This window comes from Grampus griseus, assembly GCF_964374135.1.
Source record: "Grampus griseus genome assembly, chromosome: Y".
In the NCBI taxonomy this organism is placed as follows: Eukaryota; Metazoa; Chordata; class Mammalia; order Artiodactyla; family Delphinidae; genus Grampus; species Grampus griseus.
The window spans coordinates 15,842,637-15,914,725 of record NC_139016.1 but is presented as its reverse complement, the minus strand read 5'-3'; the positions used below and the strand labels follow the sequence as shown (position 1 = coordinate 15,914,725).

Genomic DNA, 72,089 nt, shown 5'->3' with positions numbered 1-72,089 from the left:
GCGGTGCTTCTTCGGGGCGGGCTCTGCAGGTAGGAGAGGTGGCTCTGGGGCTTGGCAGCTCCTGGCTGGAGTGGAGGGAGCTGGCCTGGCGGTCCGTGCCAGTGACTCAGGCAGGGGTAGGGCAGGGGTCAGCTGGGTAAAAGAAATGTGGGTTTGAGTGTCAGGAGGAGGTGGCCTTGGCTCTCAGGACTCAAGGGGGACGTCAGGCTGCAGGAGGCACAGGCCCGGGAGCGGTGATCCGCTCCCATCTCTGCAGCGAGGCTCTGTGACTGTGCCCTGGGCCGGTGGTGGGGGTGGGGGTGGGGGTGGGGATGAGGGTGGGGGGGTGGGGGGGTGCGGGTGGGGGGGTGGCGGTGGGGGTGTGTGGGATGGGCCTCACAGCAGGGTGGGCGTCAGGCAGGGCTGCTGTCAGGCCGGGGCTCAGTGTCCTCTTCTCGGAGGCGGTTGCACCGGGAGCAGATGCTTCTTCTCAGAGGCCTCGGCCTGGGCACAAAGGCAGGGACCACTCCATTCCTCAACACGGGCCGGAAGGCCGACAGCCTGGGCTCGGGGCTCTCAGACCTCAGAGGCCCGTCGAGCCGCCTTTGTCCTTGCTCGCGTCGGCTGAGGGCCCTCAGCGCGGTCTCCTTGGCACAGGGTTCCGGGGACTCCTGGCTGGGCGGACACGTGGACAAGCTGCTTAGGCTTTCAACGGGGGCGGTACGGACGCCCACCAGGCTCTGCGTGTGGCAGGAGAGGCGGGCGTTCCACCGGGACCTCATCGTGAAACCGTTGCCACGGCCGGAAAACCCCAGCCTCGAGAAGGTGCGGAGGGGCGGCCCTCTGGGAAGGCGCCTCCAGGCCTGGAGCACCAAGGACCCGCGGACCGCGTAGTACTTCCAGCTGCGCAGGATGGCGGGGAGCGGCCTGCTGCGGAACCAGAGCCCGCGATCCCGGCGGTGGCGGCGGCGGCGGTGGCACAGGATTTGGCACCCGGCCCGGCCCATCGGGAGGCAGGTGCCGCGGGCGGGCCCGGTGCATGGGAACCGTGGGGACCGGCGCTTCCGGGCGTGGGCTGGCTGCGTGGCCTTGGCCGTGCCCAGGTACCTGCTCAGGTAGCTGCCCATGCTCGCGGGTCAGTGGGGTCGGACCTTCGACGGGCTTTGGCTTCTGGGCGGCCCCGAAGTCTGTAGACGTCAAGCTTATGACGCTGAGGCTACCATTGGCATCCGGGTGGGGGATGGTTCGCGGGGCGTTGGAACCTCTGGGCACGAGGTCCTGCGCGCGCCAGGCCAGGGCCTCTCGGACTCACTCGGGGCCTCTCGGACTCACTCGGGACCTCTCGGACTCACTCGGGCCCTCTGGGACTCACTCGGGGCCTCTCGGACTCACTCGGGGCCTCTCGGACTCACTCGGGGCCTCGCGGAGCCACTCGGGGCCTCGCGGAGCCACTCGGGGCCTCGCGGGGCGCCCCTGTGTTCTGAGCATAGGGGATCCTCCAGCTCCCACTGCTGGCCCAGGCGCTTGGCTCTGGGTGGCGCGGGAGCCCTCCACTTTTTGCCCTTGACATTTAAAGGGAGGAAATATAATAATTTGTACCAGGTCCTGAAAATTGACTGAAGGGCACTCTCTTTCATTACTGTAAAAATGGACAAAATGCACTTGAATGCTCCTTTAAGGGAAAAGAGCGAAGTTACTTGTATTTCTACAGAGGCTAGAATGGTTGCTAATGTCACTTTGTGTAATTTTATTCTTAAGGACCTGGTGAAAGCCTTTCGGGACTTATTTTTTAACCTGGACAGCACTGATTCCATGTGGACTCTCCTGAAGATTTCAGTCCTCATCCATTCACAGATAGATAGTGTTCTCTCTCAACACTAATAAGATTTCTCGTCTTTCATTTCTACTGATAATGAATAGTTGAAAATTTCCTGCTTCCAAAACAAACTTTGCAAGGGCTGTTGGGTAACTGATGACAGTGCTGAGGTTTGGAGGTCTGTTCACGGTGGTGTGAATCAATCTCTTGTGAAAATTTTCCTCAAAAGCACACGCAGAAGGGACCTATTCGGCCAGCTCCATGGCTGGCATGGGAGACGGAAAGTAGAAGCCTGCAGTGAATCCAAAAGCGGTCAACAGATTCTGTCCACATGTGACAGGTGGATGGTTGAATGGTGAGGACACTAAACAGAGTTTAATGAGGAAGCCCCAGAAGGTTTCTGAGGTCAGAGAGAGGCCACATGTTTTGGGATGCCACGGTGTGGTCAGCTGGTGAGTGTGGGGGATGAGATCCCTAACACTGTCCGCTCACTGATGAATTCCTGTTGTTATTCTTGTTTTGGTCCGATTCCTTATTTAAGAATGATCCCCAGGTATATGATTTTGAAAACAGAGAAATTCCAATGGTATAATTTTCTTTTTCTTTTTCTTTATATTTTTCCTTATTAGTCATCCATCTGTACACATCAGTGTATCCACCATTTTGTTCGCTCGCTCCATGAGTAATAATCATTCTAACCGGCAGCATTCCTTGAGAACTTAGTTTACTTTTCAAGCTGGGACCCTCTTAATCACTTTGCTCACATCAGCTCATTTAGCCCTCACAACAACCCTTTGAGGAAGGTGGCATGGGTATTCCCATTCTCATGAGGTGGATGAGAAAACTGAGGCGCAGAGACATTACGTGGCCTACTCAAGATGTCAAGTCAGCAAGGGGCAGGGGTCAGGTTTGAACCCAGGCAGTCTGACTGCAGAATCCACCATCTCTGCCAGTGCGTAGGGTTGCTTATCCCAGGATCCTCCGAGGGCAGGCCCCGTGCTGGGTGCTGGGGATGCAGTGCAGCTAAAACCAGGCTTATCCTTGCCCTTGGGGAGCTTATAGTAGTGGAATTTGTTGCATATTAATGAACCAAATGCAAGTGTGTAATCTTGACAAGCATTACAGGGAGGAGAAGTACGTAGGGGCTTTGGCCTCACGAGGGGCCGCAGGAACTGGCATTTGTGTGAGGTCTAAAGCAGGAGTAAAAGTGAACCAGGGGATGAAAGGAAAGAGGGTGGAGGGACCAGCACATGCAAAGGCTTATTATAGGAAGGAACTTGGGGAGAGTGAAGGGTGGAAGGAGGGCAAGGTGCCTGGAAGTGGAGCAGTGGGGAGGACTATGGTGCATGATGAGCTTCGGGCGGAAGGAAGGGTCAGGCCAAAGAATGTGTGGGCTGTGTTGAGGAGTTCTGATGTGTGGGCTGTGTTGAGGAGTTCTGATGTTTTATATATATATATATATATATATATATATATATATATATATATATATATATATATATATATATATATATATATATTTATTTAAATTAGTGGATCCATTTATTTATTTATTTTTGGCTGCGTTGGGTCTTTGTTGCTGTGCACGGGCTTTTCTCTAGTTGCAGCGAGCGGGGGCTGCTCTCTGTTGCTGCACACGGGCTTCTCGTTGTGGTGGCTTCTCGTTGCAGAACACGGGCTCTAGGCATGCCGGCTTCCGTAGTTGTGGCACGCGGGCTCTAGAACGCAGGCTCAGTAGTTGTGGCACGCGGGCTCAGTAGTTGCGGCTCACGGGCTCTAGAGCGCAGCCTCAGTAGTTGTGGCGCCCGGGCTTAGCTGCTCCATGGCACGTGGGGTCTTCCCGGACCAGGGCTCGAACCCACGTCCCCTGCATTGCCAGGCGGGCTGCTAACCACTGCACCATCAGGGAAGTCGTTGATATTATCTGTAAAGTGACGAGGAGTTTCGTGGAAGGAGTGTCATGACAGAATTTGTGTTTACAAGACACTTTGGCCACAGTGTGGAAGACAGAGAGTCCAGGCGCCTGGAGTCGAGAGGAGGACCCAGTTGGGCAGCAGGTGGAGCAGTGCAGGTGGGAGATGATAGCTATTTGGAGTATGGTGTGTTGGTGGAGAGAGGGGGCAGGGAAGGGATTTCAGAGCCACGGGGGTGGGCTGACAAGGAAGAGAGGACAACGGGTCAAGGATAAGCTTTTGTTTCTAGTTATGCAACTGGATGCATGATGGCCCATTTATGAGTCAGGGAACCAAGAACCAACAAGAAAACCATGGCTTTAATTTTGGACTTACTGAGTTTGAGGTATTATTGACAAACAGGCAAGGACAGAGCTGGCTTGAGATACACGTTCCTGCGTCACCTGCACTGAGGTGGTAATGACAGTGCTGAGGGAGAAAGCGGAGGGTGGCAAGAGGAGAGGGGCTAGCCTTGAGCTTAGCGATTCTCGAAAGCTTAAGGCCCGTGTAGAGGAGGGTGAACCTGCAAAGGAGGCAGAGGGGCAGGAGGACAACCAGGACGATGCTGTATCACGAAAGGGAAGAGTGTGCTTTCGGATGAAGGGACTGTTCAAGAGCATCAAATGTGCTGTTGAGAGGCCAAGCGAGGCGTGACTGGAAACCGCTCATTGGGTCATTGGTAACGTGAGAGAGCCGCTTTGTGGAGTGGAGGGATTGGAAGGCAGATGGTGGAGGAGATTAAGAATAAGTGGGCAGTGGGGCTTCCCTGGTGGCGCAGTGGTTAAGAATCTGCCTGCCGATGCAGGGCACACTGGTTTGAGCCCTGGTCCGGGAAGATCCCACATGCTGCGGAGCAGCTAAGTCTGTGTGCCACAACTACTGAGCCTGCGCTCTAGAGCCCGCGAGCCACAACTACTGAAGCCCATGTGCCACAACTACTGAGCCCGCGTGCCTAGAGCCCGTGCTCCGCAACAAGAGAAGCCACCGCAATGAGGGGCCTGCTCACCACAACGAAGAGTAGCCCCTGCTCGCCGCAACTAGAGAAGAGCCCACGCACAACAATGAAGACCCAACACAGCCACAAATAAATAAAATAAATAAATTTATATTAAAAGAAAAGAGTAAGTGGGCAGTGACCGTGTAAAGACAGAAGGATGGACAACTCCTTTGGGAATTTTGGCTCTGAAGGGCAGGAGAGAGACAGCAATGGGTAGAAGAAGGAGGACTGAATAAAGTGATTTCGTTTTGCTGTTGTTTTAATCGGAAAGAGTTGCGCATGGTTCAGAGTCAATGGACAGCCTCCAGTCAGCACTGAATGCACAGAAGCGAGGGGAAAACTGTATTGTTTAGATCCTGGGAAGGGCCGAATGGAAGCGTTCCTAATAGAGGTGGACAGAACAGCCGTTGACAGGAGGAGAAACACCACATCTGGCCCTTCGGGGGAGGATGTGGATAAGACATGTGCCTATGGGGGAAGTTTTGTACTTGGTGTCAGGAGGGCGGGGGAGTGTAAGTGGATGACTCGAGATGTATCAGTAACTTATAAAACAAGAGCGCCTAGTGAGAGTGAGGTTTGAGGGAAGCACTGAGATTTGGGGAGGCCTGAAGGAGCTTTGAAATAGTCATTGTGAACCACGAGAGAGAGAAAACTGACGGAGAATCCTAAGGGGATCCCGGGCAATCTGGGAGTAGGTCATCGTGAGTTTAGAGTTAAGCCACAGAACCTGTTTTGTGATTTTCTCCAGTTACACTTGATTACCACCTAAAATGTGGGGTCAGCCACTTCAGTTTGCTAGGGCTGCTGAAACACAGTAGCACAGATTGAGTGGCTTAAACGACAGAAATTTGTTTTCTCTCGTTCTGGAGGCTGGAAGTCCAAGATCAAGGTGTCAGCGGGGTCGGTTCCTTCTGAGTTCTGTGAGGGAGGGATGTGTTCCAGGCCTCTCCCCTTGGCTTCTAGATGGCTGTGTTCTCCCTGTGTCTACACGTCTTCCCTCTGTATGTGTCTGTGACAAATTTCCTGTTCTTTCAAGGACACCCGTCATACTGGATTAGGGCCCACCCTAGTGATCTGATTGTAACCTGATCACCTCTGTAAAGACACTATCTCCATATATATTGGTTCCATTCTGAGGTACTGGGGGGTTAGGAATTTAACATATGAATTTCTTTGTAGGGGGGTACAATTCAGCCCATAATACACACATACACTCAAGTTTTCAGCTAAGAATATAAAAAGTAAAATTGTACCGGAGTTAATAAAGGGAAGGAAGCTGAGAAGGGGAGTCAGTTTATGAGGGAAAGGTGAAAGGGAAGAAGGGAATCAACTGTTTATGTCCGGGATGAGATGTGCGGATTACCTGTTTGTTGACTGGCTACTAGTACTGCAAATTTGGAAGAAGATAATGCAATGGGAAACACACCACACTTACAGTGATAGAATAGCTGGGAAACTCTATCCTGAACATTATGGTGACATGATTTATCATGGTCTCCAGTCTTTATTGTATGAGGAAGATGAGAGAGAGACGCAGACAGACAGACAGACACACACACACACCAACACCAGTGTGGCCACAGTTAGAACCCAGTGGACCAATTTTTACCCCATGCCTCTTCACTTGACCTTCGGTTTTACTTCTCTTTCAGTACGCCTGGGATACAAATGAAGACTGTCTCTTCAAAGCGATGGTGGCTTTCTCCGTGAGAAGAGTTCCCAACAGAGAAGCAACTGAGTAAGTAAGCAATGAAAAGTCTATATTGATTGTTTGCAAGTATTATTTGAGACAGGACATTAATTCAAAACTCAATCTTGAAAATAAGGTATACATCTAATTTTTAAGGGACCCACGTTTTAATTCAACATTAAAAAGAACCTTTATAATCTAGCTCAGGTTATAGTTCATATCATGTTCTAACAATGCTCTTCATTCAATAGGCACTATGAAGATAAATATAAAACTTTGTAGTTACATGTCATAAGCTATGTACATTTCTCTCTCTCTTTCCCTCTCTCTCTCTCTCTCTATATATATATATATAATATTATAAGTTGAAGTTGTATAAGTTGAAGATTAAGATGCTGACAAGGTAGGTTTCATTCTGAGGCCTCTTCTTTCAGCTTGTAGGCAACACCAAATCTTTGTAGGCTCACATGACCTCTTCTTTGTTGAGCGGGAAGTGGCAGCGGGGAGAGCGAGCATTCTGGTGCCTTTTTGGATGAGGGCGCTAATCCTCTCTATCAGGGCTCCACCATATGACCTCATTTAACTGTAATTATCTCCTTATAGGCCCTATCTGCAAATATTAATACATTCACATTAGGGGTTAGGACTTGAACATATGAACTTGGAGGGGGGCAAGGGGATAAGTGCATAGCACTCATTTTGAAAATAACTTACATATGTATAGGTTCATCGCACCGTTGGTATCTGTCGTAGCACCTTGTTTATTTTCTTCAAAGCCTTAGTACAACTTTTAATAGTTTTACATTTGAATCTGTTCTTCCGAAGGATTCTTCCCTATTTGTGGTGTTTCCTTCCATCTCCATTTGTGATTAGGGTAACACTCCTGGTTTCTCTCTACTCCCTTACTTCACTCTTCCCTTGAGAGGTGAAATGACTGATTTGATTGGTGGGCTGGAAGGATAAACTGGGCATGGGTTCGCTTCTCTTGAGGAGCCGGCCTGCCCTCAGCACGCATTTTTTCTGCGCTGCCCCCCACACTAAGTACAGAATCAGGCCCTGCCTGGGCAAGCTTACACACCCACGCGGCTGTCCGTGCTGTCTGTAGCTGTAGACTGTTTAGATTGTTAGGTGCCAGATCGTAAGGTGTTAAGTATCTTGCATATTACACCAGAATATGGTGAGACCTGCTCGGTTCAGCTCTGCCTGGGTCACTATAGATGAATTTATCTCATCGCAGGATATTCTTAAAATTAGGAAGGAAATTTGCCCGCTGATAAAAGTCATATCCTCCAACGCAGCCTTTTATTTTGGTCTCCCGTCTGCTTCATTCTTTTGTCTTAATTTTACCGAGAACTTGGCAAAGAGGGTTTCTGTTGATTGTCTTCCTCAGACCCACAACGTATTATGCATGGGCTGTGAATATAAGGGATAGAACAGAAGAGAAAAATTGGGGGCAGCAAAAGAAACATATGATACGTGGATTTACGTGTACACAAACACACGCATATATATCGCAACACACGTATGTATTTTAAGATACGTAACGTATTCACATGATTCAAAAAATTAAAAGAAGGAGGTGTGAGGTAAAACAAAATGATGCCCTACGTGAACTTTACTCCTGTTTTATAGATTTTTAGAAAAGATATATTTGCCTTTATCCTATGCGTTTAAACGGAAGCACTCTTTCCAAAACAATTTATAATAACCTTTTAAAAATTAAAATGAGAAGATTGCCTTCCAAAAAATAAAAAAGGAAAAATATAAGGAGAAGAGGGAACCCATGTGCACCGTTGGTGGGGACGTAAATTGTACAGCCACTGTGGAAAACTGTATGGAGGTTTCTCAAAAAACTAAACATAGAACTACCATATGACCCCGCAGTTCCATTCCTGGGTACATATCAGAGAAAAAGAAAAACCCTAACTCAAAAAGATACATGCACTCCAATGTACACAGCAGTGTTATTTACAATAGCCAAGACATGGAAGCCACCTAAGTGTTCATCAACAGAAGGATGGATAAAGAAGATGTGTACACACACACACACACACACACACACACACACACACACACACACATCTACGTTTATACATATACATACAATGGAATACTACTCAACCGAAAAAGAGAATGAAAATTTCCCATTTGCAACAACGCGGATGGACTTGGGAGGCTATTATGCTTAGTGAAATAATAGGACGAGTGCTGTATGTTATCACTTATATGTGGAATCTGCAAAATAAAGTAGTGAGTATAACAAAAAGAAACACACTGAGATATAGAGAACAAGCTAGTGGTTCCCGCTGGGGAGAGGGAAGGGGGAGGGGCAAGATAGGGGTAGGGGGTTAAGAGGTACAAACTACTATATATAACATAAACAAATATATTCATAAATTAATATCTATATATTAATATCTATATAAAATAAATAAGCTACAAGGATATATTATACAGCACAGAGAATATAGCCAGTAGTTTATAACTACTATAAATGGAGTTACAGCCTTTAAAATTGTGAATCACTGTGTTGTACACCTGAAACGTATATAATATTGTACATAAAAACTATACCTGAAAAATATGAGGAAAACAGCCGCTGGTCATCTCACAATGCTAGCCCCTCAACTAGTCGCTTTTTATCTTATTGTCATTTTTCATCAACAGATTTTATACATCGCTGTGTTCATTGTATCATTACTTCCTCTCAGTACCTAAATTTCGCCTTGTAAATGACTATGTTGTATCACGTTTCCATTCTTAGGAAAAGTTAATTTAAATATGTAACATTTCAGATTAGTTTTGAGGAATTCACTTTGGGAATTTGATTTTTCGGAACCCGGACATTGTAGGAGTCTGTGAATATGTAATCTGGTTTATTTGCAAAGGTGTTTTAATTGGAACTGGGTGCATAGGCTATATAGAGGCTTTTGTTGCCAAGGTCAGTTGAAAAATTGAAAAGCACAAACCTAGATTGGGGTCAACAAATTGTTTTCCTGTAAATGCTCAGGCAACTTGAGTCCCAGCAGTACTGCTCTCAGGCGGCTGAGCGATGAGGGCTGCCTCACGAATCGGGATGTGTTTAAGATGCAGTACAAGTGCTGCCGCCTAACGGTGGCTGCTTCTTTACATGAGCAGGTTTCCTCTATGGGAAAGGGCACCACACAATGCAAGATGAATTGAAAACAACTTCCCAGACAGGCTGCCTCTCCCGAGTGTGGTGGGTAATAGAAAGGCACCACTAGCTTGGCAAATGGATCCGATTTTAAATGTGCTTTTCCGAGGTCTTTTGGTGCCAGTGTGAGGCAGAGTGGATTCTAGAGGGTGGGAGGTATGCCTGTTAGGATGGCTTTAGGGATTCAAATCTTGAACATTGGCCGGTTTTTTAAATCGTTTTTTTCCTATCCTGTCACTGCTTATTTCTATGGATAGTGCAGAAAACTTAGAGCTACTGAGATGCACTGGGTGGAAGATGTAAAGAGTAACTCACTAAAGATAGTCAAATAATGAACAGAGTAATGAAGACTCTTCGTCCCACCTTTCACTCAGTCCTAACTACGGGATCTCATATCAAGCGCGATCACCTCCAGTGACACAGGGCTCAGTGTCTCCTCTGCATATTTGGGAACGTACCGCCAGCCTACCCTTGACCCAGTATAAGCTGGATTGACTCTGCCAGAGGGTGTTCTTCCTAAAGCGAGGTCCTGGCCACATCCATGAAGGACTTGCAGGAGAGCTGAACGGGTCCAGTCACCATGACCCCAAGCGGGCAGTGGAAGAGAAGGTCGAGGTTCCGAGAGGCAGAGGGCGAGGCCCTGCAGAGCGGGTGCGGCGTGTCCACGGCCTTCCCCGCAGGACAGGGGCGGGGATGGGTCCCGGTGCGGGTGCACCACGCAGCCCGCTGGGAGCTGACAGCTGGGTCCGTGTGATGGGCGCCCACTAGCGCCCAGGCCACACTAGTGGCCCCCTTGCACGTTCCCCTGCCCACCTCAGGTCAGGCAGAGCTGCTAGCAGAGAGAGGAGTCGTCTGCGAGAGGAGAGAGGGGCACATCCCTCCCCAGCTCGCAGACGTTCCCAGGGCCACTTCCAACTGCCACCGGAGTAGCAGCACCTGGAGCGCGAGCCACCGTGATGGTGTCCCCAGCCACTGCCACTGTCCCGTGGGTGGAACAGAAACCGGCGCCTGCCTCTTAGCTGGAGAAGTCTGAAGGCAAAGGCTGGCTTGAGCCTCCATGGCTGGGTGAGAGAGGGCGGCTTTGCCAACAGCCTGCACTGGGACGGCTGCCTGCACTGGGGCGGCTGCCCGCCCGGCCCGGGGCCAAGCAGAGGCCTCCGGAGGGAGCTGCACGAGTCGCTGCCTGTGGGGCCCGAGATCCAAGTGCAGGGCAAAGGGAAGGCGGCAGAGCGGGCAGGGAGGGGCGAGATGGAAGCCTTCGGCCCTGGCCAGAGTGCGTCGTCCTTGTCAGGGGAAGGGGCAGTGCACAGGTCCCCAGACGGTCTCCTGAGGCCCCCCGGGTGCACTCTGGGTGGAGAACGCTAGGACCCGCCCCGGCAGGGTCCACCAGCGGCCAGAGGGCAGCACAAGGAGCCTGGCTAGGGAAAAAGAAGCTTGCCTTTTTCTCTCCTGTCGGATCCCCGCGCTCTCCCACCTCCCTTTTCCATCCCCCGGTGAGCGGGACTGCGGGGAGGTAAGGGGCGAAGCGCAGGAGGGGTGGAGCCAGGAGAGTAAAAGAACAGAGCAGGCCGCTGAGGCCAGCACGGCCCGGGGCGAGGGAAGCCCTGTGTTAGGGGCGGGAAGACAGTTCGTCTAGGTTTTGATCAGACCAGACCGGCCTGAGCTCTTTAAGGGCCAGAAGTGACAGGCAAGCTCCATCGCGCCTCCTCGAGATGCTGTCAGGGAGTGAGGGAGAGAAAGAGCTGACAGAGCGCCCAAGGCAGTGGCGTGAGAAGCAGAAGCCTCTTCTTCACGGCGCTCCCCTGAGGCCGCCTGTGCCCTACACTGCTGGATGGGGGCCAGAGAATTAAGTAACCTCTGTTGGAAGCCTGCTGTGTAGGCTGCTAGGTAGGCCCTGAGATGTAAATGGTGGGTAAATCCAGGTCGCACACAGCACAGGCCCACACCCAAGAAGCCGGCCCTGGGAGTCATGGAAGACGGACGAAATGTGACAGAAACAAGACAGTTCCTTTGAAAGCATTACTTACAAATCTTGATATCCAGTGGTTTTCTTGCTCTTCCCTGGATTTTCTTAAAAGTAGAACGGAAGAGGGAAGGACAAGTTTATGTTGTCTGAAAGTAGAAAGTTCTGGTTTCATTGGATCAGATTACTTGAAGGTTTCTTGGGACTTTGATTGAAGATGGTAAACAGGTGTTTTCAAGTTTTTATAATAAGGTTTAGGCCAGGTTTTCTGAAATAGTTTCATAGGAATTTTTAAATGTTGAAAGTATTATCTCAGGAAAATATGATTGAGTTTAAACTTTAGTCTATTTTCCAGGAAAACTGAGAAATCTAGTTGCCTGGTTTACTCCAATATTGGTTGTTTAGAATAATTTATCATTTTTAGCAGGAGAGGCAGAAGTCTAACTCAGGCCTAGCGTTCCCTTTCTGAGTAACATGATGTAGGGCACGGAATGGATTTCTTCCTCTGCCTAATTATTCAAGGATAAGCCTTGTGATCTAAGAACGAACGACATGCTCTTGTATCCACGGTAAGGGGATTAACGGTCTCGTGCCTGTTAAACAGCAGCCCAGCTCCTGTTTAGTCCTTTGATTTCCAGAAACAAGAGCCCGATCCTTCCCACCCTAGTTGGCCCTGTCTGGCGCCACTGATGAGGAGTGGCAGTGGAGCCAGTTCTGAGACAGTTACCTTCAGACCAGGGCTCCCCACACTTGAGGGATGGGAGTGGCCCTTTCTACCCTTTTAGTGATTTGCTGACAGGAGCGACTGTATATGTGTAAATACTACAGCTTTGCGAAGCAGTCGGACAAAATTGTTATTCCAGTGAATACAAAGAGTTCCATCAGACCCATCTATATTTACAGATATTGAAAGTGTAGGTTTGCTGTTTAGCTGTGCTGATGCCATTTCAGTCATTTATTTATTTATTATTTTTATTGAGGTATAATGGACAGATCCCGTTGTATTAGTTGCGGGTATACGGCACAATGATTTGATATTTGTGTGTATTGTGAAATGATCACCTCAGTAAGTCTAGTTAACATCCGTCACCGTGCATCGTGATGTAATCTTTTTTCTTGTGCTGAGAACTTTGTAAGATTTAGGCATTTCAGTTTATTCATTACATCAAAACATACTTTAAAAGACACGTTTAGTTCAGTAAGTGCTGTCGGCTGATTAATGTTTCATTTTGTGCAAATCTTAGAGGACATTCAGTGTGGTCACATTTAGAAGAAAGGGCGTGGAAGAAGTCACGCTGGTTGGACATAATCTATCACTGGAAGGAATCTGCGTCTTTTGGTCGCCAAGTAAATTATCTACCGAAACCCGTAAAATCACTCTTCGTGGTACTCCCTTTAGCACCCACTTTCCTTACATGTACACTTCCTCTTGGCTACCTCTATCTGCACTATATTCAGGAGTCTTCTTACACTAGAGAGTTGTCTGTGTTATGTTGTCTGAATATTTGTGATTGGGGAAACAAAGTTTTAGGGAAGCAATCTCCCTCCTTTCCTTCCTCCCTTTTCTGTTATTGCCGTGCTGGCCCAATTTACTTTCTCAGTTACTCTCTCTTGGAGTAATGTAGAAACAGTGAGTAAAAACAGTGGAGCTCATTACTCCGTTCTGTTAGTTCATTCATCCACCTATTCACATCACAGTCACTGAGCGCCCACACGGGCCACACTTCAGGAATACAGGGCCGCACAGGGCAGGGTGGACTTGGGCCTTGGCCTCGTGGCCCAGGGCCCAGAGAGGTCTTGTGTTGCACATGGACAGAGTGTTTGATAGGCTCCCAGGGAACGCTCAGCTGATAAAATTGAAAACGGTGCTCAAAGCTTGGAGACTATGAAGCTCTACTGTGGGTAGAAATTAGAGCCCCTCCTGACAAAGACTGTGGACAAACCACGTGGAATCCAGAAGCCCTGTGCCCTCCCCTCTGTCCTGGGTCTGTTCGCCGACGGAGCATGGAGCCTCGTGGGCAGATCCGGCCATCTCGGGAGTTTTGGCTCCCACTTTGGTTTTAATCTTCTGGTGAGCTCACACTGTGACCTTGATCTTCAAGCGTCTTAATAGCACTAAACTCCTAGACCCGGCACTTATGGGCAGGGTCGTGCAATCTAAATGCCCCTGCAGTAGAACGCTTTTCCTAACCCTCCCTAACCATAGCGGCTAATCCTTGTTAGCTCTCGGTAAACATCTGTGAGTGAATGCTTGACGTCCTGGCTCTTAAACCAGGGCCCCGTCTACTGGGCTGCAGTGGACACAAGCAGACGGTGTCCCACCCACCATTTCTCCCTCGTGTTGCACCTGAGTCCCCTGGGCGGATACTCCCACGGTGAAGGTGGCGGGAATGGCCACAGTAGAAGGAGCTCCCGGCCGCCTGCATTTTATCTCTTGTTGGACCTCAGTGTCTTACTCTTGAGGTAGCCAGGACATCCGTTAATTTCCCAAAGGGTCATCCAGACAAGGAGGAAGCCCCAGCCCACGGGGGTGTCTCCATCGTCCTCTGCAGCCTCTGCCTTGCAGCTGGCTCCAGAAGCAGGGCTGTGCTTTCCCCTGGCCCTTTCCCCACAAGCTCGCTACTTTGGGAAGTGGGTTTACTCATTACCAGTTCAACCGCCTGGATCGGAACAAAATGTAAACACATCTCTGTAGTTCTGTTTCTGTAGTTGATATTTGTAGAGCAGAAGCTTACTGTTTTGTGTGCTTAAAACCTTTGACTTACTTTTCCTGGCTAAACCATCATGTAGGAGGGATACTTACTGCTCTTCTACTGAGGAAGACCCTAAGCAGTTAACCGTACCCTCACTGACACACGAAGGTCTCAAGCCCTTTCTGGTAACTCACGCAGAGTGCAGTGCCTTGTCTCATGTCTAGCAAATGGCAGGGAGTAAACTTCAGAATAAAAGCTTGATTTATAGAGTTTCAGCCCAGGTTGTTTTGTATGTAACAGTAACTGTCTCCATTGAAAATGTTGAGTTTAATATTTTCAGCCAGCAATTTTAATGTTTTGGACATCTTTATTTCTAAGTAGATAACATATTTTCCTGTTATTTGCTGAGGTGCTGTGTTAAAGCCTGAGTTGCCACCCAGTGGAAACACGGAATGAAGGACTTGAATTCGTAGTAAGGGATAGCGGGTTCCATGGTGATGGGGACAGAGGAAGCGCTTGGGCCACAGTGTGTCGATGCAGCTTGTGGGCATCCCTCCTCCTGCCTTGGTTTCTTCACAGCACATCTCCCCACCTGTCAGTGTGTGTACATTTATTTAAATGTTTACCTTCTGTCTCTGCCCCCTTAGAAAGCGTGCTCCATGGGAGGGAGAAGGGGCTTTGCTATGTTTACAGCTCATTCTCTGACCCTCTAAAGGGGAAACCTTGAAATTCATGTTTGAACAGTATTTGAAGAGGCTTTAGATGGAAAGAACAATACAGGCTAAGTGTCCAAATGACCATTTACTTGGTTTCCGGCCCCCTGTATTATGCTAGCAATATTACTTTGTATATATATATTTTTTGATTTATATAAACGGCTTGTGCTACCCATAATATGCCACTTCCCATCTTTTTCATTTGACAGTGTATTTTTGAGATATACCTGTTTAAAAAAAATGTGTAACTCTAGATCGGTAGTTCCCAACTGGGGGTGATTTTTGTCCTTCAGCGAGTGTTTGGCAGTGGCTGGAGACATGTGTGATTGTTTTTACTGGAGGAGGTCCTGATGATATCGAGTCCACAGAGGCCGGGTTTGCTTCTAAACATCCTGCAACGCACAGGGCATCCACATCATAGAATTATCTGGCCCAGACCGAACGGTGCAGAAACCCTGGGCTCTTTCTTTCCTTTAATCTGTGGAATAGTAGTCCCTTGATAGCAATACCATATTTACTTTATCCCTTCCCCTGTTGGTGGACATTTAGGTTCTTCCAATGCTCTGCTCTGACAAAGGGGGCTGCGAAGAACATCCTCACCAGTGTGTGTGTGTGTGTGTGTGTGTGTGTGTGTGTGTGTGTGTGTCTGTGTGTGTGTGTGTGTGTGTCTGTGTGTGTGTGTGTGTGTGTGTGTGTCTGTGTGTGTAAGAGTGTTTCTGGTGGCCGCACTGCGTTCTAGGAAACACTTCCAAATGCCGCTTCAGAAGGGCTGGACCTATCGACACCCACAGCACTGCCTGGGATTCCAGTTCTCTGCATCATTTCCAGCATTTGATATTTTTTAACTTTTCAATTTTTGCGAGACTGAAGATGATAAATGAGTAGCTCATTTTAAAAAACCGCATTGTCTGATTGTTAATAAGGCCCAAAACATGAGTCATTCGCACCCCACAGCATTCTGCAAAGTGGGGGATATGTTTTTGCCAAGCACACACCACTTCATTTTGTTCCTCTCTGTGTCTTTGAAAAAGGCACATTTTGGGAGACCGGGCGTGATGTTTCTGCCAGTAGAGGGCACTGTCCCTCAGTGGCTCTCCACCAGTGTCATTGTGCACCGCGCGCCCCGCCCCTCGCCCCCCAAACATCTGGCAGGGCCTGGAGACGCGTTGTATGTTTACAATATGGATTATCTACTGGCACCTAGAGGACAGAGACCAGGGATTTTGCTAAAACCCTACAATGCAGAGGTCTGCACCCCACAAACAAGACTTGTCTGGCCCCAACAGAGCCAGGGTGGAGAAACCATCATGTGGATGAAATCCTAATGTTTGAATCTTTGAAAGAAAGACCATGACAATCTCTAGGATAATGAAGCTATTTTAGTATTATTTAAAATAAGAACCACCTTTAAACCGTATGAAGTGGGCAGTAGGGGAGACGCACGCCTTCCTGAGAAGGGTCTTCTCAGGGGCAAAGGCAGCAAGGGTGGGAGGGCAGGAGGGAGTGCAGGCCTGGACGTCAGCGGTGCTTCTTCGGGGCGGGCTCTGCAGGTAGGAGAGGTGGCTCTGGGGCTTGGCAGCTCCTGGCTGGAGTGGAGGGAGCTGGCCTGGCGGTCCGTGCCAGTGACTCAGGCAGGGGTAGGGCAGGGGTCAGCTGGGTAAAAGAAATGTGGGTTTGAGTGTCAGGAGGAGGTGGCCTTGGCTCTCAGGACTCAAGGGGGACGTCAGGCTGCAGGAGGCACAGGCCCGGGAGCGGTGATCCGCTCCCATCTCTGCAGCGAGGCTCTGTGACTGTGCCCTGGGCCGGTGGTGGGGGTGGGGGTGGGGGTGGGGATGAGGGTGGGGGGGGTGGGGGGGTGCGGGTGGGGGGGTGGCGGTGGGGGTGTGTGGGATGGGCCTCACAGCAGGGTGGGCGTCACGCAGGGCTGCTGTCAGGCCGGGGCTCAGTGTCCTCTTCTCGGAGGCGGTTGCACCGGGAGCAGATGCTTCTTCTCAGAGGCCTCGGCCTGGGCACAAAGGCAGGGACCACTCCATTCCTCAACACGGGCCGGAAGGCCGACAGCCTGGGCTCGGGGCTCTCAGACCTCAGAGGCCCGTCGAGCCGCCTTTGTCCTTGCTCGCGTCGGCTGAGGGCCCTCAGCGCGGTCTCCTTGGCACAGGGTTCCGGGGACTCCTGGCTGGGCGGACACGTGGACAAGCTGCTTAGGCTTTCAACGGGGGCGGTACGGACGCCCACCAGGCTCTGCGTGTGGCAGGAGAGGCGGGCGTTCCACCGGGACCTCATCGTGAAACCGTTGCCACGGCCGGAAAACCCCAGCCTCGAGAAGGTGCGGAGGGGCGGCCCTCTGGGAAGGCGCCTCCAGGCCTGGAGCACCAAGGACCCGCGGACCGCGTAGTACTTCCAGCTGCGCAGGATGGCGGGGAGCGGCCTGCTGCGGAACCAGAGCCCGCGATCCCGGCGGTGGCGGCGGCGGCGGTGGCACAGGATTTGGCACCCGGCCCGGCCCATCGGGAGGCAGGTGCCGCGGGCGGGCCCGGTGCATGGGAACCGTGGGGACCGGCGCTTCCGGGCGTGGGCTGGCTGCGTGGCCTTGGCCGTGCCCAGGTACCTGCTCAGGTAGCTGCCCATGCTCGCGGGTCAGTGGGGTCGGACCTTCGACGGGCTTTGGCTTCTGGGCGGCCCCGAAGTCTGTAGACGTCAAGCTTATGACGCTGAGGCTACCATTGGCATCCGGGTGGGGGATGGTTCGCGGGGCGTTGGAACCTCTGGGCACGAGGTCCTGCGCGCGCCAGGCCAGGGCCTCTCGGACTCACTCGGGGCCTCTCGGACTCACTCGGGACCTCTCGGACTCACTCGGGCCCTCTGGGACTCACTCGGGGCCTCTCGGACTCACTCGGGGCCTCTCGGACTCACTCGGGGCCTCGCGGAGCCACTCGGGGCCTCGCGGAGCCACTCGGGGCCTCGCGGGGCGCCCCTGTGTTCTGAGCATAGGGGATCCTCCAGCTCCCACTGCTGGCCCAGGCGCTTGGCTCTGGGTGGCGCGGGAGCCCTCCACTTTTTGCCCTTGACATTTAAAGGGAGGAAATATAATAATTTGTACCAGGTCCTGAAAATTGACTGAAGGGCACTCTCTTTCATTACTGTAAAAATGGACAAAATGCACTTGAATGCTCCTTTAAGGGAAAAGAGCGAAGTTACTTGTATTTCTACAGAGGCTAGAATGGTTGCTAATGTCACTTTGTGTAATTTTATTCTTAAGGACCTGGTGAAAGCCTTTCGGGACTTATTTTTTAACCTGGACAGCACTGATTCCATGTGGACTCTCCTGAAGATTTCAGTCCTCATCCATTCACAGATAGATAGTGTTCTCTCTCAACACTAATAAGATTTCTCGTCTTTCATTTCTACTGATAATGAATAGTTGAAAATTTCCTGCTTCCAAAACAAACTTTGCAAGGGCTGTTGGGTAACTGATGACAGTGCTGAGGTTTGGAGGTCTGTTCACGGTGGTGTGAATCAATCTCTTGTGAAAATTTTCCTCAAAAGCACACGCAGAAGGGACCTATTCGGCCAGCTCCATGGCTGGCATGGGAGACGGAAAGTAGAAGCCTGCAGTGAATCCAAAAGCGGTCAACAGATTCTGTCCACATGTGACAGGTGGATGGTTGAATGGTGAGGACACTAAACAGAGTTTAATGAGGAAGCCCCAGAAGGTTTCTGAGGTCAGAGAGAGGCCACATGTTTTGGGATGCCACGGTGTGGTCAGCTGGTGAGTGTGGGGGATGAGATCCCTAACACTGTCCGCTCACTGATGAATTCCTGTTGTTATTCTTGTTTTGGTCCGATTCCTTATTTAAGAATGATCCCCAGGTATATGATTTTGAAAACAGAGAAATTCCAATGGTATAATTTTCTTTTTCTTTTTCTTTATATTTTTCCTTATTAGTCATCCATCTGTACACATCAGTGTATCCACCATTTTGTTCGCTCGCTCCATGAGTAATAATCATTCTAACCGGCAGCATTCCTTGAGAACTTAGTTTACTTTTCAAGCTGGGACCCTCTTAATCACTTTGCTCACATCAGCTCATTTAGCCCTCACAACAACCCTTTGAGGAAGGTGGCATGGGTATTCCCATTCTCATGAGGTGGATGAGAAAACTGAGGCGCAGAGACATTACGTGGCCTACTCAAGATGTCAAGTCAGCAAGGGGCAGGGGTCAGGTTTGAACCCAGGCAGTCTGACTGCAGAATCCACCATCTCTGCCAGTGCGTAGGGTTGCTTATCCCAGGATCCTCCGAGGGCAGGCCCCGTGCTGGGTGCTGGGGATGCAGTGCAGCTAAAACCAGGCTTATCCTTGCCCTTGGGGAGCTTATAGTAGTGGAATTTGTTGCATATTAATGAACCAAATGCAAGTGTGTAATCTTGACAAGCATTACAGGGAGGAGAAGTACGTAGGGGCTTTGGCCTCACGAGGGGCCGCAGGAACTGGCATTTGTGTGAGGTCTAAAGCAGGAGTAAAAGTGAACCAGGGGATGAAAGGAAAGAGGGTGGAGGGACCAGCACATGCAAAGGCTTATTATAGGAAGGAACTTGGGGAGAGTGAAGGGTGGAAGGAGGGCAAGGTGCCTGGAAGTGGAGCAGTGGGGAGGACTATGGTGCATGATGAGCTTCGGGCGGAAGGAAGGGTCAGGCCAAAGAATGTGTGGGCTGTGTTGAGGAGTTCTGATGTTTTATATATATATATATATATATATATATATTTATTTATTTAAATTAGTGGATCCATTTATTTATTTATTTTTGGCTGCGTTGGGTCTTTGTTGCTGTGCACGGGCTTTTCTCTAGTTGCAGCGAGCGGGGGCTGCTCTCTGTTGCTGCACACGGGCTTCTCGTTGTGGTGGCTTCTCGTTGCAGAACACGGGCTCTAGGCATGCCGGCTTCCGTAGTTGTGGCACGCGGGCTCTAGAACGCAGGCTCAGTAGTTGTGGCACGCGGGCTCAGTAGTTGCGGCTCACGGGCTCTAGAGCGCAGCCTCAGTAGTTGTGGCGCCCGGGCTTAGCTGCTCCATGGCACGTGGGGTCTTCCCGGACCAGGGCTCGAACCCACGTCCCCTGCATTGCCAGGCGGGCTGCTAACCACTGCACCATCAGGGAAGTCGTTGATATTATCTGTAAAGTGACGAGGAGTTTCGTGGAAGGAGTGTCATGACAGAATTTGTGTTTACAAGACACTTTGGCCACAGTGTGGAAGACAGAGAGTCCAGGCGCCTGGAGTCGAGAGGAGGACCCAGTTGGGCAGCAGGTGGAGCAGTGCAGGTGGGAGATGATAGCTATTTGGAGTATGGTGTGTTGGTGGAGAGAGGGGGCAGGGAAGGGATTTCAGAGCCACGGGGGTGGGCTGACAAGGAAGAGAGGACAACGGGTCAAGGATAAGCTTTTGTTTCTAGTTATGCAACTGGATGCATGATGGCCCATTTATGAGTCAGGGAACCAAGAACCAACAAGAAAACCATGGCTTTAATTTTGGACTTACTGAGTTTGAGGTATTATTGACAAACAGGCAAGGACAGAGCTGGCTTGAGATACACGTTCCTGCGTCACCTGCACTGAGGTGGTAATGACAGTGCTGAGGGAGAAAGCGGAGGGTGGCAAGAGGAGAGGGGCTAGCCTTGAGCTTAGCGATTCTCGAAAGCTTAAGGCCCGTGTAGAGGAGGGTGAACCTGCAAAGGAGGCAGAGGGGCAGGAGGACAACCAGGACGATGCTGTATCACGAAAGGGAAGAGTGTGCTTTCGGATGAAGGGACTGTTCAAGAGCATCAAATGTGCTGTTGAGAGGCCAAGCGAGGCGTGACTGGAAACCGCTCATTGGGTCATTGGTAACGTGAGAGAGCCGCTTTGTGGAGTGGAGGGATTGGAAGGCAGATGGTGGAGGAGATTAAGAATAAGTGGGCAGTGGGGCTTCCCTGGTGGCGCAGTGGTTAAGAATCTGCCTGCCGATGCAGGGCACACTGGTTTGAGCCCTGGTCCGGGAAGATCCCACATGCTGCGGAGCAGCTAAGTCTGTGTGCCACAACTACTGAGCCTGCGCTCTAGAGCCCGCGAGCCACAACTACTGAAGCCCATGTGCCACAACTACTGAGCCCGCGTGCCTAGAGCCCGTGCTCCGCAACAAGAGAAGCCACCGCAATGAGGGGCCTGCTCACCACAACGAAGAGTAGCCCCTGCTCGCCGCAACTAGAGAAGAGCCCACGCACAACAATGAAGACCCAACACAGCCACAAATAAATAAAATAAATAAATTTATATTAAAAGAAAAGAGTAAGTGGGCAGTGACCGTGTAAAGACAGAAGGATGGACAACTCCTTTGGGAATTTTGGCTCTGAAGGGCAGGAGAGAGACAGCAATGGGTAGAAGAAGGAGGACTGAATAAAGTGATTTCGTTTTGCTGTTGTTTTAATCGGAAAGAGTTGCGCATGGTTCAGAGTCAATGGACAGCCTCCAGTCAGCACTGAATGCACAGAAGCGAGGGGAAAACTGTATTGTTTAGATCCTGGGAAGGGCCGAATGGAAGCGTTCCTAATAGAGGTGGACAGAACAGCCGTTGACAGGAGGAGAAACACCACATCTGGCCCTTCGGGGGAGGATGTGGATAAGACATGTGCCTATGGGGGAAGTTTTGTACTTGGTGTCAGGAGGGCGGGGGAGTGTAAGTGGATGACTCGAGATGTATCAGTAACTTATAAAACAAGAGCGCCTAGTGAGAGTGAGGTTTGAGGGAAGCACTGAGATTTGGGGAGGCCTGAAGGAGCTTTGAAATAGTCATTGTGAACCACGAGAGAGAGAAAACTGACGGAGAATCCTAAGGGGATCCCGGGCAATCTGGGAGTAGGTCATCGTGAGTTTAGAGTTAAGCCACAGAACCTGTTTTGTGATTTTCTCCAGTTACACTTGATTACCACCTAAAATGTGGGGTCAGCCACTTCAGTTTGCTAGGGCTGCTGAAACACAGTAGCACAGATTGAGTGGCTTAAACGACAGAAATTTGTTTTCTCTCGTTCTGGAGGCTGGAAGTCCAAGATCAAGGTGTCAGCGGGGTCGGTTCCTTCTGAGTTCTGTGAGGGAGGGATGTGTTCCAGGCCTCTCCCCTTGGCTTCTAGATGGCTGTGTTCTCCCTGTGTCTACACGTCTTCCCTCTGTATGTGTCTGTGACAAATTTCCTGTTCTTTCAAGGACACCCGTCATACTGGATTAGGGCCCACCCTAGTGATCTGATTGTAACCTGATCACCTCTGTAAAGACACTATCTCCATATATATTGGTTCCATTCTGAGGTACTGGGGGGTTAGGAATTTAACATATGAATTTCTTTGTAGGGGGGTACAATTCAGCCCATAATACACACATACACTCAAGTTTTCAGCTAAGAATATAAAAAGTAAAATTGTACCGGAGTTAATAAAGGGAAGGAAGCTGAGAAGGGGAGTCAGTTTATGAGGGAAAGGTGAAAGGGAAGAAGGGAATCAACTGTTTATGTCCGGGATGAGATGTGCGGATTACCTGTTTGTTGACTGGCTACTAGTACTGCAAATTTGGAAGAAGATAATGCAATGGGAAACACACCACACTTACAGTGATAGAATAGCTGGGAAACTCTATCCTGAACATTATGGTGACATGATTTATCATGGTCTCCAGTCTTTATTGTATGAGGAAGATGAGAGAGAGACGCAGACAGACAGACAGACACACACACACACCAACACCAGTGTGGCCACAGTTAGAACCCAGTGGACCAATTTTTACCCCATGCCTCTTCACTTGACCTTCGGTTTTACTTCTCTTTCAGTACGCCTGGGATACAAATGAAGACTGTCTCTTCAAAGCGATGGTGGCTTTCTCCGTGAGAAGAGTTCCCAACAGAGAAGCAACTGAGTAAGTAAGCAATGAAAAGTCTATATTGATTGTTTGCAAGTATTATTTGAGACAGGACATTAATTCAAAACTCAATCTTGAAAATAAGGTATACATCTAATTTTTAAGGGACCCACGTTTTAATTCAACATTAAAAAGAACCTTTATAATCTAGCTCAGGTTATAGTTCATATCATGTTCTAACAATGCTCTTCATTCAATAGGCACTATGAAGATAAATATAAAACTTTGTAGTTACATGTCATAAGCTATGTACATTTCTCTCTCTCTTTCCCTCTCTCTCTCTCTCTCTATATATATATATATAATATTATAAGTTGAAGTTGTATAAGTTGAAGATTAAGATGCTGACAAGGTAGGTTTCATTCTGAGGCCTCTTCTTTCAGCTTGTAGGCAACACCAAATCTTTGTAGGCTCACATGACCTCTTCTTTGTTGAGCGGGAAGTGGCAGCGGGGAGAGCGAGCATTCTGGTGCCTTTTTGGATGAGGGCGCTAATCCTCTCTATCAGGGCTCCACCATATGACCTCATTTAACTGTAATTATCTCCTTATAGGCCCTATCTGCAAATATTAATACATTCACATTAGGGGTTAGGACTTGAACATATGAACTTGGAGGGGGGCAAGGGGATAAGTGCATAGCACTCATTTTGAAAATAACTTACATATGTATAGGTTCATCGCACCGTTGGTATCTGTCGTAGCACCTTGTTTATTTTCTTCAAAGCCTTAGTACAACTTTTAATAGTTTTACATTTGAATCTGTTCTTCCGAAGGATTCTTCCCTATTTGTGGTGTTTCCTTCCATCTCCATTTGTGATTAGGGTAACACTCCTGGTTTCTCTCTACTCCCTTACTTCACTCTTCCCTTGAGAGGTGAAATGACTGATTTGATTGGTGGGCTGGAAGGATAAACTGGGCATGGGTTCGCTTCTCTTGAGGAGCCGGCCTGCCCTCAGCACGCATTTTTTCTGCGCTGCCCCCCACACTAAGTACAGAATCAGGCCCTGCCTGGGCAAGCTTACACACCCACGCGGCTGTCCGTGCTGTCTGTAGCTGTAGACTGTTTAGATTGTTAGGTGCCAGATCGTAAGGTGTTAAGTATCTTGCATATTACACCAGAATATGGTGAGACCTGCTCGGTTCAGCTCTGCCTGGGTCACTATAGATGAATTTATCTCATCGCAGGATATTCTTAAAATTAGGAAGGAAATTTGCCCGCTGATAAAAGTCATATCCTCCAACGCAGCCTTTTATTTTGGTCTCCCGTCTGCTTCATTCTTTTGTCTTAATTTTACCGAGAACTTGGCAAAGAGGGTTTCTGTTGATTGTCTTCCTCAGACCCACAACGTATTATGCATGGGCTGTGAATATAAGGGATAGAACAGAAGAGAAAAATTGGGGGCAGCAAAAGAAACATATGATACGTGGATTTACGTGTACACAAACACACGCATATATATCGCAACACACGTATGTATTTTAAGATACGTAACGTATTCACATGATTCAAAAAATTAAAAGAAGGAGGTGTGAGGTAAAACAAAATGATGCCCTACGTGAACTTTACTCCTGTTTTATAGATTTTTAGAAAAGATATATTTGCCTTTATCCTATGCGTTTAAACGGAAGCACTCTTTCCAAAACAATTTATAATAACCTTTTAAAAATTAAAATGAGAAGATTGCCTTCCAAAAAATAAAAAAGGAAAAATATAAGGAGAAGAGGGAACCCATGTGCACCGTTGGTGGGGACGTAAATTGTACAGCCACTGTGGAAAACTGTATGGAGGTTTCTCAAAAAACTAAACATAGAACTACCATATGACCCCGCAGTTCCATTCCTGGGTACATATCAGAGAAAAAGAAAAACCCTAACTCAAAAAGATACATGCACTCCAATGTACACAGCAGTGTTATTTACAATAGCCAAGACATGGAAGCCACCTAAGTGTTCATCAACAGAAGGATGGATAAAGAAGATGTGTACACACACACACACACACACACACACACACACACACACACACACATCTACGTTTATACATATACATACAATGGAATACTACTCAACCGAAAAAGAGAATGAAAATTTCCCATTTGCAACAACGCGGATGGACTTGGGAGGCTATTATGCTTAGTGAAATAATAGGACGAGTGCTGTATGTTATCACTTATATGTGGAATCTGCAAAATAAAGTAGTGAGTATAACAAAAAGAAACACACTGAGATATAGAGAACAAGCTAGTGGTTCCCGCTGGGGAGAGGGAAGGGGGAGGGGCAAGATAGGGGTAGGGGGTTAAGAGGTACAAACTACTATATATAACATAAACAAATATATTCATAAATTAATATCTATATATTAATATCTATATAAAATAAATAAGCTACAAGGATATATTATACAGCACAGAGAATATAGCCAGTAGTTTATAACTACTATAAATGGAGTTACAGCCTTTAAAATTGTGAATCACTGTGTTGTACACCTGAAACGTATATAATATTGTACATAAAAACTATACCTGAAAAATATGAGGAAAACAGCCGCTGGTCATCTCACAATGCTAGCCCCTCAACTAGTCGCTTTTTATCTTATTGTCATTTTTCATCAACAGATTTTATACATCGCTGTGTTCATTGTATCATTACTTCCTCTCAGTACCTAAATTTCGCCTTGTAAATGACTATGTTGTATCACGTTTCCATTCTTAGGAAAAGTTAATTTAAATATGTAACATTTCAGATTAGTTTTGAGGAATTCACTTTGGGAATTTGATTTTTCGGAACCCGGACATTGTAGGAGTCTGTGAATATGTAATCTGGTTTATTTGCAAAGGTGTTTTAATTGGAACTGGGTGCATAGGCTATATAGAGGCTTTTGTTGCCAAGGTCAGTTGAAAAATTGAAAAGCACAAACCTAGATTGGGGTCAACAAATTGTTTTCCTGTAAATGCTCAGGCAACTTGAGTCCCAGCAGTACTGCTCTCAGGCGGCTGAGCGATGAGGGCTGCCTCACGAATCGGGATGTGTTTAAGATGCAGTACAAGTGCTGCCGCCTAACGGTGGCTGCTTCTTTACATGAGCAGGTTTCCTCTATGGGAAAGGGCACCACACAATGCAAGATGAATTGAAAACAACTTCCCAGACAGGCTGCCTCTCCCGAGTGTGGTGGGTAATAGAAAGGCACCACTAGCTTGGCAAATGGATCCGATTTTAAATGTGCTTTTCCGAGGTCTTTTGGTGCCAGTGTGAGGCAGAGTGGATTCTAGAGGGTGGGAGGTATGCCTGTTAGGATGGCTTTAGGGATTCAAATCTTGAACATTGGCCGGTTTTTTAAATCGTTTTTTTCCTATCCTGTCACTGCTTATTTCTATGGATAGTGCAGAAAACTTAGAGCTACTGAGATGCACTGGGTGGAAGATGTAAAGAGTAACTCACTAAAGATAGTCAAATAATGAACAGAGTAATGAAGACTCTTCGTCCCACCTTTCACTCAGTCCTAACTACGGGATCTCATATCAAGCGCGATCACCTCCAGTGACACAGGGCTCAGTGTCTCCTCTGCATATTTGGGAACGTACCGCCAGCCTACCCTTGACCCAGTATAAGCTGGATTGACTCTGCCAGAGGGTGTTCTTCCTAAAGCGAGGTCCTGGCCACATCCATGAAGGACTTGCAGGAGAGCTGAACGGGTCCAGTCACCATGACCCCAAGCGGGCAGTGGAAGAGAAGGTCGAGGTTCCGAGAGGCAGAGGGCGAGGCCCTGCAGAGCGGGTGCGGCGTGTCCACGGCCTTCCCCGCAGGACAGGGGCGGGGATGGGTCCCGGTGCGGGTGCACCACGCAGCCCGCTGGGAGCTGACAGCTGGGTCCGTGTGATGGGCGCCCACTAGCGCCCAGGCCACACTAGTGGCCCCCTTGCACGTTCCCCTGCCCACCTCAGGTCAGGCAGAGCTGCTAGCAGAGAGAGGAGTCGTCTGCGAGAGGAGAGAGGGGCACATCCCTCCCCAGCTCGCAGACGTTCCCAGGGCCACTTCCAACTGCCACCGGAGTAGCAGCACCTGGAGCGCGAGCCACCGTGATGGTGTCCCCAGCCACTGCCACTGTCCCGTGGGTGGAACAGAAACCGGCGCCTGCCTCTTAGCTGGAGAAGTCTGAAGGCAAAGGCTGGCTTGAGCCTCCATGGCTGGGTGAGAGAGGGCGGCTTTGCCAACAGCCTGCACTGGGACGGCTGCCTGCACTGGGGCGGCTGCCCGCCCGGCCCGGGGCCAAGCAGAGGCCTCCGGAGGGAGCTGCACGAGTCGCTGCCTGTGGGGCCCGAGATCCAAGTGCAGGGCAAAGGGAAGGCGGCAGAGCGGGCAGGGAGGGGCGAGATGGAAGCCTTCGGCCCTGGCCAGAGTGCGTCGTCCTTGTCAGGGGAAGGGGCAGTGCACAGGTCCCCAGACGGTCTCCTGAGGCCCCCCGGGTGCACTCTGGGTGGAGAACGCTAGGACCCGCCCCGGCAGGGTCCACCAGCGGCCAGAGGGCAGCACAAGGAGCCTGGCTAGGGAAAAAGAAGCTTGCCTTTTTCTCTCCTGTCGGATCCCCGCGCTCTCCCACCTCCCTTTTCCATCCCCCGGTGAGCGGGACTGCGGGGAGGTAAGGGGCGAAGCGCAGGAGGGGTGGAGCCAGGAGAGTAAAAGAACAGAGCAGGCCGCTGAGGCCAGCACGGCCCGGGGCGAGGGAAGCCCTGTGTTAGGGGCGGGAAGACAGTTCGTCTAGGTTTTGATCAGACCAGACCGGCCTGAGCTCTTTAAGGGCCAGAAGTGACAGGCAAGCTCCATCGCGCCTCCTCGAGATGCTGTCAGGGAGTGAGGGAGAGAAAGAGCTGACAGAGCGCCCAAGGCAGTGGCGTGAGAAGCAGAAGCCTCTTCTTCACGGCGCTCCCCTGAGGCCGCCTGTGCCCTACACTGCTGGATGGGGGCCAGAGAATTAAGTAACCTCTGTTGGAAGCCTGCTGTGTAGGCTGCTAGGTAGGCCCTGAGATGTAAATGGTGGGTAAATCCAGGTCGCACACAGCACAGGCCCACACCCAAGAAGCCGGCCCTGGGAGTCATGGAAGACGGACGAAATGTGACAGAAACAAGACAGTTCCTTTGAAAGCATTACTTACAAATCTTGATATCCAGTGGTTTTCTTGCTCTTCCCTGGATTTTCTTAAAAGTAGAACGGAAGAGGGAAGGACAAGTTTATGTTGTCTGAAAGTAGAAAGTTCTGGTTTCATTGGATCAGATTACTTGAAGGTTTCTTGGGACTTTGATTGAAGATGGTAAACAGGTGTTTTCAAGTTTTTATAATAAGGTTTAGGCCAGGTTTTCTGAAATAGTTTCATAGGAATTTTTAAATGTTGAAAGTATTATCTCAGGAAAATATGATTGAGTTTAAACTTTAGTCTATTTTCCAGGAAAACTGAGAAATCTAGTTGCCTGGTTTACTCCAATATTGGTTGTTTAGAATAATTTATCATTTTTAGCAGGAGAGGCAGAAGTCTAACTCAGGCCTAGCGTTCCCTTTCTGAGTAACATGATGTAGGGCACGGAATGGATTTCTTCCTCTGCCTAATTATTCAAGGATAAGCCTTGTGATCTAAGAACGAACGACATGCTCTTGTATCCACGGTAAGGGGATTAACGGTCTCGTGCCTGTTAAACAGCAGCCCAGCTCCTGTTTAGTCCTTTGATTTCCAGAAACAAGAGCCCGATCCTTCCCACCCTAGTTGGCCCTGTCTGGCGCCACTGATGAGGAGTGGCAGTGGAGCCAGTTCTGAGACAGTTACCTTCAGACCAGGGCTCCCCACACTTGAGGGATGGGAGTGGCCCTTTCTACCCTTTTAGTGATTTGCTGACAGGAGCGACTGTATATGTGTAAATACTACAGCTTTGCGAAGCAGTCGGACAAAATTGTTATTCCAGTGAATACAAAGAGTTCCATCAGACCCATCTATATTTACAGATCTTGAAAGTGTAGGTTTGCTGTTTAGCTGTGCTGATGCCATTTCAGTCATTTATTTATTTATTATTTTTATTGAGGTATAATGGACAGATCCCGTTGTATTAGTTGCGGGTATACGGCACAATGATTTGATATTTGTGTGTATTGTGAAATGATCACCTCAGTAAGTCTAGTTAACATCCGTCACCGTGCATCGTGATGTAATCTTTTTTCTTGTGCTGAGAACTTTGTAAGATTTAGGCATTTCAGTTTATTCATTACATCAAAACATACTTTAAAAGACACGTTTAGTTCAGTAAGTGCTGTCGGCTGATTAATGTTTCATTTTGTGCAAATCTTAGAGGACATTCAGTGTGGTCACATTTAGAAGAAAGGGCGTGGAAGAAGTCACGCTGGTTGGACATAATCTATCACTGGAAGGAATCTGCGTCTTTTGGTCGCCAAGTAAATTATCTACCGAAACCCGTAAAATCACTCTTCGTGGTACTCCCTTTAGCACCCACTTTCCTTACATGTACACTTCCTCTTGGCTACCTCTATCTGCACTATATTCAGGAGTCTTCTTACACTAGAGAGTTGTCTGTGTTATGTTGTCTGAATATTTGTGATTGGGGAAACAAAGTTTTAGGGAAGCAATCTCCCTCCTTTCCTTCCTCCCTTTTCTGTTATTGCCGTGCTGGCCCAATTTACTTTCTCAGTTACTCTCTCTTGGAGTAATGTAGAAACAGTGAGTAAAAACAGTGGAGCTCATTACTCCGTTCTGTTAGTTCATTCATCCACCTATTCACATCACAGTCACTGAGCGCCCACACGGGCCACACTTCAGGAATACAGGGCCGCACAGGGCAGGGTGGACTTGGGCCTTGGCCTCGTGGCCCAGGGCCCAGAGAGGTCTTGTGTTGCACATGGACAGAGTGTTTGATAGGCTCCCAGGGAACGCTCAGCTGATAAAATTGAAAACGGTGCTCAAAGCTTGGAGACTATGAAGCTCTACTGTGGGTAGAAATTAGAGCCCCTCCTGACAAAGACTGTGGACAAACCACGTGGAATCCAGAAGCCCTGTGCCCTCCCCTCTGTCCTGGGTCTGTTCGCCGACGGAGCATGGAGCCTCGTGGGCAGATCCGGCCATCTCGGGAGTTTTGGCTCCCACTTTGGTTTTAATCTTCTGGTGAGCTCACACTGTGACCTTGATCTTCAAGCGTCTTAATAGCACTAAACTCCTAGACCCGGCACTTATGGGCAGGGTCGTGCAATCTAAATGCCCCTGCAGTAGAACGCTTTTCCTAACCCTCCCTAACCATAGCGGCTAATCCTTGTTAGCTCTCGGTAAACATCTGTGAGTGAATGCTTGACGTCCTGGCTCTTAAACCAGGGCCCCGTCTACTGGGCTGCAGTGGACACAAGCAGACGGTGTCCCACCCACCATTTCTCCCTCGTGTTGCACCTGAGTCCCCTGGGCGGATACTCCCACGGTGAAGGTGGCGGGAATGGCCACAGTAGAAGGAGCTCCCGGCCGCCTGCATTTTATCTCTTGTTGGACCTCAGTGTCTTACTCTTGAGGTAGCCAGGACATCCGTTAATTTCCCAAAGGGTCATCCAGACAAGGAGGAAGCCCCAGCCCACGGGGGTGTCTCCATCGTCCTCTGCAGCCTCTGCCTTGCAGCTGGCTCCAGAAGCAGGGCTGTGCTTTCCCCTGGCCCTTTCCCCACAAGCTCGCTACTTTGGGAAGTGGGTTTACTCATTACCAGTTCAACCGCCTGGATCGGAACAAAATGTAAACACATCTCTGTAGTTCTGTTTCTGTAGTTGATATTTGTAGAGCAGAAGCTTACTGTTTTGTGTGCTTAAAACCTTTGACTTACTTTTCCTGGCTAAACCATCATGTAGGAGGGATACTTACTGCTCTTCTACTGAGGAAGACCCTAAGCAGTTAACCGTACCCTCACTGACACACGAAGGTCTCAAGCCCTTTCTGGTAACTCACGCAGAGTGCAGTGCCTTGTCTCATGTCTAGCAAATGGCAGGGAGTAAACTTCAGAATAAAAGCTTGATTTATAGAGTTTCAGCCCAGGTTGTTTTGTATGTAACAGTAACTGTCTCCATTGAAAATGTTGAGTTTAATATTTTCAGCCAGCAATTTTAATGTTTTGGACATCTTTATTTCTAAGTAGATAACATATTTTCCTGTTATTTGCTGAGGTGCTGTGTTAAAGCCTGAGTTGCCACCCAGTGGAAACACGGAATGAAGGACTTGAATTCGTAGTAAGGGATAGCGGGTTCCATGGTGATGGGGACAGAGGAAGCGCTTGGGCCACAGTGTGTCGATGCAGCTTGTGGGCATCCCTCCTCCTGCCTTGGTTTCTTCACAGCACATCTCCCCACCTGTCAGTGTGTGTACATTTATTTAAATGTTTACCTTCTGTCTCTGCCCCCTTAGAAAGCGTGCTCCATGGGAGGGAGAAGGGGCTTTGCTATGTTTACAGCTCATTCTCTGACCCTCTAAAGGGGAAACCTTGAAATTCATGTTTGAACAGTATTTGAAGAGGCTTTAGATGGAAAGAACAATACAGGCTAAGTGTCCAAATGACCATTTACTTGGTTTCCGGCCCCCTGTATTATGCTAGCAATATTACTTTGTATATATATATTTTTTGATTTATATAAACGGCTTGTGCTACCCATAATATGCCACTTCCCATCTTTTTCATTTGACAGTGTATTTTTGAGATATACCTGTTTAAAAAAAATGTGTAACTCTAGATCGGTAGTTCCCAACTGGGGGTGATTTTTGTCCTTCAGCGAGTGTTTGGCAGTGGCTGGAGACATGTGTGATTGTTTTTACTGGAGGAGGTCCTGATGATATCGAGTCCACAGAGGCCGGGTTTGCTTCTAAACATCCTGCAACGCACAGGGCATCCACATCATAGAATTATCTGGCCCAGACCGAACGGTGCAGAAACCCTGGGCTCTTTCTTTCCTTTAATCTGTGGAATAGTAGTCCCTTGATAGCAATACCATATTTACTTTATCCCTTCCCCTGTTGGTGGACATTTAGGTTCTTCCAATGCTCTGCTCTGACAAAGGGGGCTGCGAAGAACATCCTCACCAGTGTGTGTGTGTGTGTGTGTGTGTGTGTGTGTGTGTGTGTGTGTGTCTGTGTGTGTGTGTGTGTGTGTCTGTGTGTGTGTGTGTGTGTGTGTGTGTCTGTGTGTGTAAGAGTGTTTCTGGTGGCCGCACTGCGTTCTAGGAAACACTTCCAAATGCCGCTTCAGAAGGGCTGGACCTATCGACACCCACAGCACTGCCTGGGATTCCAGTTCTCTGCATCATTTCCAGCATTTGATATTTTTTAACTTTTCAATTTTTGCGAGACTGAAGATGATAAATGAGTAGCTCATTTTAAAAAACCGCATTGTCTGATTGTTAATAAGGCCCAAAACATGAGTCATTCGCACCCCACAGCATTCTGCAAAGTGGGGGATATGTTTTTGCCAAGCACACACCACTTCATTTTGTTCCTCTCTGTGTCTTTGAAAAAGGCACATTTTGGGAGACCGGGCGTGATGTTTCTGCCAGTAGAGGGCACTGTCCCTCAGTGGCTCTCCACCAGTGTCATTGTGCACCGCGCGCCCCGCCCCTCGCCCCCCAAACATCTGGCAGGGCCTGGAGACGCGTTGTATGTTTACAATATGGATTATCTACTGGCACCTAGAGGACAGAGACCAGGGATTTTGCTAAAACCCTACAATGCAGAGGTCTGCACCCCACAAACAAGACTTGTCTGGCCCCAACAGAGCCAGGGTGGAGAAACCATCATGTGGATGAAATCCTAATGTTTGAATCTTTGAAAGAAAGACCATGACAATCTCTAGGATAATGAAGCTATTTTAGTATTATTTAAAATAAGAACCACCTTTAAACCGTATGAAGTGGGCAGTAGGGGAGACGCACGCCTTCCTGAGAAGGGTCTTCTCAGGGGCAAAGGCAGCAAGGGTGGGAGGGCAGGAGGGAGTGCAGGCCTGGACGTCAGCGGTGCTTCTTCGGGGCGGGCTCTGCAGGTAGGAGAGGTGGCTCTGGGGCTTGGCAGCTCCTGGCTGGAGTGGAGGGAGCTGGCCTGGCGGTCCGTGCCAGTGACTCAGGCAGGGGTAGGGCAGGGGTCAGCTGGGTAAAAGAAATGTGGGTTTGAGTGTCAGGAGGAGGTGGCCTTGGCTCTCAGGACTCAAGGGGGACGTCAGGCTGCAGGAGGCACAGGCCCGGGAGCGGTGATCCGCTCCCATCTCTGCAGCGAGGCTCTGTGACTGTGCCCTGGGCCGGTGGTGGGGGTGGGGGTGGGGGTGGGGATGAGGGTGGGGGGGGTGGGGGGGTGCGGGTGGGGGGGTGGCGGTGGGGGTGTGTGGGATGGGCCTCACAGCAGGGTGGGCGTCAGGCAGGGCTGCTGTCAGGCCGGGGCTCAGTGTCCTCTTCTCGGAGGCGGTTGCACCGGGAGCAGATGCTTCTTCTCAGAGGCCTCGGCCTGGGCACAAAGGCAGGGACCACTCCATTCCTCAACACGGGCCGGAAGGCCGACAGCCTGGGCTCGGGGCTCTCAGACCTCAGAGGCCCGTCGAGCCGCCTTTGTCCTTGCTCGCGTCGGCTGAGGGCCCTCAGCGCGGTCTCCTTGGCACAGGGTTCCGGGGACTCCTGGCTGGGCGGACACGTGGACAAGCTGCTTAGGCTTTCAACGGGGGCGGTACGGACGCCCACCAGGCTCTGCGTGTGGCAGGAGAGGCGGGCGTTCCACCGGGACCTCATCGTGAAACCGTTGCCACGGCCGGAAAACCCCAGCCTCGAGAAGGTGCGGAGGGGCGGCCCTCTGGGAAGGCGCCTCCAGGCCTGGAGCACCAAGGACCCGCGGACCGCGTAGTACTTCCAGCTGCGCAGGATGGCGGGGAGCGGCCTGCTGCGGAACCAGAGCCCGCGATCCCGGCGGTGGCGGCGGCGGCGGTGGCACAGGATTTGGCACCCGGCCCGGCCCATCGGGAGGCAGGTGCCGCGGGCGGGCCCGGTGCATGGGAACCGTGGGGACCGGCGCTTCCGGGCGTGGGCTGGCTGCGTGGCCTTGGCCGTGCCCAGGTACCTGCTCAGGTAGCTGCCCATGCTCGCGGGTCAGTGGGGTCGGACCTTCGACGGGCTTTGGCTTCTGGGCGGCCCCGAAGTCTGTAGACGTCAAGCTTATGACGCTGAGGCTACCATTGGCATCCGGGTGGGGGATGGTTCGCGGGGCGTTGGAACCTCTGGGCACGAGGTCCTGCGCGCGCCAGGCCAGGGCCTCTCGGACTCACTCGGGGCCTCTCGGACTCACTCGGGACCTCTCGGACTCACTCGGGCCCTCTGGGACTCACTCGGGGCCTCTCGGACTCACTCGGGGCCTCTCGGACTCACTCGGGGCCTCGCGGAGCCACTCGGGGCCTCGCGGAGCCACTCGGGGCCTCGCGGGGCGCCCCTGTGTTCTGAGCATAGGGGATCCTCCAGCTCCCACTGCTGGCCCAGGCGCTTGGCTCTGGGTGGCGCGGGAGCCCTCCACTTTTTGCCCTTGACATTTAAAGGGAGGAAATATAATAATTTGTACCAGGTCCTGAAAATTGACTGAAGGGCACTCTCTTTCATTACTGTAAAAATGGACAAAATGCACTTGAATGCTCCTTTAAGGGAAAAGAGCGAAGTTACTTGTATTTCTACAGAGGCTAGAATGGTTGCTAATGTCACTTTGTGTAATTTTATTCTTAAGGACCTGGTGAAAGCCTTTCGGGACTTATTTTTTAACCTGGACAGCACTGATTCCATGTGGACTCTCCTGAAGATTTCAGTCCTCATCCATTCACAGATAGATAGTGTTCTCTCTCAACACTAATAAGATTTCTCGTCTTTCATTTCTACTGATAATGAATAGTTGAAAATTTCCTGCTTCCAAAACAAACTTTGCAAGGGCTGTTGGGTAACTGATGACAGTGCTGAGGTTTGGAGGTCTGTTCACGGTGGTGTGAATCAATCTCTTGTGAAAATTTTCCTCAAAAGCACACGCAGAAGGGACCTATTCGGCCAGCTCCATGGCTGGCATGGGAGACGGAAAGTAGAAGCCTGCAGTGAATCCAAAAGCGGTCAACAGATTCTGTCCACATGTGACAGGTGGATGGTTGAATGGTGAGGACACTAAACAGAGTTTAATGAGGAAGCCCCAGAAGGTTTCTGAGGTCAGAGAGAGGCCACATGTTTTGGGATGCCACGGTGTGGTCAGCTGGTGAGTGTGGGGGATGAGATCCCTAACACTGTCCGCTCACTGATGAATTCCTGTTGTTATTCTTGTTTTGGTCCGATTCCTTATTTAAGAATGATCCCCAGGTATATGATTTTGAAAACAGAGAAATTCCAATGGTATAATTTTCTTTTTCTTTTTCTTTATATTTTTCCTTATTAGTCATCCATCTGTACACATCAGTGTATCCACCATTTTGTTCGCTCGCTCCATGAGTAATAATCATTCTAACCGGCAGCATTCCTTGAGAACTTAGTTTACTTTTCAAGCTGGGACCCTCTAAATCACTTTGCTCACATCAGCTCATTTAGCCCTCACAACAACCCTTTGAGGAAGGTGGCATGGGTATTCCCATTCTCATGAGGTGGATGAGAAAACTGAGGCGCAGAGACATTACGTGGCCTACTCAAGATGTCAAGTCAGCAAGGGGCAGGGGTCAGGTTTGAACCCAGGCAGTCTGACTGCAGAATCCACCATCTCTGCCAGTGCGTAGGGTTGCTTATCCCAGGATCCTCCGAGGGCAGGCCCCGTGCTGGGTGCTGGGGATGCAGTGCAGCTAAAACCAGGCTTATCCTTGCCCTTGGGGAGCTTATAGTAGTGGAATTTGTTGCATATTAATGAACCAAATGCAAGTGTGTAATCTTGACAAGCATTACAGGGAGGAGAAGTACGTAGGGGCTTTGGCCTCACGAGGGGCCGCAGGAACTGGCATTTGTGTGAGGTCTAAAGCAGGAGTAAAAGTGAACCAGGGGATGAAAGGAAAGAGGGTGGAGGGACCAGCACATGCAAAGGCTTATTATAGGAAGGAACTTGGGGAGAGTGAAGGGTGGAAGGAGGGCAAGGTGCCTGGAAGTGGAGCAGTGGGGAGGACTATGGTGCATGATGAGCTTCGGGCGGAAGGAAGGGTCAGGCCAAAGAATGTGTGGGCTGTGTTGAGGAGTTCTGATGTTTTATATATATATATATATATATATATATATTTATTTATTTATTTATTTATTTATTTAAATTAGTGGATCCATTTATTTATTTATTTTTGGCTGCGTTGGGTCTTTGTTGCTGTGCACGGGCTTTTCTCTAGTTGCAGCGAGCGGGGGCTGCTCTCTGTTGCTGCACACGGGCTTCTCGTTGTGGTGGCTTCTCGTTGCAGAACACGGGCTCTAGGCATGCCGGCTTCCGTAGTTGTGGCACGCGGGCTCTAGAACGCAGGCTCAGTAGTTGTGGCACGCGGGCTCAGTAGTTGCGGCTCACGGGCTCTAGAGCGCAGCCTCAGTAGTTGTGGCGCCCGGGCTTAGCTGCTCCATGGCACGTGGGGTCTTCCCGGACCAGGGCTCGAACCCACGTCCCCTGCATTGCCAGGCGGGCTGCTAACCACTGCACCATCAGGGAAGTCGTTGATATTATCTGTAAAGTGACGAGGAGTTTCGTGGAAGGAGTGTCATGACAGAATTTGTGTTTACAAGACACTTTGGCCACAGTGTGGAAGACAGAGAGTCCAGGCGCCTGGAGTCGAGAGGAGGACCCAGTTGGGCAGCAGGTGGAGCAGTGCAGGTGGGAGATGATAGCTATTTGGAGTATGGTGTGTTGGTGGAGAGAGGGGGCAGGGAAGGGATTTCAGAGCCACGGGGGTGGGCTGACAAGGAAGAGAGGACAACGGGTCAAGGATAAGCTTTTGTTTCTAGTTATGCAACTGGATGCATGATGGCCCATTTATGAGTCAGGGAACCAAGAACCAACAAGAAAACCATGGCTTTAATTTTGGACTTACTGAGTTTGAGGTATTATTGACAAACAGGCAAGGACAGAGCTGGCTTGAGATACACGTTCCTGCGTCACCTGCACTGAGGTGGTAATGACAGTGCTGAGGGAGAAAGCGGAGGGTGGCAAGAGGAGAGGGGCTAGCCTTGAGCTTAGCGATTCTCGAAAGCTTAAGGCCCGTGTAGAGGAGGGTGAACCTGCAAAGGAGGCAGAGGGGCAGGAGGACAACCAGGACGATGCTGTATCACGAAAGGGAAGAGTGTGCTTTCGGATGAAGGGACTGTTCAAGAGCATCAAATGTGCTGTTGAGAGGCCAAGCGAGGCGTGACTGGAAACCGCTCATTGGGTCATTGGTAACGTGAGAGAGCCGCTTTGTGGAGTGGAGGGATTGGAAGGCAGATGGTGGAGGAGATTAAGAATAAGTGGGCAGTGGGGCTTCCCTGGTGGCGCAGTGGTTAAGAATCTGCCTGCCGATGCAGGGCACACTGGTTTGAGCCCTGGTCCGGGAAGATCCCACATGCTGCGGAGCAGCTAAGTCTGTGTGCCACAACTACTGAGCCTGCGCTCTAGAGCCCGCGAGCCACAACTACTGAAGCCCATGTGCCACAACTACTGAGCCCGCGTGCCTAGAGCCCGTGCTCCGCAACAAGAGAAGCCACCGCAATGAGGGGCCTGCTCACCACAACGAAGAGTAGCCCCTGCTCGCCGCAACTAGAGAAGAGCCCACGCACAACAATGAAGACCCAACACAGCCACAAATAAATAAAATAAATAAATTTATATTAAAAGAAAAGAGTAAGTGGGCAGTGACCGTGTAAAGACAGAAGGATGGACAACTCCTTTGGGAATTTTGGCTCTGAAGGGCAGGAGAGAGACAGCAATGGGTAGAAGAAGGAGGACTGAATAAAGTGATTTCGTTTTGCTGTTGTTTTAATCGGAAAGAGTTGCGCATGGTTCAGAGTCAATGGACAGCCTCCAGTCAGCACTGAATGCACAGAAGCGAGGGGAAAACTGTATTGTTTAGATCCTGGGAAGGGCCGAATGGAAGCGTTCCTAATAGAGGTGGACAGAACAGCCGTTGACAGGAGGAGAAACACCACATCTGGCCCTTCGGGGGAGGATGTGGATAAGACATGTGCCTATGGGGGAAGTTTTGTACTTGGTGTCAGGAGGGCGGGGGAGTGTAAGTGGATGACTCGAGATGTATCAGTAACTTATAAAACAAGAGCGCCTAGTGAGAGTGAGGTTTGAGGGAAGCACTGAGATTTGGGGAGGCCTGAAGGAGCTTTGAAATAGTCATTGTGAACCACGAGAGAGAGAAAACTGACGGAGAATCCTAAGGGGATCCCGGGCAATCTGGGAGTAGGTCATCGTGAGTTTAGAGTTAAGCCACAGAACCTGTTTTGTGATTTTCTCCAGTTACACTTGATTACCACCTAAAATGTGGGGTCAGCCACTTCAGTTTGCTAGGGCTGCTGAAACACAGTAGCACAGATTGAGTGGCTTAAACGACAGAAATTTGTTTTCTCTCGTTCTGGAGGCTGGAAGTCCAAGATCAAGGTGTCAGCGGGGTCGGTTCCTTCTGAGTTCTGTGAGGGAGGGATGTGTTCCAGGCCTCTCCCCTTGGCTTCTAGATGGCTGTGTTCTCCCTGTGTCTACACGTCTTCCCTCTGTATGTGTCTGTGACAAATTTCCTGTTCTTTCAAGGACACCCGTCATACTGGATTAGGGCCCACCCTAGTGATCTGATTGTAACCTGATCACCTCTGTAAAGACACTATCTCCATATATATTGGTTCCATTCTGAGGTACTGGGGGGTTAGGAATTTAACATATGAATTTCTTTGTAGGGGGGTACAATTCAGCCCATAATACACACATACACTCAAGTTTTCAGCTAAGAATATAAAAAGTAAAATTGTACCGGAGTTAATAAAGGGAAGGAAGCTGAGAAGGGGAGTCAGTTTATGAGGGAAAGGTGAAAGGGAAGAAGGGAATCAACTGTTTATGTCCGGGATGAGATGTGCGGATTACCTGTTTGTTGACTGGCTACTAGTACTGCAAATTTGGAAGAAGATAATGCAATGGGAAACACACCACACTTACAGTGATAGAATAGCTGGGAAACTCTATCCTGAACATTATGGTGACATGATTTATCATGGTCTCCAGTCTTTATTGTATGAGGAAGATGAGAGAGAGACGCAGACAGACAGACAGACACACACACACACCAACACCAGTGTGGCCACAGTTAGAACCCAGTGGACCAATTTTTACCCCATGCCTCTTCACTTGACCTTCGGTTTTACTTCTCTTTCAGTACGCCTGGGATACAAATGAAGACTGTCTCTTCAAAGCGATGGTGGCTTTCTCCGTGAGAAGAGTTCCCAACAGAGAAGCAACTGAGTAAGTAAGCAATGAAAAGTCTATATTGATTGTTTGCAAGTATTATTTGAGACAGGACATTAATTCAAAACTCAATCTTGAAAATAAGGTATACATCTAATTTTTAAGGGACCCACGTTTTAATTCAACATTAAAAAGAACCTTTATAATCTAGCTCAGGTTATAGTTCATATCATGTTCTAACAATGCTCTTCATTCAATAGGCACTATGAAGATAAATATAAAACTTTGTAGTTACATGTCATAAGCTATGTACATTTCTCTCTCTCTTTCCCTCTCTCTCTCTCTCTCTCTATATATATATAATATTATAAGTTGAAGTTGTATAAGTTGAAGATTAAGATGCTGACAAGGTAGGTTTCATTCTGAGGCCTCTTCTTTCAGCTTGTAGGCAACACCAAATCTTTGTAGGCTCACATGACCTCTTCTTTGTTGAGCGGGAAGTGGCAGCGGGGAGAGCGAGCATTCTGGTGCCTTTTTGGATGAGGGCGCTAATCCTCTCTATCAGGGCTCCACCATATGACCTCATTTAACTGTAATTATCTCCTTATAGGCCCTATCTGCAAATATTAATACATTCACATTAGGGGTTAGGACTTGAACATATGAACTTGGAGGGGGGCAAGGGGATAAGTGCATAGCACTCATTTTGAAAATAACTTACATATGTATAGGTTCATCGCACCGTTGGTATCTGTCGTAGCACCTTGTTTATTTTCTTCAAAGCCTTAGTACAACTTTTAATAGTTTTACATTTGAATCTGTTCTTCCGAAGGATTCTTCCCTATTTGTGGTGTTTCCTTCCATCTCCATTTGTGATTAGGGTAACACTCCTGGTTTCTCTCTACTCCCTTACTTCACTCTTCCCTTGAGAGGTGAAATGACTGATTTGATTGGTGGGCTGGAAGGATAAACTGGGCATGGGTTCGCTTCTCTTGAGGAGCCGGCCTGCCCTCAGCACGCATTTTTTCTGCGCTGCCCCCCACACTAAGTACAGAATCAGGCCCTGCCTGGGCAAGCTTACACACCCACGCGGCTGTCCGTGCTGTCTGTAGCTGTAGACTGTTTAGATTGTTAGGTGCCAGATCGTAAGGTGTTAAGTATCTTGCATATTACACCAGAATATGGTGAGACCTGCTCGGTTCAGCTCTGCCTGGGTCACTATAGATGAATTTATCTCATCGCAGGATATTCTTAAAATTAGGAAGGAAATTTGCCCGCTGATAAAAGTCATATCCTCCAACGCAGCCTTTTATTTTGGTCTCCCGTCTGCTTCATTCTTTTGTCTTAATTTTACCGAGAACTTGGCAAAGAGGGTTTCTGTTGATTGTCTTCCTCAGACCCACAACGTATTATGCATGGGCTGTGAATATAAGGGATAGAACAGAAGAGAAAAATTGGGGGCAGCAAAAGAAACATATGATACGTGGATTTACGTGTACACAAACACACGCATATATATCGCAACACACGTATGTATTTTAAGATACGTAACGTATTCACATGATTCAAAAAATTAAAAGAAGGAGGTGTGAGGTAAAACAAAATGATGCCCTACGTGAACTTTACTCCTGTTTTATAGATTTTTAGAAAAGATATATTTGCCTTTATCCTATGCGTTTAAACGGAAGCACTCTTTCCAAAACAATTTATAATAACCTTTTAAAAATTAAAATGAGAAGATTGCCTTCCAAAAAATAAAAAAGGAAAAATATAAGGAGAAGAGGGAACCCATGTGCACCGTTGGTGGGGACGTAAATTGTACAGCCACTGTGGAAAACTGTATGGAGGTTTCTCAAAAAACTAAACATAGAACTACCATATGACCCCGCAGTTCCATTCCTGGGTACATATCAGAGAAAAAGAAAAACCCTAACTCAAAAAGATACATGCACTCCAATGTACACAGCAGTGTTATTTACAATAGCCAAGACATGGAAGCCACCTAAGTGTTCATCAACAGAAGGATGGATAAAGAAGATGTGTACACACACACACACACACACACACACACACACACACACACACATCTACGTTTATACATATACATACAATGGAATACTACTCAACCGAAAAAGAGAATGAAAATTTCCCATTTGCAACAACGCGGATGGACTTGGGAGGCTATTATGCTTAGTGAAATAATAGGACGAGTGCTGTATGTTATCACTTATATGTGGAATCTGCAAAATAAAGTAGTGAGTATAACAAAAAGAAACACACTGAGATATAGAGAACAAGCTAGTGGTTCCCGCTGGGGAGAGGGAAGGGGGAGGGGCAAGATAGGGGTAGGGGGTTAAGAGGTACAAACTACTATATATAACATAAACAAATATATTCATAAATTAATATCTATATATTAATATCTATATAAAATAAATAAGCTACAAGGATATATTATACAGCACAGAGAATATAGCCAGTAGTTTATAACTACTATAAATGGAGTTACAGCCTTTAAAATTGTGAATCACTGTGTTGTACACCTGAAACGTATATAATATTGTACATAAAAACTATACCTGAAAAATATAAGGAAAACAGCCGCTGGTCATCTCACAATGCTAGCCCCTCAACTAGTCGCTTTTTATCTTATTGTCATTTTTCATCAACAGATTTTATACATCGCTGTGTTCATTGTATCATTACTTCCTCTCAGTACCTAAATTTCGCCTTGTAAATGACTATGTTGTATCACGTTTCCATTCTTAGGAAAAGTTAATTTAAATATGTAACATTTCAGATTAGTTTTGAGGAATTCACTTTGGGAATTTGATTTTTCGGAACCCGGACATTGTAGGAGTCTGTGAATATGTAATCTGGTTTATTTGCAAAGGTGTTTTAATTGGAACTGGGTGCATAGGCTATATAGAGGCTTTTGTTGCTAAGGTCAGTTGAAAAATTGAAAAGCACAAACCTAGATTGGGGTCAACAAATTGTTTTCCTGTAAATGCTCAGGCAACTTGAGTCCCAGCAGTACTGCTCTCAGGCGGCTGAGCGATGAGGGCTGCCTCACGAATCGGGATGTGTTTAAGATGCAGTACAAGTGCTGCCGCCTAACGGTGGCTGCTTCTTTACATGAGCAGGTTTCCTCTATGGGAAAGGGCACCACACAATGCAAGATGAATTGAAAACAACTTCCCAGACAGGCTGCCTCTCCCGAGTGTGGTGGGTAATAGAAAGGCACCACTAGCTTGGCAAATGGATCCGATTTTAAATGTGCTTTTCCGAGGTCTTTTGGTGCCAGTGTGAGGCAGAGTGGATTCTAGAGGGTGGGAGGTATGCCTGTTAGGATGGCTTTAGGGATTCAAATCTTGAACATTGGCCGGTTTTTTAAATCGTTTTTTTCCTATCCTGTCACTGCTTATTTCTATGGATAGTGCAGAAAACTTAGAGCTACTGAGATGCACTGGGTGGAAGATGTAAAGAGTAACTCACTAAAGATAGTCAAATAATGAACAGAGTAATGAAGACTCTTCGTCCCACCTTTCACTCAGTCCTAACTACGGGATCTCATATCAAGCGCGATCACCTCCAGTGACACAGGGCTCAGTGTCTCCTCTGCATATTTGGGAACGTACCGCCAGCCTACCCTTGACCCAGTATAAGCTGGATTGACTCTGCCAGAGGGTGTTCTTCCTAAAGCGAGGTCCTGGCCACATCCATGAAGGACTTGCAGGAGAGCTGAACGGGTCCAGTCACCATGACCCCAAGCGGGCAGTGGAAGAGAAGGTCGAGGTTCCGAGAGGCAGAGGGCGAGGCCCTGCAGAGCGGGTGCGGCGTGTCCACGGCCTTCCCCGCAGGACAGGGGCGGGGATGGGTCCCGGTGCGGGTGCACCACGCAGCCCGCTGGGAGCTGACAGCTGGGTCCGTGTGATGGGCGCCCACTAGCGCCCAGGCCACACTAGTGGCCCCCTTGCACGTTCCCCTGCCCACCTCAGGTCAGGCAGAGCTGCTAGCAGAGAGAGGAGTCGTCTGCGAGAGGAGAGAGGGGCACATCCCTCCCCAGCTCGCAGACGTTCCCAGGGCCACTTCCAACTGCCACCGGAGTAGCAGCACCTGGAGCGCGAGCCACCGTGATGGTGTCCCCAGCCACTGCCACTGTCCCGTGGGTGGAACAGAAACCGGCGCCTGCCTCTTAGCTGGAGAAGTCTGAAGGCAAAGGCTGGCTTGAGCCTCCATGGCTGGGTGAGAGAGGGCGGCTTTGCCAACAGCCTGCACTGGGACGGCTGCCTGCACTGGGGCGGCTGCCCGCCCGGCCCGGGGCCAAGCAGAGGCCTCCGGAGGGAGCTGCACGAGTCGCTGCCTGTGGGGCCCGAGATCCAAGTGCAGGGCAAAGGGAAGGCGGCAGAGCGGGCAGGGAGGGGCGAGATGGAAGCCTTCGGCCCTGGCCAGAGTGCGTCGTCCTTGTCAGGGGAAGGGGCAGTGCACAGGTCCCCAGACGGTCTCCTGAGGCCCCCCGGGTGCACTCTGGGTGGAGAACGCTAGGACCCGCCCCGGCAGGGTCCACCAGCGGCCAGAGGGCAGCACAAGGAGCCTGGCTAGGGAAAAAGAAGCTTGCCTTTTTCTCTCCTGTCGGATCCCCGCGCTCTCCCACCTCCCTTTTCCATCCCCCGGTGAGCGGGACTGCGGGGAGGTAAGGGGCGAAGCGCAGGAGGGGTGGAGCCAGGAGAGTAAAAGAACAGAGCAGGCCGCTGAGGCCAGCACGGCCCGGGGCGAGGGAAGCCCTGTGTTAGGGGCGGGAAGACAGTTCGTCTAGGTTTTGATCAGACCAGACCGGCCTGAGCTCTTTAAGGGCCAGAAGTGACAGGCAAGCTCCATCGCGCCTCCTCGAGATGCTGTCAGGGAGTGAGGGAGAGAAAGAGCTGACAGAGCGCCCAAGGCAGTGGCGTGAGAAGCAGAAGCCTCTTCTTCACGGCGCTCCCCTGAGGCCGCCTGTGCCCTACACTGCTGGATGGGGGCCAGAGAATTAAGTAACCTCTGTTGGAAGCCTGCTGTGTAGGCTGCTAGGTAGGCCCTGAGATGTAAATGGTGGGTAAATCCAGGTCGCACACAGCACAGGCCCACACCCAAGAAGCCGGCCCTGGGAGTCATGGAAGACGGACGAAATGTGACAGAAACAAGACAGTTCCTTTGAAAGCATTACTTACAAATCTTGATATCCAGTGGTTTTCTTGCTCTTCCCTGGATTTTCTTAAAAGTAGAACGGAAGAGGGAAGGACAAGTTTATGTTGTCTGAAAGTAGAAAGTTCTGGTTTCATTGGATCAGATTACTTGAAGGTTTCTTGGGACTTTGATTGAAGATGGTAAACAGGTGTTTTCAAGTTTTTATAATAAGGTTTAGGCCAGGTTTTCTGAAATAGTTTCATAGGAATTTTTAAATGTTGAAAGTATTATCTCAGGAAAATATGATTGAGTTTAAACTTTAGTCTATTTTCCAGGAAAACTGAGAAATCTAGTTGCCTGGTTTACTCCAATATTGGTTGTTTAGAATAATTTATCATTTTTAGCAGGAGAGGCAGAAGTCTAACTCAGGCCTAGCGTTCCCTTTCTGAGTAACATGATGTAGGGCACGGAATGGATTTCTTCCTCTGCCTAATTATTCAAGGATAAGCCTTGTGATCTAAGAACGAACGACATGCTCTTGTATCCACGGTAAGGGGATTAACGGTCTCGTGCCTGTTAAACAGCAGCCCAGCTCCTGTTTAGTCCTTTGATTTCCAGAAACAAGAGCCCGATCCTTCCCACCCTAGTTGGCCCTGTCTGGCGCCACTGATGAGGAGTGGCAGTGGAGCCAGTTCTGAGACAGTTACCTTCAGACCAGGGCTCCCCACACTTGAGGGATGGGAGTGGCCCTTTCTACCCTTTTAGTGATTTGCTGACAGGAGCGACTGTATATGTGTAAATACTACAGCTTTGCGAAGCAGTCGGACAAAATTGTTATTCCAGTGAATACAAAGAGTTCCATCAGACCCATCTATATTTACAGATATTGAAAGTGTAGGTTTGCTGTTTAGCTGTGCTGATGCCATTTCAGTCATTTATTTATTTATTATTTTTATTGAGGTATAATGGACAGATCCCGTTGTATTAGTTGCGGGTATACGGCACAATGATTTGATATTTGTGTGTATTGTGAAATGATCACCTCAGTAAGTCTAGTTAACATCCGTCACCGTGCATCGTGATGTAATCTTTTTTCTTGTGCTGAGAACTTTGTAAGATTTAGGCATTTCAGTTTATTCATTACATCAAAACATACTTTAAAAGACACGTTTAGTTCAGTAAGTGCTGTCGGCTGATTAATGTTTCATTTTGTGCAAATCTTAGAGGACATTCAGTGTGGTCACATTTAGAAGAAAGGGCGTGGAAGAAGTCACGCTGGTTGGACATAATCTATCACTGGAAGGAATCTGCGTCTTTTGGTCGCCAAGTAAATTATCTACCGAAACCCGTAAAATCACTCTTCGTGGTACTCCCTTTAGCACCCACTTTCCTTACATGTACACTTCCTCTTGGCTACCTCTATCTGCACTATATTCAGGAGTCTTCTTACACTAGAGAGTTGTCTGTGTTATGTTGTCTGAATATTTGTGATTGGGGAAACAAAGTTTTAGGGAAGCAATCTCCCTCCTTTCCTTCCTCCCTTTTCTGTTATTGCCGTGCTGGCCCAATTTACTTTCTCAGTTACTCTCTCTTGGAGTAATGTAGAAACAGTGAGTAAAAACAGTGGAGCTCATTACTCCGTTCTGTTAGTTCATTCATCCACCTATTCACATCACAGTCACTGAGCGCCCACACGGGCCACACTTCAGGAATACAGGGCTGCACAGGGCAGGGTGGACTTGGGCCTTGGCCTCGTGGCCCAGGGCCCAGAGAGGTCTTGTGTTGCACATGGACAGAGTGTTTGATAGGCTCCCAGGGAACGCTCAGCTGATAAAATTGAAAACGGTGCTCAAAGCTTGGAGACTATGAAGCTCTACTGTGGGTAGAAATTAGAGCCCCTCCTGACAAAGACTGTGGACAAACCACGTGGAATCCAGAAGCCCTGTGCCCTCCCCTCTGTCCTGGGTCTGTTCGCCGACGGAGCATGGAGCCTCGTGGGCAGATCCGGCCATCTCGGGAGTTTTGGCTCCCACTTTGGTTTTAATCTTCTGGTGAGCTCACACTGTGACCTTGATCTTCAAGCGTCTTAATAGCACTAAACTCCTAGACCCGGCACTTATGGGCAGGGTCGTGCAATCTAAATGCCCCTGCAGTAGAACGCTTTTCCTAACCCTCCCTAACCATAGCGGCTAATCCTTGTTAGCTCTCGGTAAACATCTGTGAGTGAATGCTTGACGTCCTGGCTCTTAAACCAGGGCCCCGTCTACTGGGCTGCAGTGGACACAAGCAGACGGTGTCCCACCCACCATTTCTCCCTCGTGTTGCACCTGAGTCCCCTGGGCGGATACTCCCACGGTGAAGGTGGCGGGAATGGCCACAGTAGAAGGAGCTCCCGGCCGCCTGCATTTTATCTCTTGTTGGACCTCAGTGTCTTACTCTTGAGGTAGCCAGGACATCCGTTAATTTCCCAAAGGGTCATCCAGACAAGGAGGAAGCCCCAGCCCACGGGGGTGTCTCCATCGTCCTCTGCAGCCTCTGCCTTGCAGCTGGCTCCAGAAGCAGGGCTGTGCTTTCCCCTGGCCCTTTCCCCACAAGCTCGCTACTTTGGGAAGTGGGTTTACTCATTACCAGTTCAACCGCCTGGATCGGAACAAAATGTAAACACATCTCTGTAGTTCTGTTTCTGTAGTTGATATTTGTAGAGCAGAAGCTTACTGTTTTGTGTGCTTAAAACCTTTGACTTACTTTTCCTGGCTAAACCATCATGTAGGAGGGATACTTACTGCTCTTCTACTGAGGAAGACCCTAAGCAGTTAACCGTACCCTCACTGACACACGAAGGTCTCAAGCCCTTTCTGGTAACTCACGCAGAGTGCAGTGCCTTGTCTCATGTCTAGCAAATGGCAGGGAGTAAACTTCAGAATAAAAGCTTGATTTATAGAGTTTCAGCCCAGGTTGTTTTGTATGTAACAGTAACTGTCTCCATTGAAAATGTTGAGTTTAATATTTTCAGCCAGCAATTTTAATGTTTTGGACATCTTTATTTCTAAGTAGATAACATATTTTCCTGTTATTTGCTGAGGTGCTGTGTTAAAGCCTGAGTTGCCACCCAGTGGAAACACGGAATGAAGGACTTGAATTCGTAGTAAGGGATAGCGGGTTCCATGGTGATGGGGACAGAGGAAGCGCTTGGGCCACAGTGTGTCGATGCAGCTTGTGGGCATCCCTCCTCCTGCCTTGGTTTCTTCACAGCACATCTCCCCACCTGTCAGTGTGTGTACATTTATTTAAATGTTTACCTTCTGTCTCTGCCCCCTTAGAAAGCGTGCTCCATGGGAGGGAGAAGGGGCTTTGCTATGTTTACAGCTCATTCTCTGACCCTCTAAAGGGGAAACCTTGAAATTCATGTTTGAACAGTATTTGAAGTGGCTTTAGATGGAAAGAACAATACAGGCTAAGTGTCCAAATGACCATTTACTTGGTTTCCGGCCCCCTGTATTATGCTAGCAATATTACTTTGTATATATATATTTTTTGATTTATATAAACGGCTTGTGCTACCCATAATATGCCACTTCCCATCTTTTTCATTTGACAGTGTATTTTTGAGATATACCTGTTTAAAAAAAATGTGTAACTCTAGATCGGTAGTTCCCAACTGGGGGTGATTTTTGTCCTTCAGCGAGTGTTTGGCAGTGGCTGGAGACATGTGTGATTGTTTTTACTGGAGGAGGTCCTGATGATATCGAGTCCACAGAGGCCGGGTTTGCTTCTAAACATCCTGCAACGCACAGGGCATCCACATCATAGAATTATCTGGCCCAGACCGAACGGTGCAGAAACCCTGGGCTCTTTCTTTCCTTTAATCTGTGGAATAGTAGTCCCTTGATAGCAATACCATATTTACTTTATCCCTTCCCCTGTTGGTGGACATTTAGGTTCTTCCAATGCTCTGCTCTGACAAAGGGGGCTGCGAAGAACATCCTCACCAGTGTGTGTGTGTGTGTGTGTGTGTGTGTGTGTCTGTGTGTGTGTGTGTGTGTGTCTGTGTGTGTCTGTGTGTGTGTGTGTCTGTGTGTGTAAGAGTGTTTCTGGTGGCCGCACTGCGTTCTAGGAAACACTTCCAAATGCCGCTTCAGAAGGGCTGGACCTATCGACACCCACAGCACTGCCTGGGATTCCAGTTCTCTGCATCATTTCCAGCATTTGATATTTTTTAACTTTTCAATTTTTGCGAGACTGAAGATGATAAATGAGTAGCTCATTTTAAAAAACCGCATTGTCTGATTGTTAATAAGGCCCAAAACATGAGTCATTCGCACCCCACAGCATTCTGCAAAGTGGGGGATATGTTTTTGCCAAGCACACACCACTTCATTTTGTTCCTCTCTGTGTCTTTGAAAAAGGCACATTTTGGGAGACCGGGCGTGATGTTTCTGCCAGTAGAGGGCACTGTCCCTCAGTGGCTCTCCACCAGTGTCATTGTGCACCGCGCGCCCTGCCCCTCGCCCCCCAAACATCTGGCAGGGCCTGGAGATGCGTTGTATGTTTACAATATGGATTATCTACTGGCACCTAGAGGACAGAGACCAGGGATTTTGCTAAAACCCTACAATGCAGAGGTCTGCACCCCACAAACAAGGCTTGTCTGGCCCCAACAGAGCCAGGGTGGAGAAACCATCATGTGGATGAAATCCTAATGTTTGAATCTTTGAAAGAAAGACCATGACAATCTCTAGGATAATGAAGCTATTTTAGTATTATTTAAAATAAGAACCACCTTTAAACCGTATGAAGTGGGCAGTAGGGGAGACGCACGCCTTCCTGAGAAGGGTCTTCTCAGGGGCAAAGGCAGCAAGGGTGGGAGGGCAGGAGGGAGTGCAGGCCTGGACGTCAGCGGTGCTTCTTCGGGGCGGGCTCTGCAGGTAGGAGAGGTGGCTCTGGGGCTTGGCAGCTCCTGGCTGGAGTGGAGGGAGCTGGCCTGGCGGTCCGTGCTAGTGACTCAGGCAGGGGTAGGGCAGGGGTCAGCTGGGTAAAAGAAATGTGGGTTTGAGTGTCAGGAGGAGGTGGCCTTGGCTCTCAGGACTCAAGGGGGACGTCAGGCTGCAGGAGGCACAGGCCCGGGAGCGGTGATCCGCTCCCATCTCTGCAGCGAGGCTCTGTGACTGTGCCCTGGGCCGGTGGTGGGGGTGGGGGTGGGGGTGGGGATGAGGGTGGGGGGGTGGGGGGTGCGGGTGGGGGGGTGGCGGTGGGGGTGTGTGGGATGGGCCTCACAGCAGGGTGGGCGTCACGCAGGGCTGCTGTCAGGCCGGGGCTCAGTGTCCTCTTCTCGGAGGCGGTTGCACCGGGAGCAGATGCTTCTTCTCAGAGGCCTCGGCCTGGGCACAAAGGCAGGGACCACTCCATTCCTCAACACGGGCCGGAAGGCCGACAGCCTGGGCTCGGGGCTCTCAGACCTCAGAGGCCCGTCGAGCCGCCTTTGTCCTTGCTCGCGTCGGCTGAGGGCCCTCAGCGCGGTCTCCTTGGCACAGGGTTCCGGGGACTCCTGGCTGGGCGGACACGTGGACAAGCTGCTTAGGCTTTCAACGGGGGCGGTACGGACGCCCACCAGGCTCTGCGTGTGGCAGGAGAGGCGGGCGTTCCACCGGGACCTCATCGTGAAACCGTTGCCACGGCCGGAAAACCCCAGCCTCGAGAAGGTGCGGAGGGGCGGCCCTCTGGGAAGGCGCCTCCAGGCCTGGAGCACCAAGGACCCGCGGACCGCGTAGTACTTCCAGCTGCGCAGGATGGCGGGGAGCGGCCTGCTGCGGAACCAGAGCCCGCGATCCCGGCGGTGGCGGCGGCGGCGGTGGCACAGGATTTGGCACCCGGCCCGGCCCATCGGGAGGCAGGTGCCGCGGGCGGGCCCGGTGCATGGGAACCGTGGGGACCGGCGCTTCCGGGCGTGGGCTGGCTGCGTGGCCTTGGCCGTGCCCAGGTACCTGCTCAGGTAGCTGCCCATGCTCGCGGGTCAGTGGGGTCGGACCTTCGACGGGCTTTGGCTTCTGGGCGGCCCCGAAGTCTGTAGACGTCAAGCTTATGACGCTGAGGCGACCATTGGCATCCGGGTGGGGGATGGTTCGCGGGGCGTTGGAACCTCTGGGCACGAGGTCCTGCGCGCGCCAGGCCAGGGCCTCTCGGACTCACTCGGGGCCTCTCGGACTCACTCGGGACCTCTCGGACTCACTCGGGCCCTCTGGGACTCACTCGGGGCCTCTCGGACTCACTCGGGGCCTCTCGGACTCACTCGGGGCCTCGCGGAGCCACTCGGGGCCTCGCGGAGCCACTCGGGGCCTCGCGGGGCGCCCCTGTGTTCTGAGCATAGGGGATCCTCCAGCTCCCACTGCTGGCCCAGGCGCTTGGCTCTGGGTGGCGCGGGAGCCCTCCACTTTTTGCCCTTGACATTTAAAGGGAGGAAATATAATAATTTGTACCAGGTCCTGAAAATTGACTGAAGGGCACTCTCTTTCATTACTGTAAAAATGGACAAAATGCACTTGAATGCTCCTTTAAGGGAAAAGAGCGAAGTTACTTGTATTTCTACAGAGGCTAGAATGGTTGCTAATGTCACTTTGTGTAATTTTATTCTTAAGGACCTGGTGAAAGCCTTTCGGGACTTATTTTTTAACCTGGACAGCACTGATTCCATGTGGACTCTCCTGAAGATTTCAGTCCTCATCCATTCACAGATAGATAGTGTTCTCTCTCAACACTAATAAGATTTCTCGTCTTTCATTTCTACTGATAATGAATAGTTGAAAATTTCCTGCTTCCAAAACAAACTTTGCAAGGGCTGTTGGGTAACTGATGACAGTGCTGAGGTTTGGAGGTCTGTTCACGGTGGTGTGAATCAATCTCTTGTGAAAATTTTCCTCAAAAGCACACGCAGAAGGGACCTATTCGGCCAGCTCCATGGCTGGCATGGGAGACGGAAAGTAGAAGCCTGCAGTGAATCCAAAAGCGGTCAACAGATTCTGTCCACATGTGACAGGTGGATGGTTGAATGGTGAGGACACTAAACAGAGTTTAATGAGGAAGCCCCAGAAGGTTTCTGAGGTCAGAGAGAGGCCACATGTTTTGGGATGCCACGGTGTGGTCAGCTGGTGAGTGTGGGGGATGAGATCCCTAACACTGTCCGCTCACTGATGAATTCCTGTTGTTATTCTTGTTTTGGTCCGATTCCTTATTTAAGAATGATCCCCAGGTATATGATTTTGAAAACAGAGAAATTCCAATGGTATAATTTTCTTTTTCTTTTTCTTTATATTTTTCCTTATTAGTCATCCATCTGTACACATCAGTGTATCCACCATTTTGTTCGCTCGCTCCATGAGTAATAATCATTCTAACCGGCAGCATTCCTTGAGAACTTAGTTTACTTTTCAAGCTGGGACCCTCTTAATCACTTTGCTCACATCAGCTCATTTAGCCCTCACAACAACCCTTTGAGGAAGGTGGCATGGGTATTCCCATTCTCATGAGGTGGATGAGAAAACTGAGGCGCAGAGACATTACGTGGCCTACTCAAGATGTCAAGTCAGCAAGGGGCAGGGGTCAGGTTTGAACCCAGGCAGTCTGACTGCAGAATCCACCATCTCTGCCAGTGCGTAGGGTTGCTTATCCCAGGATCCTCCGAGGGCAGGCCCCGTGCTGGGTGCTGGGGATGCAGTGCAGCTAAAACCAGGCTTATCCTTGCCCTTGGGGAGCTTATAGTAGTGGAATTTGTTGCATATTAATGAACCAAATGCAAGTGTGTAATCTTGACAAGCATTACAGGGAGGAGAAGTACGTAGGGGCTTTGGCCTCACGAGGGGCCGCAGGAACTGGCATTTGTGTGAGGTCTAAAGCAGGAGTAAAAGTGAACCAGGGGATGAAAGGAAAGAGGGTGGAGGGACCAGCACATGCAAAGGCTTATTATAGGAAGGAACTTGGGGAGAGTGAAGGGTGGAAGGAGGGCAAGGTGCCTGGAAGTGGAGCAGTGGGGAGGACTATGGTGCATGATGAGCTTCGGGCGGAAGGAAGGGTCAGGCCAAAGAATGTGTGGGCTGTGTTGAGGAGTTTTGATGTTTTTTATATATATATATTTATTTATTTAAATTAGTGGATCCATTTATTTATTTATTTTTGGCTGCGTTGGGTCTTTGTTGCTGTGCACGGGCTTTTCTCTAGTTGCAGCGAGCGGGGGCTACTCTTCGTTGCTGCGCACGGGCTTCTCATTGCGGTGGCTTCTCGTTGCAGAACACGGGCTCTAGGCATGCCGGCTTCCGTAGTTGTGGCACGTGGGCTCTAGAACGCAGGCTCAGTAGTTGTGGCACGCGGGCTCAGTAGTTGCGGCTCACGGGCTCTAGAGCGCAGCCTCAGTAGTTGTGGCGCCCGGGCTTAGCTGCTCCATGGCACGTGGGGTCTTCCCGGACCAGGGCTCGAACCCACGTCCCCTGCATTGCCAGGCGGGCTGCTAACCACTGCACCATCAGGGAAGTCGTTGATATTATCTGTAAAGCGACGAGGAGTTTCGTGGAAGGAGTGTCATGACAGAATTTGTGTTTACAAGACACTTTGGCCACAGTGTGGAAGACAGAGAGTCCAGGCGCCTGGAGTCGAGAGGAGGACCCAGTTGGGCAGCAGGTGGAGTAGTGCAGGTGGGAGATGATACCTATTTGGAGTATGGTGTATTGGTGGAGAGAGGGGGCAGGGAAGGGATTTCAGAGCCACGGGGATGGGCTGAGAAGGAAGAGAGGACAACGGGTCAAGGATAAGCTTTTGTTTCTAATTATGCAACTGGATGCATGATGGCCCATTTATGAGTCAGGGAACCAAGAACCAACAAGAAAACCATGGCTTGCTTATCCCAGGATCCTCTGAGGGCAGGCCCCGTGCTGGGTGCTGGGGATGCAGTGCAGCTAAAACCAGGCTTATCCTTGCCCTTGGGGAGCTATAATAGTGGAATTTGTTGCATATTAATGAACGAAATACAAGACTGTACTCTGTGTCGGTGGTGGGGGTTGGGGTGGGGGGGGTGCAGGTAGAGGTGCGGGGGATCGGGTTGGTGGTGGGGGTTGGGGGGGGCCTCACAGCAGGGTGAGCAGTAGGCAGGGCTGCTGTCTGGCCGGGGCTCTGTTTCCTCTTCTCGGAGGCGGTTGCACCGGGAGCAGATGCTTCTTCTCAGAGGCCTCGGCCTGGACACAAAGGCAGGGAGCACTCCATTTCTCAACACGGGCCGGAAGGCCGACAGCCTGGGCTTGGGGCTCTCAGACCTCAGAGGCCCGTCGAGCCGCCTTTGTCCTTGCTCGCGTCGGCTGAGGGCCCTCAGCGCGGTCTCCTTGGCACAGGGTTCCGGGGACTCCTGGCTGGGCGGACACGTGGACAAGCTGCTTAGGCTTTCAACGGGGGCGGTACGGACGCCCACCAGGCTCTGCGTGTGGCAGGAGAGGCGGGCGTTCCACCGGGACCTCATCGTGAAACCGTTGCCACGGCCGGGAATCCCCATCCCCAAGAAGGTGCGGAGGGGCGGCCAACTGGGAAGGCGCCTCCAGGCCTGGAGCACCAAGGACCCGCGGACCGGGTAGTCCTTCCAGCTGCGCAGGGCTGCGGGCAGCGGCCTGCTGTGGAACCAGAGCCCGCTGTCCTAGCGGCGGCGTCCCAGGATTTGGTACCCGTCCCGACCCATCGGGAGACAGCTGCCGCGGGTGGGCCCGGTGCATGGGAACCATAGGGACTGGCGCTTCCGGGCGTGGGCTGGCTGCGTAGCCTTGGCCGTGCCCAGGTACCTGCTCAGGTAGCTGCCCATGCTCACGGGTCGGCGGGGTCGGACCTTCGACGGGCTTTGGCTTCTGGGCGGCCCCGAAGTCTGTAGACGCGAAGCTTAACGGCGCTGAGGCGACCGTTGGCATCGGGTGTGGGACGGCTGTTGGGGTGTCAGAACCTCTGGGCACGAGGTCCTGCGCGGGTCAGGCCAGCGCCCCACGGACTCAGGGCCTCTCGGAGTCACTCGGGGCCTCTTGGAGTCACTCGGGGCCTCGTGGACTCACTTGGGGCCTCGCTCGGGGCCTCGCGGGGCGCCCCTGTATTCTGAGCATAGGGGATCCTTCAGCTCCCACTGCTGGCCCAGGCGCTTGGCTCTGGGTGGCGGGGGAGCCCTCCACTTTTTGCCCTTGACATTTAAAGGGAGAAAATATAATAATTTGTACCAGGTCCTGAAAATTACAGAAAATTGACTGAGGGGCACTCTCTTTCATTATTGTAAAAATGAACAAAATGCACTTGAATGAATGCTTCTTTAAGGAAAAAGAGGGAATTTACTTGTATTTTTACAGAGGCTGTGTGTTTCTTCTAGAATGGTCGCTAATGTCAGTTTTTGCAATTTTGCTTGTAAGGATATGGTGAAAGCCGTTCAGGATTTATGTTTTAGCTCTGACAACGTTGGTTTGTTTTGGGTTCTTCTCTTATTTTTCTACGTTCATACATTTCATACATTCATATATAGACTGTCTAACTGAACACTATTGCCATTTCTTTCTTGTCACTTCTACTGGTGATCCAGGTATACAGACTAGAGTGAGGCCCATTTCCAACTTATAGTTGGGAGCAGGTACCCGCAAAAACAGTGTCCAAAGCCTGCTGGTAAATGTTACAGCACTTCAGTCTGGAGGTCTGTTGTTGGGCCAACCCCTGTTACTGGAGTAGGAGAGGGGTGGAAACAGTGGCCAACAGAGAAAGCAAGTCCTCGATCAACAGATTTGTCTGGTTCTGAGAGGTGGAAGGCTGAATGAAGAGGACACTGAGAAGATCCTGATGAGGAAACACAAAAGCATTTTGTGTCAGAGAGAGAGGCCAAGAGTTGAAGAAACAGGGATGCTGTCAGCTAACAGGTGATGAAGAATGAGATACCTAATGCCCTCTACTGAGCCATTCCCTTTGTTTCTTTTTTGGTAGATTCCTTGTTTTAGGAATGATCCCCAAGTCTATGATTTTGAAATAAAGGAAATTTCCTATATTATTTTCTTCTTAGTAGGACATTTCTTCACCTCTTAAGATGGTAATAACACCGGAGTGGAATGTCTAATGCAATTTGGTATTATTCACTCATAATGTACTTTTTTTCTTCTCATCATCTGCAGAATTTCCCACGTCCTACTTTGCAGTGTAACCCAGTGGGTGTCATTCTGGTTTGTGGTTACCAGTCCTTCAAGGAATCACACCCTTCCTGCTGTTGAGGTACAGCCAGCCATAAGGTAATCACCGCTAAATATGCCTTCCACTGGTGAATCAAGTTATTGATTAATTCAGCTGTTTTCATAGATTTTGAAGACTTCTCTCTCTGGTTCCAAGTGATTTATTTATTAAGATGCCAAAGGTTTCATTTTGTTATCTTGGAATAGAGATTAGTATAGATCAGTGGTTCTCATCCAGGGGCAGTTTTGCCTCCAGGAAACATTAGACAATGTCTGGAGATGTTGTTGTACAGTGCTGGTGACGGAGTAGGCAGAAGTTAGGGACGCCAGTTAACATCCTCCTGTGCTCAGGATAGCACTTCACAACAAAGAACTATTCAACCCCAAATATCCATTGTGCTGTGGCTGAGAAGCCCTGGTTTATACATTAGGTAAGAAGGTTTAGTACTGTCTTCTTTTGGCGAGAACACCTTATACGGCACTATTGTGTGATGGTTCATCATGTGCCTTCTCGAGCCCAAATGCTTATGTGTTTTTTGGGTTTTTTTTTAGGGGAGTATAGTTGCTTTACAATGTTGTGTTAGTTTCTGCTGTACAGCAAAGTGAAAGTCTTTACCTTTAAAAGATAATTTTTTGAAAAAAAGGTAAAAGCATGACTTTCATACAAATTAAAAATGAATGCTATCAAAGATTTTATTATCTTATTAGTTAATGAGGGAACTAGTAAGATGTTAAAACCAGTTTAAAGGAGACTTCAAGGCAGCATGCAAATGCAGGAATTGAAGAATGGTCATGTTTATTTATTAAAAGATACACCAGTCTATCCATTGACGGTGCTCCACCAGACACAATTCACCTTGATTTTCTGTGGACAAGAATCATTTACATTGTATCAGTTTTCTCCAACTTACACATATGCAAAATAACTCAAAAACAATAAAAGGTGGAAACTGTCCAGAAAGGTAGATTTGCAGGACTCTCAGTCATATTTTTTGCCCATTTGAAGTTTTACCCATTTTTTCCTGACAGTTCCCCATCTCCTCTCCTTGGGATTATAACAAACTTTCAGAAGTGAAATGTATTCTTTTCTGCCCAGAAGCAGAGGAAGCAGTTTGTTTTTATTTCAATTAATATGCACTTTATGTGTGTCAAAACGTCATATCCCACACATGATTGGTGTTGGGCAAAGGTGTATTGGAAGAATGAGTTCACAAATTAAACTATTTCCTGAAAAAGAATGAAACAAAGTTCACTCTTCTTACAAAGGATTTATTTACAAGTTACTGAAAAGCATATTTTTTCTCGTTACCAAAGAGAAATAGCTAGTGAAAGAACTCATCTGCTCTTTGTAAAATATCAGTGTTTAAGATAATGAGTGTATAATCAAATGCCAAATGTTTTTGTGTGAATAATCATCTGTTTCCCTTGCTGAAGCAAAGGCATTGAGGCTCTATACCCATGGGGAATGATTTAACAAGGGTTTCTTTGTTTTGTTTTTTTAATAAATAAATAAATTTATTTTGGCTGCATTGGGTCTTCGTTGCTGTGCGCAGGCTTTCTCTAGTTGCGGCGAGCGGGGGCTGCTCTTCGTTGCGGTGCGCGGGCTTCTCATTGCGGTGGCTTCTCTTGTTGGGGAGCACGGGCTGTAGGCGCACAGGCTTCAGTAGTTGTGGCTCGCGGGCTGTAGAGCGCAGGCTCAGTAGCTGTGGCACACGGACTTAGTTGCTCCGCGACATGTGGGATCTTCCCAGACCAGGGCTTGAACCCGTGTCCCCTGCATTGGCAGGCAGATTATTAACCACTGCGCCACCAGGGAAGCCCTAACAAGGTTTGAGCTAAATTGTTTCTGTGCTTTTGCCAGTAAGAATACTGCTAAGAGCCACTACTTAGGGAGTAAGAATTAGGAATATTGTATTTCATGAGAAAAGGGATTTTTATTCAAGCCCTGTGATGAGGGAGGGCTACAAGGAAAATGAAGGCACTGTGGTTAAAGCAGGCTTCAGTTAATGTGAGGAGGAGGAGTGAGTGTTTACGGTGAAGGTCGAAAATCTAGATGAATATGTTCACAACACAATGTCTGTTTCAAAGGCCCTAGTAGGAAGGGCTATTGAGGGGGTGAGAATGGCCAATAGAATGGGAATTTATGTCCGGGAATGGATAGGGCTCATCAGGATTGTATGAAAATAAAGGAAACAGTACCAAGAGGGAAGGATAGAGTGAAAAGAAAGGAGATGGTACCTAGAAGGCAGGTAGTAGGAATTTCAAGGCTGAAGAGCCTATGTGGTTGGGCAAAATAATGCTAGTTCCGCCTAATGCTTGCATAATATTTTCTGGTTCACAAGGCATGTTCTGATGCATCTGTGGCATTTAGTATCAGCACCAATCATTTGTGAGCTGTTATTATTATCTCTGCTTTATAAATGAGGAAATTGAGGCTCAGGGAGATTAACTGATTTGCTCAGGTCACCTAGAAAAATAAAGAGTGACAACTTGAACGCAGGCATGCCGCCAGCACATGCAGTGATTTTTTTTTTTTTTCCTCCCGGTCTGCTAGAGTATCCACACCTATGGAATTAGATGAGGGGATGACAGACCAGTTCTAAGATGTCTGCTTTTGATCTGTTTTGAGGGCCTGGCCTTATTCAAGGCCAATCTTGGCTAGAAGATATCCATGGTGATTGACGCCTCTTGGGGATTTCAGTGGTAGGTGGAGATATAGTTTGTACTAAACTAGAACCTCTTATCAGCCTGAGTGCTAACCAACCAGGTAGACAGAATGAGAATGCAGAGCAACTTTTCACTTTACTCTGTTATACCTTGGTAGTGGGGTTCGTTATTTTGTGGGAAGGTTTGTGTTACTGTGTTAGCAAAATTAGGTTACGAAAAAAGAAGACATTCCGTAGTTTGATTAAAATTGCATGGAAATTATCCCCTGCTGCAGATTCCCTGGCTGGGATTCTCCTTCCCATTTATGAATAATCAGGCCTCCCCATAGGATTTCATTTGCTAAAGGATACCCCGGTGCTGGTCTGCAGAGATTCTCCAGCTTTTACTCTCAGGTTCAGGATCAGTAGTCACCAGCCACATGTGGCTCTCAAGCACTTGAAATGTAGTTAGTCCAAGATTAGATATGCTCTAAGTGTAAAGTACACACCAAATTTCAACGACTTAGCACAAAATAAAATGTGAACCAACTTAAAATTGATATTACATGTTGAAATTATATTTTCTTGGATATAGTGGGCAAAATATATATATATTTTTTTAAGTATTTATTTATTTGGCTGTACTGGGTCTTAGTTGCGGCACAGGGGAGCTTTAGTTGCAGCATGTGGGATCTTTAGTTGCGGCATGTGGGATCCAGTGCCCTGACCAGGGATCGAACCTGGGTCCCCTACATTGGAAGCTCAGAGTCGTAACCACTGGACCACCGGGAAGTCCCCAAATATATGTTATTAAAATTAATTTTCCCTGTTACTATTTACTTTTTTTTTTAAACGCAGCTCCTAGAAAATGTGACATTACACGTAAGGTTCACATTATATTCTGGTTTCAGTGCTGCTCTAGAGGTTGTTGAAGTCAGCTTGCCTAGTGTGAATTCAGTAAAGGCCACACAGTATGTCCAAGAAATCTCCTCATCTAATTTGCAAATTCCAGTTAGAAATATAGTTTCAGTCAAATAAGTTTTTGCTACCAACCCCTCCCTAACTGCCACCAACCCCTCCCCCTCCCAAGTGCCACTACCACCAAAAATACAGATTTTCCCTGGGAAAAGTAATGCATTTACCTTCATATTTTTCTAGACTTTTGGACTCCTAACGCACCATTTACTTTAGTCATATGGAACTACTTGCAGCTGATGCAACAAATCATACTACATACCATGTCTCCAATTCCTATGCTCGCTGCACACTTTGGTCTAAAGAACGCCTACTTGTCCCTCAAAGCACAGCTCAAAAGTTGCCTTCTTAGGAAAGCAGCTCTGACATTTTACTATTGTGTACTTACCCCTCTGCTGTGCTCCCACTGTGCCCATATTTACCCCTTGCACTGTGATTGCACTGTGATTGTGGAGGGACTGATGGGCCACTCTTCTAGACTGTAAGCTTCTTGGGTATTTTTATTTCATTTTGTATCTCCAGTACCTAGCACAGGATCTGGTACTTAGTAAGTTTCCAGCAAATGTTTGTTGAATTGAATGAAAAAAAAAAAAAAGATCAAATTGATGGATTTGCAGCTGCTCCTGGCTTCGTGTTCTCTTTTCTCCTGCTGGTTTTGTTTTTTCTTCTCATATTTATCACCCACTTTTTGCATATTATTTTATCTTTTCAGGCTGTTGGTATTTTTGTAAGGCACCTTAAATAGAGTTCTGTCATTTTAATCTAGATGCTGCCTCTCAGGAAATAAAACATGGTGGGCAGAGCTCAAAGCTCAAGACTTCCAGTTACTTCTAGGACATTATCAACAGTGGAGGGCAGTAGTACATAGAGAAGCATCTTTCTGGCAACAAGCACTGCCACTTATAGACAGAAAACCACAGCATGATGGTCCTCATCACACTGTCTGTTCAACCTGAAGTCTCCTGCTAGGGGGATGCTCTGTTTATAGAGATAGTTATAATCATGGATAGTTATAATCATGGGGAGATAGGGTTATACCTTCTGTTTCTAATGTTTCTTCTGTCTTGTTTCATTTGTTTTTAATCATCATTGTATTTTAGAATGATTAGGAACCGGATCAACAATGCCTTCTTTTTGAATGACCAGACTCTGGAATTTTTAAGAATTCCTTCCACTCTTGCACCACCTACTGGCCCATCTGTGCCCGTCTGGATTATTATATTTGGTGTGATGTTTTGCATCATCATAGTGGCAACCATGCTATTGATTTTGTCAGGAATCTGGCAACATAGAAGGTAAGATATTTAAAGGGAGTGATTTAAAGAACATTTTCTTGTTTACTCATGACTTGGAAAAACAAGGAGAGGATTTTCCCCTAGCTGAAGAAAATGTGTTATATCTGAAATTGAAAAAATTGGTGATTTTTCAAAATATCACTTATGTTTTTGGAGACTTTTTGGAGTCTGTGTCCCTAGGTTAACTATGAGTCCTTCCAAAACTATCTTTCTTTCTATTCTATACCATGTGAATGTTTTATATCTAGAATTGGTTTTAATATCTGGGTTATGATTTTGTAAGCTGGATATACAGAGCTAAGCAGACTTTTTGGGTAGGCAGAGTTAATCTTTGCTAGTCATCCACCTCCAACGACTAGTAGTTCCATAGTCCTTTTCATGCCTCCTCACCTTGGCCTGCCTCTTCCAGTGCCTGCAGCTGCCATCTTGTTCTACACACTTTTGCAGTGTTTTATATTCCCTCCCTTTGATGGTTGCTCTCCCTCTAGTGCCTATGATTTTATATAGACCCGTGTTCTTCACAGTGGCCTTTGAATCAACTTCCTGCATCAAAATTGCCTGGAACACTTGTTTAAAATATAGGTTCCTTTGCCCTACCACAGACCCACTAAAGTCGATTCTCTGAAGGAGATGCATTCTTTTAATTGAAGTTTGTTGATGTACAATTGAAGAAAATATGTTTTAATGAATATCTAGGCTATTCTAATTCACCTAGTTTCACAGCTTCCAATTTAAGTACTTACATTTAGATTCCCACTCCTGGAGTTCATTTAGCTGGATTCTGGGGCACATGCAAACTTTGATGTCTATAAATTATTGGTATTAGAGAGTTTCAGACCAGTGGGAGAGTTATTTAGGTAGAGAGGAGACAAGATTTCTTAGCACAATGAAAGGAGAAAATAATTTTGTTTACAAGCACCTCTGATCCAGAGGGGCAGTGGAGAGTGTCCTCAACTCTTCTGTAGACACTCTGATGTGCCTAAATCTTCCCTTCTGATACCAAGGAAGAGGAATTTTGGTAAGTGGGAATCACAGGCACACACATTGGTTTTCAAAAGTGTTGGTGCCCACACGGGACATGCAGGTTGTGTTTGGCCAAGTGTGTGTTTGACGAAATGTTTTTCCTGAGACTTTCTACTTTCTATATGGTTCACCCTGGTTATTAGCAGAAGGTAATCATTTTAATTTGGGGCTTTATAATTTTTTTCACAAATGGTAAGTGAAATGCTATGGAATAAATGTGATTTACGTGTAGTGCCCAAATTAAGCTCAAAGATTAAGATCAAGTTGTACTTGCTTGATTTTCTTGCTCTTGGCATGACACATAATGCTGAGAGGCTTGGTATAAATTATTAATCTGTTTTATTTTGTTTTTCAGAATATTAAGAAATATTCTCTTGCAGTACTTGAATAACTATGTTTAATAGTTTTAAGTTTTATTTTAATCCTGAAATGCTATGATTCTATGGTTTCCAACAATTGTAACCTTTGTGAATTTACACCATCTCCTTCGTTCCCAATTTCCTCACTAGTACACTATGGTGAAGGAGGTAGAAGAATGGGCTCTGGAGATAGACTGCTTGGATTCCAAGTATTTATTGCCTAGACTCTGCTCTTGTATGTAATCCATGAACTGTGTGGATATCAGGAAATACAGGCAATGAGTCAGGGAAACCCAGCTCAAGAAGATAAGGTTGTGGTGCTAGAGTCAAGTTGGTTAAATTTTTCTTTACTGTCTGTGCATAGATAACTTTGCTCAAGTGACAGTGAGGTATGTTAGAAAGAATTAATTTGCTGAGATCAAAAGTGTTAATAGAGTTCTTGAAGTAGTGCCTGGCACTACTGCTGTTAGCTGTTACTGTTATTTTATTATCCTGCCAGTTGCTGTTCTTTCAGCTCGTTCGTTAGTCTGGGATCAGCTATCTCTTCCTTCTGAGCAGATTCTGCAGTAGTATAATAACTGAGTGTGTAGCATCATAATCTGTTGCCCGGGAGAAGGGAGGCTGTTGTCACAACCTTGCCTTCACAAATTTAGTTCATGTTCAAACCAGGAAACAGATGGACAATTCTCCTGTGTCAACCTGGAGAGCATCAATAACTAGCAAATAGACTCAGGACAGTTATGACAATCTTCTGAAGAGAAATTGATTTGTTGGGTTTTCCATTTGATACGGAAAAAATTTGGTGGGTTTTTCTTGGGCAAAGTATTGCTTCAAAGGTGGGGAGAGGGTGCAGTTCGAAGTGGGGAGAGCCCTGATCATTGTGATGAAAGCGTTTTCTAATTGTGGAAAAAAATGGGAGTTGCCCCTGAAAGTCTTTAGTGGTGAGGAAGACAAAGATTTGTTCAAGAATCCAATTCATACATTAGATAATAATGAACATAGTTTGTGTAGTACAAAATCTTAAACCTAGAAGACGAGGAGGGACCACAGGGTCATCTGAATCACCATTCTGCTTCTGCAGAGAAGAGTGCCAGTGTCCTCTAAGACATGTGCATCTTTATACTTACTACTGAAGAAATTTCTCAAGTAAAGCTTTAACTATTCTGGTAGCTGTGTCAATAACAGCATTCCACTGACTGTTCAGAACTGCTGGGTGGAAAGTATGCAGTCACTGGTGGCCCAAACTAGGTGAACTCAAATACTAGTTATACCCTTTAGCTGAGTGACCTTGGTTGCGTCATGTAGTTTCTGTGGGTCTGTTTCTCCATCTGTTATGGGGAGATAATGTCTCACAGGACTTCCATGAGGATTGGGTGAGAAAATGTGTATAAAGTACCTAGGTTATAGTATGTACTAAATAAACGGTAATTATTATTATGCAAGATGAGCTTAACCCATTTCTGTGATTAAGGGATGCTGGAAAAAGATCTCTTTTCCATCCAGATATTGCCACCATACTGCAGAAAATTTTCCAGTTCAGTGGCTTATTGCTTGAGATTTTATTAGTTAACGAACACCTATTTTAAAAGGCAAGTGATCTTATTAGGCCTGCTGTTTACTATAATAGTGGTGGACTGACTAATCAGCTCTCTAAAAAAAGAAAAAGATACCCTGATTTGTAGCATTTGCTGACTTCCTATCCAGTCTGAAGTTTCTGAATGTTTGAGTCACCTCCAGCAAGCCTGTACCAGCCAGTTTCAACTCGCCATTACAACTGCCGCCTCTTCGTGAAATAATTCGAGGAGGTTGCTTCTCTATTACCATCTAGTTGAGAACAGCAGTTAGAAGAATTGAGAGATTTGTTGAAGGAAAAAAGTTGGAAAAGTGATTTTTTTTTTCTTTTGGGGAACAGCTAGGGAGTTGGGTATGTGGGAAGACAACCAAGATTAACTGCATATACTTGACAGTGATGTCTGTACTAGATCTGTGTCTAGCCCCAGCCTGGAAGTGGATATTTTAGCTCTCTGGTCAGCTTTATAGTAATGGTGATGATGGTGACGATGTGATGTGTGTTTTAGTTGAAAGAGCACTGGATCAGTACTCCTAGTTCGGGGTTCCAGTCTCATGCCCTGGCATTTTTTAGCTGAATGACCTTGATCCAGTCAAGGTCATATATGGAAAATGAGGATAATATTTTCTTAAATAGTTACGATGATGGGAAGACAAAATTGGAGAATACACACAAGTGCTTCATACACTGGGGAGTGCTGTATCAATGTAAAGAAACATCATCATCAAAAAGCAGTTACAAAGTGCTAATTCTATGTAACCTGGCACGTGGTGCTATAACAGAAGAGTCACAGAGAGCACAATTTCAGACTTGTATGTATATAGTAGAATTGATTCATGACTCCTGCATATAAATAGACTGTGATAATGTTATTTTCTTAGGAAGGAATCTTAAACAATGATCTGTATCCATCTCTCCAGAAGCCAAGGCCCAGAGAGGTAAAAATATCTTATTCCTTTATTGACCATCCATTATGTGATAGGAGCTCTAGAATGTATTATGGAAGAGACATACATAGATAACATGGGTGGTCCTTGCCTATAAGGTGATGATAATCTTGTAGTTGTAACAAAGCCAGGTCAAGGACTCAGGACACTGAACCCTAGCTAGTGCTAGCAGTTGAGCAGAGTCACTAGTAAATTCACTTGGTTTATTTCTGTTTATATTTCTCTTCGCCTAAGGTCAATAGTAAAGGGAAGCGCATTTGGATTTCTATGATTTTTTTCACACGAGGGGTTGGGGCTCAGCCTATATTTTCATATACTGAAACTTCACATTCTTACAGTCTCAATTAAGTGAATAAATTGTCTTGAAAATAGAAATGTAAATGAAATCATAAATGTTAGAGCTAATAATCGTTTTACTTTGCTGTTCTTAAATGTACACACTCAAAAGGAATCAAATATGTGTTTTGAGCGAAGCCTGGGGAGATGAAATAGAGTTCTAGGTCTACTCCTTTCACCAGTTTCATCCCATTCTGAAAGACAAGTTGCTCTACATATTTGAGTCTCAGCTCCTGCATTTGAGAAACAGGGATAATAATAAAAACTACATAGTACTGCAGTAGGAATTAGGTGAGATGATGTGTACAAAGCACTTAGTCTGCCGTGTAATAGATACTAATTCTTATTGTTTTTGCCATCACATCACCAGTCTCACTGTGCTGCAACGCCCACTAAAATCATTCCAGCAGTGCTGCTATTTCCCCAGGACTCATCCATACTGATTATGACCACAGTCCCAGTTCCCCAATAATTAACTCTGTCCTGTTTTGAAATCATATTTGTCTGTCCTTTGTTGTTTGTCTGTTCTTGGGCCTTGGGTTTTCAGCCCTATCTTGTTTGAAGGGAGACAAAAATACTGTTTCTGCTTTCAGCTGCCACTGCTTTATCTTGAGCAAACCCTGATCCTCAACACCCCCTAGATACGTGGGCCACCCGATACAGGCAGACCTCACTTTAGTGTGCTTCACTTTATTGTGCTTCGCAGATACTGTGTTTTTTACAAATTGAAGCTTTTGGCAACCCTGCGTTGAGCAAATCTGTCAGCACCATTTTTCCAACAGCCTTCTATTGGAAGAAGATGCCACCTAGAACTTCTATAGCTAGAGAGGAGAAGTCAATGCCTGGCTTCAAAGCTTCAAAGCACAGGCTGATTCTCTTGTTAGCGGCTAATGCAGCTGGTGACTCAAAATTGAAGCCAGTGCTCGTTTACCATTGTGAAAATCCCAGGGCTCTTAGGAATTACGCTAAATCTACTCTACATGCACTCTATAAATGGAATAACAAAGCCTGGATGACAGCACATCTGTTTACAACATGATTCACTGGACATTTTAAGCCCACTGTTGAGGCCTACTGCTCAGAAAAAGATTCCTTACTGCTGGGGCTTCCCTGGTGGCGCAGTGGTTGAGAATCTGCCAGCCAATGCAGGGGACACGGGTTCGAGCACTGGTCTGGGAGGATCCCACAGCAGGGCTGTATTACACGGCAGACTAGTTGTGGCCCATGAGCCACAACTAGGCCCGTGAGCCACAACTACTGAGCCTGCGCATCTGGAGCTTGTGCTCCGCAACGAGAGGCTGCAACAGTGAGAGGCCCATGCACCGCCATGAAGAGTGGACCCCACTCGCCGCAACTAGAGAAAGCCCTCGCACAGAAATGAAGACCCAACACAGCCAAAATAAATTTATAAAATATTACTGCCCACTGACAATGCACCTAGTCACTCAAGAGCTCTGATGGAGACGTATAACAAGATTAATTTGTTTTCATGCCTGCTAATACAACATCCATTCCTCAGCCCATGGATCAAGGAGTAATTTAGACTTTCAAGTCATATTATTTAAGAAACACACTTCATAAAGCTACAGCTACCATAGATAGTGATTCCTGTGGTGGATCTGGGCAGTCAGTCAAAAACCTGGAAAGGATTCACCATTCTAGGTGCCATTAAGAACATTCATGATTCATAGGAAGGGATACAAATATCAGCATTCACAGGAGTTTGGAAGAAGTTGATTCCAATCATCACGGATAACTTTGAGGGGTTCAAGGCTTAAGTGGAGGAAGCAGCTGCGGATGTGGTGGAAAAAGCAAGAGAACTAGAACTAGAAGTGGAGCCTAAAGATGTGACTGAATCATTGCAATCCCATGACAAAACCTTAACAAATGAGGAGTTGCTTCTTATGGATGAGCCAAAAAAGTGGTTTCTTGAGATGGAATCTACTCCTAGTGAAGATGCTGTGAAGATGGTCAAAATGACAACCAGCGATTTAAAATATGACATAAATTTAGCTGATACAGCAGCGGCAGGGTTTGAGAGGATTGATTCCAATTTTGAAAGAAGTTCTCCTATGGGTAAAATGCTATCAAACAGCATTGCATGTTACATACAGAGAAGTCATTCATGAAAGGGAGTCAGTCGATGCAGCAAACATCACTTTTGTCTAATTTTAAGTAATTGCCACACCCACCCAGCCTTCAGCCACCACCCTGATCAGTCAGCAGCCGTTGACGTCAAGGCAAGACCCTCCACTAACAGAAAGGTTACAGTTCACTGAAGGCTCAGATGATGGTTAGCATTTTTTATCTCTAAAATATTTATAAATTAAGGTATGTACTGTGATTTTTTTAGACATAATGCTATTGCACATTTAATAGACTACAGTGTAGTGTTGCTCGCTTTATTGAAGTTGAACCAAACCTGCTATATCTCTGAGGTATGCCTGTACATTTTTGGTCCCCTCTTTTGCCCATCTTCTCTGTGGATTTATGAGAAATAGCCACACTAAGGCTTCTAAGAGCTACTTTCAGGTGTTTTAGTCATGCTTTTTGTTTGTTTGTTTAATCCTCTTCCTGAACCACCTGACATGCAGGAACAGCGGAAAATCATTAACACTCATTTTTATTTTTCAGGAAAAAGAATTCATGTTTTTAGCAGAACATCAAATCAAAATGATCCAGAAAGATAGTTAAGTTTTATTATACTTAGAGCAATGTGCAGGCAGTGACTCAGTTTATTACAGGACGCACTATGAAATGTGACAAAGGGCTGTATTACTGTTAGATGATAACCTTCGAGCTTCTTATCATGTCCGCCAGCCAGCAAGTTACTGACACTGCAGTTTGTGAAGCCTGGCAATGCCAAGACTGTGAACAACTAGGTCTAAGGTCACAAAAGAATAATATGTACCTAATTTGTCATGGACATGGCTCACGTTTTGATAAATTTCCACAGCGATTTTGCTCAGAATCTTTTTGATTAAGAGATCCTCCTTCTAAGGAAGAGAAACTTGTCTTCATCCATCTGCATCTTCCTTTTTTGTTCTTCCCCATTCCTTGTGATGCCTGGTGGATTATTTTTCCTTTGTGGTTGGTGGGGGAAGGGGAGGCAGGATTTCTTGCCATGATCTGCAAGTGTCCAGCTCTCTGCAATTCTTCTTCTAACTCTGTAAAAACATTTTCTTAAACTGAAGAAACCGGCAAATGAACACTGGCAACCATCATTTCTAAGACTGCTGTTGCATTGCCACCTACTTCAGAAAGCTCCATCCACAAGGATTTTTGTAATATGACTTTCATAGTTACATACACAAATTTCAGGGTAAAACTTGACTGTTAGAAACCTATTTATTTCTATGGAGAATTATTATTCACTCCAAGCCCAATGAGGAGTGACTTGGGGAGAAATTGCATGAGCTAGGCATGTTTGATGATAATTTATAAATATACATTTGTTGCTAGGGTGTCATTCTTACTGAACCATCGCTCTTTTATAATCCATGAAAAGGAAGGGAGGATGAGTGAAATTTGGAGTTTTCCTTTTTTACTGAGCCCTTTCTTTTCACTTTAGGACAAGAACTGTGTCTCTTCCAACACATAGTAGACACTCAAAACATAGTTATTGAATGAATGTTGGATACTATGAATGGAAGTGATGTGTTTGATGGTTATAGAATGTCAGTTGTCTTTTGCTTTCTGGACGACGTGGAAAGTGACGAGATACCCCTGTCTACAGGAGGAGGGGCCAAAGAATTCTAGTCCTCTGATAGGTGATTTCCCCTGGCTTCTCAACACAAGAAATTGTATGCCTACTGCAACTGGCACTGATCATTGACCACTGATGCTTGGAATGGACAGTATCTTCACCCTGAGGAAGGGAAAACACAGCAGCCTGTCCTTACCTAAGTCACTGGAACTACAACCCACCAACTTCCACTCTCAGCATTGGGCCTGTAGTGATACATTTTGACATTTGAAAGTGGCATGCACAATGGCAAAATACTTCCAAGTGATGACAGTGGGATCTACAGTATTGAAATGCTACTTTACTTTTCTTTATAAACTCCACCTATTTGAAATTATCTAATAAACCATCGGTGAAGCCTGGCAAAATCAGTACTCCTAATTCCTAAGGTATGAAAATGAGTACTTTCCTCCATCCATTTGAAAAAATAACTATTCAATAAATACAAGAAATATCACATGTGTACATTCCCTTCCTCCCTTCTTCCCTTCCTTCCCTCTTTCTCCTGATAGATCTCATTCAAAACCTACCTTGGGCTGCTGTCTGAGTAACTTTGCCTACAGCATTAGTCCATCCATTCTTCCATCCAGTTGTTTGTTCCATCACCCAACTACCGTCCAATCATCCATCCATCCATTTATCTAACTAGCTAGCCAGCTACTCGTGTGTCTGTCTATCCAATTCTAAGCACATTAGTTGAGTGCCTACTCTATGCTGTCAGCTGTTTTACAAAATATCTTTTAATTTGGAGTTGACTGATTAGTTCCTCCTGAGAGATTCAGGTCAGAAAAGTTTGGTGATGGAGTAGGGCAGGAACATAGAACAGAGAATTTTATTTTTAAAAAATATATCTTCTCGGTGCATCACGTCTAGAGGCACTTGTCAGTTTGTCTCGTTGGTGATATTCACCAAATTTCTCCCTTTACAAAAATCAAATGTCTCTTTATAATTAGTACATTGCTTGTAGGGGTGTTACATTGAGACCCTGTGAGTATGCTGTTTCTTAGTCATCTCCCACTCAGTGCTTTAGTATCCATTGAGGAGCCTCAACAGAATCAATTATTATTATTTGGTGATTTTCTGTTTCTGTTGCACCTTCTATATTGGTTGTCATTCTTTTGTAAACAAGAGCTCTTTCTTTTCTCTGCCTTCCTCCACCATATTCTTGAAATGAGCTCTCATGTAGGACTAATAAGGACCTCTACCTTGATCATCTTTGGGGCATCTTCACCGACCTCCTCACCCACTAGAAATTCACTAAGTTTCTAAGGGACTTCCATAGCAGTGGAAGTCCATCCTGGTCACCACAGCAATGTCCACCATCCCAGCCATGTGATCCACCCAGGTCTGCCTCTTTGAAGTTTCTACAGATTTCTGGAACAAGAGAATCTTTGAGAAGTCTGGGAGCCTCATGCCTAACATCATGCCTCCATGGTGTCCCAACATCTAACTTGTGATAATCCTGAGGGAAACTCTTCTGCCCTCTGATTGCCTATCTCTTTTCTCCCCCTACCTCTATGATATCAAGCACAATTGGCTCAGTGTCTTGGCCTTTCACAAAAGACAGGAAGAATGTTTGAATTCAAGGCTACATTTTTCCACACTCCAGGGAAAGATTAAGGATCTGGTTACCACCTGGATTGGGGTAGCAGGGTCTTTAAAGGGTCTGAGAATGAACAACTTAAAAATTTACCTGTTAAATAGAATTTTTTGGAATGACCTGGGATTTTAGCTATGAGCTGTAATTAGCAGAATGTGTTCTGAGTTCCAAAAACCTGACTTAACAAATGAATGCAACTATTTTGTAATGAGTAGAGCCAAGGAATGATACCTGCAGTTTACAATGGTTACATCCTTTCTACAAAGTAATGTGAGTTTGCTTCTTGGCATCTCATCTCAACCTGATTTTTACCTAACATTTGCAGACCATTAATTTGTCAAATCTTGTGAGAGGAATTTATTACTTTTTTAAATTCAATTTTTGTGAAGTTGTTCTCCTAGAGCTAAATTTTTTAACTTGCCAATTTACCATATATTTTCCTCACATTCCTTCATGCAGTTTGTTTGTGTGAATGTACATATGTATATGTGTGTATACAAACATTCATTCATATATATATTCATTCATATACATATACACACAAACACACACACACACATATATATAATATCCATGCAGGCTGCTGATCTTGATAGCATCTTTTCACCTCATCAACTCTTTATGATCTTTGAAATTTATTTGAAAATACACGATGTCATCCATTTTCCCCATCATTCTAAGTTTCCTCTTCCCTTTCCTTATCTCCATGTTTGTACAGAAGACCATCCTTTCTCTTCCTAGATCCCAATCATTCTTTTTATGTGCACTTAAGAAGAACAAAGGACCATCTGAAATGTAAGACACTGAAGATAAATGGGAAAACACAATCACAATTGAAAACGGCATCCCCTGCGATCCCCTGGACATGAAGGGAGCGCACGTTAATGATGCCTTTGTGACAGAGGATGAGCGGTTCACCCACCTCTGAACGGCTGCTGTTTTGTTTCCCTCTGAAACTCAACACTTTTTTCTGTGAAACTGCTGAACATCACAATTCATTGAGGGAAGATTATATATTTTGTGTTACCATTCTTCTTTTGTAAGAAATTTTGAATGTGCATGCAATTGAAATGCAATGAATTATACCCATGAAGACCATTGAAATAATAAGCTGTTGACTAGCCAAAATATTCTAAAATATTTCACTGACAGCACAGTAAGTGCAGGCATGTGACATTTGTAGTTACTGATTTTAAAATGCATTAGTATTTAAGCATTTCCAGCAATAAGGTCAGGCCAGTATATATATATCACACTTTAAAGACTAAGATAAAATATTTTTCCAGTGGATAATGCCTATAATATGGTGTCCAAATCATTGAAACTGGATCCTTGTTGAATATCATTTATATCACTCTGTATATAAGATAAGCAAGAATAACAATTACTGTAAATGGGTTGGATAAAAATGGGCGTGTTGATATACAAGGTGGAATTTGATCCTGTTATCATACCAACAGTTGCTTATATATATTTTCTGACTATCAGTCTCTAATAGGGCATCTTTATTCATTGATTATTTCTGCAGTTTGTAGAAGTACAATCTATGCTAACTTAATAAAGTGCTAATCATCTCTTTTTAAGTGACTGATTGTAGTCTGCAATTTATTTCCACACTGTGGAACATAGTAAGCCTAATTTTTATGTTATGTTTAATCTGCTCTCCAGTCCTAGAAATGAATTTTTTTGTTGTATGTATCCCTGCTTGAGGACTGTAGTTTTTAGACTTGATTTTACTTTCAGACAGGCTATGTATCATTCTAAATTCTAATAATAATTCTAATAATACATGTATTAATAGAAGGAAAATATGCAGCTCGATCTCCCACTGCTATCACCCATGGTTGGTGTTCCGGCAGTAGTCTCTAACTCATTTACCTGCCTCCAGTGGATACAAACTCTAAGAGGGG

General features: G+C 47.4%; 1 pseudogene across 1 annotated transcript; it reads left to right on the top strand.

Moving 5' to 3' along the window:
- Positions 1–34,043: 34,043 nt before the first annotated feature.
- Positions 34,044–71,107, top strand: LOC309817701 (collectrin-like; annotated as a pseudogene). The gene is made up of 5 exons: positions 34,044–34,151; positions 39,283–39,368; positions 55,631–55,744; positions 60,405–60,599; positions 70,921–71,107. The product of its transcript is annotated as a collectrin-like (transcript).
- Positions 71,108–72,089: the final 982 nt, after the last annotated feature.